The 70,825-nt window shown below is 52.5% G+C and overlaps 1 protein-coding gene across 2 annotated transcripts; it reads right to left on the bottom strand.

The window, feature by feature from the left end:
• Positions 1 to 36,665: 36,665 nt before the first annotated feature.
• LOC120391053 (G-protein coupled receptor 54-like) lies at positions 36,666 to 46,426 on the bottom strand. Of its 2 annotated transcripts, none has more exons than XM_039514310.1 (6): positions 46,281 to 46,426; positions 45,422 to 45,799; positions 41,219 to 41,343; positions 40,862 to 40,997; positions 39,931 to 40,169; positions 36,666 to 39,642 (listed from the first exon to the last, which is right to left on the bottom strand). In XM_039514310.1, the coding sequence occupies exons 2-6, from the start codon at positions 45,711 to 45,713 to the stop codon at positions 39,286 to 39,288; spliced, it is 1,149 nt and encodes a 382-aa protein (XP_039370244.1). In that variant the 5' UTR covers positions 45,714 to 45,799; positions 46,281 to 46,426; the 3' UTR covers positions 36,666 to 39,285. The 2 variants fall into 2 exon arrangements, with proteins under 2 accessions (XP_039370244.1, XP_039370243.1); XM_039514309.1 differs by having other exon boundaries at positions 36,666 to 39,645.
• Positions 46,427 to 70,825: the final 24,399 nt, after the last annotated feature.

The following is a 70,825-nucleotide window of genomic DNA, read 5'->3' on the forward strand; positions in this document are numbered from 1 at the left end:
GGGGCTGACTGTTCGGAAGGGTATGGTGCGTAGTGTCAGGGTGGTGGCATTAGGGTGGGGATCCAGGAGGGTGTCCAGCAGCAGCGGAAATAGCCAGGGAACACCCTCAGGACTTGTTTCCGCTGGAGTTGGGCCCAAGCCACAATTCCAGATTCAAAACACTCCCAGTGTTACAATTTTGTCATGAGTCTCGTGCTCTTTGATGTTAAAGCCCCAGCTCCGGGAGTCATGGGATTACAGGAGAATCTTGGCTTTCTTCTTTCTTTTTTAAAGCTTTTTTTTTGAACTCACACAGAAAAGCTGGAAAATGTGACCTTGCAAGGCGCAGAATCCAGAAAATAAAGAAACAGAATCTAATGCACATGATCTTTTTTTTAAAGTCATGACTTTTCAGCCAATCTCCTGATTTTTCAGGGACTGGACCTGTAATTTTTCAAGGTTTGGGGCTGGTGATTCTGTTAAGGAGGCAAGACTTTTGCTAGGAAACATGTGGCTTTTTATTGCCATTGCATCTAGCCTGGCTGAAGTCATGGGCCATTGATAACTGATTTGCAAGGGGTTGTTACGAAGGTGGAGTTGTGCTGGGGATCTGGAGGGGCTACCAGGAACAGGGAGACTCCAGGAAATGTTGATGAAGTTCCTACCAGAGATGGGCCCAGCTAATGAAGCCCAGATCCAAGAGACAAACTGCGCAGAGTTAGGGGAGTGGTTCAACCTTCCACTGCTGCCCGGGACAGGACAGGATGTGGGGAATGGAGCGGAGACACAGACTGGGAATTTGGGGAGTAGACGCTGCACTAGGTACCATGCTGTCTCCTGGGAATTGTAGTTCAGGTGCTCAGTGCCTTCACTCTTCTCTTGGGGCCCTTCCCCAGACAGCATCCAATCTAAGTAAATGTATGAGCCACCAAGGAATGAAATGAGCCACATTTCCCAAGGAAAATCTTTTCTTTTTAATGAGGATTTTTTCCCAATGGCTGGTTGGCCAGCAGTTAAATGAGGGGTGGGGTTAAGAGGGGGCATAAAGGCAAGGGAGGGAGCAGATCTCATCAGCCACACTGCTGAGGATTCCCATTACCTCCTCAGAGATGCAGCAAAGCAGACGTGCAACAGATGAGAGTCCCAGATGGGGGTGAAATGCACCATGAGGCCTGGAAGCAGCTGGCATAGCAGTGGGAGCATGAGCATGAGCATGAGCTATTTAGGCCCAGATCCTCAAAGGGAATTAGGTACCTCACTCCCATTGGAATCCCTGGTGTGAATCTGGCTCTTAGGAGTCCAAGCCTCTTGGAAAGCCAGGGGGACTTGCTGATTTTCAGAGACTTCGGTTTCTAAGAAGAGCTGGAGGAAATTTTTCATCCAAAATCATTTTCCAGAGAAAAATGTGGATTTGGCATCACAGAAACATTCCTCAAATTCATGTCGATTTCTCTGAATTGTTTCAGTTGGGAAAAAAGCCTCCAAAAGAAATGGAAAGAATTTGACTTTTTGGTTCCAAACTAATTTTTGCTTTGAAAATCTCTCTAATTTAATTTGAAAAAAAAAAAGAATATTAAAAAATGCTTGAAAAAAACTAATCAAATGAAATAAGGGTTTTTTTTACTTTTCAATTCACTGAACATTTCAAAAAAAGTATTTTTCAATTGAGCCCAACACAATTTTATAAAAACTTTTTGCTTTACCTACAAATCTGGAAAATTTCATTTTAGGTTCAACCTGAAACTATTTCCCCCGCTCCCCCCAGCTTTTGGGATTGCCAGCGAACTGAGAAACCCGCTATTCACACAGATCTACTCTTAAGTCACTTAAGTGCTTTTGAAAATGTTACCTGTAGGCACTTGAAAATCCCACCCCCGGGTGTTAGAAAAAAATACAGTGGGGCCAATTCTACTCGCTCTGTCAGTCCAACCTGTCTGAGAGCGTCAGTTTGTTCCACGCGCACGCTGGTGATAGCTGCATGCCAGCTCTCAGCCAGTCCAGGGTAGATCCCGAGTGAAGCCATGCTAGATTCACACCTCAGATCGGAACGTGGGTGGCTCTTTGTGTCTCTATCGGACAGTGGTGCCAAGAGAGAGGACTGGAACCTTTCATTTCTACAGCAGGTGAGCACTTCAAAGCTTCTGCTGGTTTGTTGCGGCAGAGGGTTGTTACCCACCCGGTGGCTGCTCGGTGGGAATGCACGGGAGGGTCTCAGCTTAGCTCCCCGCAAAGGTCATCTGGCAGAAAGGCCAAGGGCTGAGTGGGCTGTGGAGAAGAGGGACCCACAGCGCACGGTCCCCAGTCCAGTGTTCAGGCGGGCTGCTCCCCCTTAGAGCTCCTCAGGAGCTTGGAGCCTTGGTCGTCGAGGCTGGAAACGAGACAAAAACATCCCTGCTCAGCCAGGCCCAGTGAGTAGGAGCCAGTTCTCCATCCCCTCCCATGGCAGCCAAGCTCACCTCCGCCTGAGCCCTCTTATCGCCCCTCCTCTCGCCACCTTGTGCCTCCGTCCTTTGAACTGGCCCAGATCCCTCTGTGTGGGGGATTGGGAAGGGCCCATCACAGCGAATCCATCCACAAAAGGGGCTGGGCTATGACGGGGGCTCTGAGCAGCTGGTGAGCAGGGACGGGGGCAGATGAAGGGCTCCACCCATGTACAGAGGTGGGTGCTTCGGATCTGTGAAAAGTGGATACCTTGGCCAGCAGTGCCCAGGGCCGGTGCAAGGATGTTTCGCGCCCTAGGCGAAACTTCCACCTTGCGCCCCTCCCTGCAGCAGCTCCCCTGCTCCGCCCTGAGCCCCCCCCCCGCAGCAGCTCCCCCCTCCGCACTGAGGTGCCCCCTTTGCGGCAGTTCCCCTCCCACCACCCTCCGCCCTGAGGCACCCCCCCACCCCAGCTCAGCCCTGCTCCGCGCACGAGCATGAGCACTCCGAGCTCGCCGTGGCTGCTTCACTTCTCCCGCCTCTCAGGCTTGTGGTGCCTCAGCTGATTGGCACCGCAAGCCTGGGAGGCGGGAGAAGTGAAGCAGCCACGGCGTACTCAGGGAGGAGGTGGAGCAGGGGTGAGTTGGGGCGGGGAGTTCCCCTGCATGCTGCTCCCCCCTTACTTGCTGCAGGCGGCCCTCCCTGCGCTCCCCTGCCCCAAGTCCCTTCGCCTAAATGCCGGCGGCGACTGAGGCGGCCAAAGATCCGGCTGCCACAGTCACTGCCGAAGAAAATGGTGCCCCCCAAATGCCAGTGCCCTAGGTGACTGCCTAGGTTGCCTAAATGGTAGCACTGGTCCTGGCAGTGCCCTATGGTCTGCGCCTGTCTGCGTCCCAAACACAGCTTCACGCCCGCAGGGGATGTCTGGAGCAGCCCCGCTGGGCCTAAAGGAGCCCCGCAGAGAACACAGCCCAAGGGCTGTATGCCACAGGCTCTCTCCCTGCTGCTCGGTGGGAAGGGCTGATCCAGCCATGCGTGCAGGGTAGTGAATTGGTTTCCTGGGTTGGCCTCAGGGCTTTGCTGTCTCTTGTCTTGTGGAGCCTGATTTTCCCAAAGAAGCTCAAGGCTTGGATTTCCACACACCATCATGGCTTCATTTCCCAGACTCCTCAGCAGTCCCCGTTGGGAGGCTTATGGCCAATTTCTCAAGGGGGCTCTGCCCCCAGCGTGCTGAACGCAGAGAATCTCACCCATTCTTTACAGAGGACTATCGTACTATGTTCCTGCACAGCCGGGCAGTGACTGGAGAAGGAGCTGTGGGGCAGGATGCTCGGGGCCTATTCCCACCTCTGCCATTGATCCTGGGAGGGTCAATTCAATTGCCCTGAGCCTCAGTTTCCCTGTTTGCTAAGGATTAGTCTTTTGGTCCGAAATAAACTCTGGTATTTTTGCCGTCTGAGCAAGCCTGGGATTAAGTTTGTGGAGCCTTTAGGAGCCCCTGAAAACATCCTCCCCCCCCATCCCCTGCTGGCTGCCCAGGCTACACCACCCTCTGCTAGCCCTGCCTGTGCTCTGCTCCCACCCAGAGCCTCCAGCCGGGGAGCAGACTCTCGCCCAGTCCGGGTGCCTGTGAAATGGCGCCTGAGAGGCAGTTTGCATGGGGAGGATGCACTAAGATGGAGCGGGCTCTGCAGCTGTAGGGTGATGGGACAGGGGGTAAGACTCCCGGCCCTAGAGACCCTCCTTGACCCTAATCCGCTGCCTTCTGTTTTGCCAATGCCTTTCTTAGCTGACCCTGGGCTTCTTTCACCTCCTCAGACATTGAAGACACAAGGAAGAGGCATCTGATCTCAGCACAGCAAGGAGATGTCAGTGTGAGGGCCCCTCCCCACCAATCACTTCCATCTTCTTAGAGTGTCAGCTCTTTGGGTCAGGGACCCTCTTGGCATTTGGTTTGTACAGCCTAGCACAGCAGGGTCCTGGGTCATGAGTGGGACTCCCAAGCATTACTCTAATACACCTAATACATAATGTACAGCAACCAGCATAATGGGGTCCTGGGCCAAGACTGGGGCTCTGAGGCACTACCGTAATACACCTAATAATGTACAGCACCCAGAACAACAAGCTTCTAGGCACTACTGTCATTCACATCACAAGGATTCCTAGCCCCCTCCAGGTCCCCAGATATCAACTCTGGTCACAGAATGAGGGTAGGGCATTCCATGGAAAAATTCAACGAAAATGATGAGGGGAAAATCTGCCAAAATTTTCACATTTTTTCAGAAAATCCACAGCTTTTTGGTGTTCAGCAGCTGAAACACTGCAGCTGAAAACTGGCCAAAAATGAACAACAAATTCAGTTTTGCCAAAAAAAATTTTTATTTAGGTTTTTTTGATGAAAAATCAAAAATCTTTGCAGGAGGCAGCTACATTCTGCAAAAATGAGTTTAGTCAAAAGCTCAATTTTCTGTCAGAAAAAGGTTTTGATGGAAATTTTCCCTCCGGCCCTATCCACTACCCCACATGCTGGGGCTACCTGGGCATAACTCTCCTGGCCTTGTGCTCACAGAACCTCCCTCTCCCCACAGGAGGTTATGGAGAATGCCCATTAGCTGTGCCCCGGGCCCACGCCATCAATGGCTCAGATGCTTTATTGGCAATGCCCAAGCCCCTGAACTCCATGACTGCTTCTTAGAGGCTGCGTGTGATGGATGATGCTCCAGCCTCTTGTGCTGTCTGTTGACCTAGAAATACTGGTTCTGCAGTCAAGACAGGAACCAAACGTACCTTGGTTTATCCTGTGGGAAAGGGCAGCATTTGTCGTCTTTAATTCCTCAATCATCTTCTGGTCTTAAAGCAACAACAACAAAATGTTAAACAGGCATCCTTTTCATTGCAGCCTTACAATTCCCTTAACTCAATCAGTCTGGACATTTCCCACAGATGGGTGGGGAGAGTTGATGATTGTCTGGCAGGAAGGCTCTCTCTATGTATACATACGCATCAGCATCCATATACATCTATTCATCCATCCATCCAGTGGCATACACAGGCTTCCATCCATCGGCATATAGACACGTCCATTGACACATCCTCCATCCTTCAGCATCCTTCCCCTGGGAGGCTAATATGAGGGGGGAAGAAGTCCAGGAGAGCTGGCTGTATTTCAAAGAAGCCTCTTTGAGGGCGCAGGAACAAACCATCCTGATGTGCAGAAAGAAAAGCGAATATGGCAGGCGACCAGCTTGGCTTAACAGCAAAATCTTCGGTGAGCTTAAACTCAAAAAGGAAGCTTATAGGAAGTGGAAATTTGGACAGATGACTAGGGAGGAGAATAAACATATTGCTCAAGCATGCAGGGGTGTAATCAGGAAGGCCACAGCACAATTGGAGTTGCAGCGAGCAAGGTATGTGAAGGGTAACAAGAAGGGTTTCTACAGGTATGTTAGCAACAAGAAGAAGGTCAGGGAAAGTGTGGGCCCCTTACTGAATGGGGGAGGCAACCTAGTGACACATGATGTGGAAAAAGCTGAAGTACTCAATGCTTTTTTTGCCTTGGTCTTCACAGACAAGGTCAGCTCCCAGACTGCTGCACTGGGCAACATAGTATGAGGAGGAGGTGAGCAGCCCTCAGTGGTGAAAGAAAGGTTAAGGACTATTTATAAAAGCTGGACATGCACAAGTCCATGGTCCAGATCTAATGCAGGCAAGGGTGCTGAGGGAGTTGGCTGATGTGACTGCAGAGTCATTGGCCATTATCTCTGAAAATTCGTGGCGATCAGGGGAGGTCCTGGACAATTGGAAAAAGGCAAATATAGTGTCCGTATTTAAAAAAGGGAAGAATGAGAAACCGGGGAACTACAGACTGTTAGCCTCACTTCAGTCCCAGCAAAATCATGGAGCAGATCCTCGAGGAATCCATTTTGAAGCACTTGGAGGAGAGGAAGGTGATCAGGAACAGGCAAAATGGATTCACCAAGGGCAAGTCATGCCTGACCAACCTGATTGCCTTCTATGATGAGAACTGGCTCTGTGGATGAGGGGAACATGGTGGATGTGTTATTCCTTGACTTTAGCAAAGCTTTTGATATGGTCTCCCACAGTATTCTTGCCAGCAAGTTAAAGAAGTATGGATTGGATGAATGGACTATAAGGTGAATAGAAATCTGGCTAGATTGTCGGGCTCAATGGGTAGTGATCAACAGCTCGATGTCTAGTTGGCAGCCAGTATCAAGCGGAGTGCCCCAGGGGTTGGTCCTGGGCCTGGTTTTGTTCAACATCTTTATTAATGATCTGGATGGTGGGATGAAGTGCACCCTCAGTAAGTTTGCAGATGACACTAAGCTTGGGGGAGAGATAGATACGCTGGAGAGTAGGGATAGGCTCTAGAGTGATCTAGACACATTGGAGGATTTGGCCACAAGAAATCTGATGAGTTTCACAAGGACAAGTGCAGAGTCCTACAGTTAAGAAGGAAGAATCCCATGCACTGCAACAGTCTGGGGACCGACTGGCTAAGCAGCAGTTCTACAGAAAAAGACCTGGGGATTACAGTGGATGAGAAGCTGGATATGAGTCAGCAGTGTGCCCTTGTTGCCAAGAAGGCCAACGGCATATTGGGCTGCATTAGTAGGAGCATTGGCACCAGGTTGAGGGAAGTGATTATTCCCCTCTATTCAGCACTGGTGAGGCCACATCTGGAGTATTACATCCAGTTTTGGTCCCCTCAGTACAGAAGGGATGTGGACAAATTGGAGAGAGTCCAGCAGAGGGCAACAAAAATGATTAGGGGGCTGGGGCACATGATTTATGAGGAGAGGCTGAGGGAACTGGGGTTATTTAGTCTGCAGAAGAGAAGAGTGAGGGAGAATTGATAGCAGCCTTCAACTACCTGAAGAGGGGTTCCAAAGAGGATGGAGCAGCTGTTCTCAGTGGTGGCAGAGGATAGAACAAGAAGCAATGGTCTCAAGTTGCAGTGTGGGAGGTCTAGGTTGCATATTAGGAAACACTCTTTCACTAGGAGGGTGGTGAAGCACTGGAATGGGTTCCCTAGGGAGGTGGTGGAATCTCCATCCTTAGAGGTTTTTAAGGTCGGGTTTGACAAAGTCCTGATTGGGATGATTTAGTTGGTGTTGGTCCTGCTTTGAGCAGGGAATTTGACTAGATGACCTCCTGAGGTCTCCTCCAAACCTAATATTTTATTATTTTATTCTATGATTCAAACATACCTTGGTCTATTCGCTGGGAAAGGGAAGCATTTATCGTCTTTAATTCCTCAATCATCTTCTGGTCTTAAAGCAACAACAACAAAATGTTAAACAGGCATCCTTTTCATTGCAGCCTTACAATTCCCTTAACTCAATCAGTCTGGACATTTCCCACAGATGGGTGGGGAGAGTTGATGATTGTCTGGTAGGAAGGATCTCTCTACGCATACATACGCATCAGCATCTATATACATCTATTCATCCATCCATCCATTGACATACACACACGTCCATTCATCGGTGTATAGACACATTCTCCATCCTTCAGCATACATACACAGCCATCCAATCTCCATCCTACAGTATACGTACACACCCCTGACTGGGAGGATTTAGTTGGGGTTTGTCCTGCTTTGAGCAGGGGGTTGGACTAGATCAGGGCCGCCCAGAGGATTCCGGGGGCCCGGGGTCTTCGGCGGCGGGGGGCCCTTCCGTTCCGGGACCCGCCGCCGAAGTGGCCCGAAGACCCACGGCGGGAGCCCCCCGCCGCCAAATTACCGCCGAAGCGGGACCCGCCGCCGAAGCGCAGCCCGGTCTTCGGTGGTAATTCGGTGGCGGGGGGGGGGTCCCCGCCACGGGCCTTCGGGGCACTTTGGCAGCGGGGACCCGAACAGAAGGGGCCCCCGCGTCGAAGACCGGCTGCGCCGCGGCGGGTCCCGCTTCCCGCCCCTTACCCAAGCGCGTCTCGGCGGGGCCTGAGCTCCGTCCCGCTCAGAGCCGCATGGTGAGGGGGCGGGACTGGGAACTCAGCCCGGAGCTCGCAGCCCCGCCCCCTCACCACGCGGCTCTGAGCGGGGCGGGGCTCAGGCCCCGGCCCCGTTGGAGCTCCCAGCCCCGCCCCCTCACCACGCGGCTCTGAGCGGGGCGGGGCTCAGGGGCTCGGCCGGAGACTCGGCGCTTGATGCGCTGAGGCTCCAGGAGAGGGGCGGAGGCGGGAGCTTCCGCTCTTCTCTTGGGGGCCCCTGCGGAGCCCGGGGCCCGGGGCAAATTGCCCCCTTTGCCCCCCCCTCTGGGCGGCCCTGGACTAGATGACCTCCTGAGGTATCTTCCAACCCTAATCTTTTATGATTCTATGATCTTTCCATCCATTGGCATATATGCTTCTTTATCCATTCACCCATCAGCATACATACTCAGCCTTCCATCTATCCAGCCATCAACATACATACACTTCCATCCATAAGCATCCACACACATCCATCCATCCATCCATCGGCATGCATATGCATCCATCCGTCCTCCATCCATTGGCATACATACTCCTTTATCCATCCTTTGGCATAGATACTCCTATCCATTCACTCATCAGCATAAATACTCATCCTTCTGTCCATCCATCTATTGACATACATACACATACCCCTCCATCCATCGGTATTAGCACATGTATTTAGCCATCACACTGCGTGTACTCATCTATTCCAAAACAAAAAACAAAAGTTATCATGTAAGGGTGACTAAGTGACATTAATGTATTGATCTATCACTATGTTCAAAAAATTCAAGTACCCCAAGCAAGGCATTGACTAGCTGAGGACTCAATCTATCTAGCACAGCCCACATAAGAAACACAAACACACCAGTCATATGCAGTCATATCCAGTGCCGAGAAACACATATGATTTAAATAGAGGGGGTGAGATAGCTCAGTGGTTTGAGCATTGGTCTGCTAAACCCAGCGTTATAAGTTCAATCCTTGCAGAAGCCATTTGGGGAACTGGGGTAAAAATCTGGTGATTGGTCCTGCTTTGAGTAGGGGGTTGAATTAGATGACCTTCCAATTCTATGATATTTCATTTTAACACAAGAGCCTTGATTCATGATCCATGGACTGTTTATTTGTTTGAATGTCTGATTCTGGTATTATCAGTTAATATCTTTAGCTATTATTTTGGAAAGAACTTTGAATTGTGATGTCTTGAGAAATATGGAGAAAATTTAACAAGCTATACCCCAACAAAACCAGGGAAGCAGCACCATTGAGTGGGTAGGGCACTGGCTTCGGGAGACCTGGGTTCTATTCCTCGCTCTGCCAATGACCTGCTGGGTGACCTTGGGCAAGTCACTTCCCCTTTCTGTGCCTCAGTTTCCCATCCTTTGCCTACTTAGATCATAAGATCTTTGGGGCGGGGCCTGGCACAAGAGGAACCTGATCTCGCTTGGGGTCTCTAGGAACCCCGTAGTCTGTATGTTTCTATCTCGGAAGCTCTCACATTCTGTTGAACTGCTGGCATCACATGCAGGCAGACTTGAGGCCTAATCCAGAGCCCAATGTCGTCAATGGACAGACTCCCATGGATCAGGCCCTCAGCAGAGACGGGTCTTTGAGCTGTATATGGGTGGAAGGGGCTTTCCCCGCCTGGGATGAGGGCTTTTCTCCCACCCTAGACATCTGTGTTAAAACTGCCACCTGCACCTCATCTCTGTAGCTCCAGAATCCTGTCCCAAGGGGGTTTTGTGCTTTCCCCCTGATTTTCATTGTCTGATTCACAGATTGCTAGGGTGAAATCCAGACAGCATTTTGCCATTGATGTCCATGGGGCCAGGGTTCCACCCCTCGAGTTCAATGCCAGAGGGACCAATGTAATCCAGTCGGAACGCCTCCAAAACAAAGGCCAGAGCAGTCCACACAGTGAACCCTGACTGGAGCCCAGGAACTGGTGGTGGAGCTGGAGTGGATTTTAAAGCAAGAACCACTCAGTCTGCTTTTAAAGCAGCTAAAGTTCATGACTACCCACCACACCCCTGGGTCAGATGTCCCAATTGTTAATTCCCTGCCCTGTTCAAAATATGTACCTTATATAGCACAGTCGGAACTTCCTCCCAGCCCTTGGATCTGTTAGATTAGAGCTGTCAGAAAAATCATAGAATCATGGTAATGCAGGGCTGAAGGGACCTTGAGAGGTCATCTAGTCCAGTCCCCTGCACTAAGGTAGGACCACGGATACCTAGCATCCCTGCTGGTGTTTGTCCAACCTCTTCTTAGAAACCTCCAATGACGGGGATTCCACAACTCCCTAGGTCACTTGTTCCAGAGCTTAACTAATATATCCAGCCTAAATCTCCCTTGCTCCTAACTGCACCAGTTCCATCAAAGCTGGGACATAGAGAACAACTGATCCCTGTCCTCATTGTAACAACCTGCTACAGATCCATAGACTGTCATCAGGTGTGTCCCCCACCCTCCAACCCCGCCAGCCTTCTCTTCTCTAGGCTAAACATGCCCAGTTCTTCCAACCTCTCCTCAGAGGCAAGTTTTCTAACCCCCTGATCAATTATGTTGCTTTCTTCTGGACTCTCCAATTTGTTCACATCTTTCTTAAAGTGCGGCACGTACAATTGGACACAGGACTCCAGCTGAAGTTTCCCCAGAGCCAGGTGGAGCAGAACAATTAGCTCCTGTGTGTCTCACATGCAACACTCCAGAATGACATTTGCCTTTTTCACAACAGCACCACATTGTTGACTCATATTGAATTTGTGGTAGCTCCTTTATGGCCGTCTGTGCTGTGGAAGCTCCTCCCCATAGATCCCTAGTGACCTCTTAACTTCCTCTCTGATAAGCTAAACAGATGGTGTCTCACTCTCAGACAGGTGTTCCAGAGCTCAAATGGTCATAGGACCTGGTGTCTTCTCTGAAACTTTCACAAGTGATTCCCCATCTGCTTGATGCCCAGGGCTTGCTGGGGGCAGACTCACCGTTCACGAGTATAAGCGATAGGAGACAGATCCACATGAGAAAGCAAATGGCCATAAGGAGGTACAGCATCAGCATGTGTTTCTTCTCCCAGGTTCTCCCTTTGGCAAGTTGGTGGGTGGATGGAGCTATAGGGGCTAGAAAAAGGCTGTTGTTACATTTGAGCAGGTTCTGGGTATGTTCCGTCTTCTGTATGTGCCAATACATGTGCCGTACGCAGTGGGAGATTAATGCATGGGGCACAGGGCCCGTGCCCAAGGGCCCGGCCAATTTGGGGGCCCAAACAGGAACACTGGAACCTGTGTAGAAGTGTGGGGAGGCCACCCGTGCTGGAACTGTGGCCGTGCCCCCTGCTTCTCCTCTTTCCCCCAAGGCCCGCCTCCTGGCCAGGCTGGAAGCCAGAGCCAGGCCATGGTAAGGGAGCCTGGGCTGCTGGGAGAACCCCGGACTCTCCACCTGCCCTGTGGTGGGGGAACAGGGTGCCCAAGGGCAGCCCCCAGCCATGGGTGCCGACTTATATGGGCTCCTGGGGCTTTAGCCCCAGGAATATTCACAGACAGGGGCTCTGCTCCAGCAATATTTGGAGCTAGGTTTCTCCCCTGCTGTGCGCTGCCGGCAGCCCAGAGCCTTTTAAATCCCAGCTGCGGCAGGGAATCAGAGGGCTCTGGGCTGCCTGCCGCGGCGGAGAGCCCAGAGCCCTCTGATTCCCGGCCGTGGCTGGGATTTAAAAGGCTCTGGGCTGCCCGCCGCGGCGGGGAGCCCAGAGCCCTCTGATTCCCAGCCGCGGCTGGGATTTAAAAGGCTCTGGGCTCCCCGCGGTTGCAGGCAGCCCAGAGCCCTCTGATTCCCGGCCGCGGCTGGGATTTAAAAGGCTCTGGGCTGCCCGCCGCAGCAGGCCGCCCAGAGTCCTTTAAATCCCAGCCGCGGCTGAGATTTAAAGGGCTCTGGGCTCCCCGCCGCAGCGGGGAGCCCAGAGCCCTCTGATTCCCAGCCGCGGCTGGGATTTAAAAGGCTCTGGGCTCCCCGCGGTTGCAGGCAGCCCAGAGCCCTCTGATTCCCGGCGGCGGCTGGGATTTAAAAGGCTCTGGGCTCCCCGCCGCAGCAGGCAGCCCAGAGCCCTCTGATTCCCGGCCGCGGCTGGGATTTAAAGGGCTCTGCGCTCCCCCCGGTTGCAGGCAGCCCAGAGCCCTTTAAATCCCTGCCGCAGCTGAGTTTTTAAGGGCTGCGGGCTCCCCGCGGTTGCAGGCAGCCCTGATCCCTTTAAATCCCAGCCGCGGCTGAGATTTAAAGGGCTCTGGGCTCCCCGCCGCAGCGGGCAGCGCAGAGCCCTCTGATTCCCGGCCGCGGCTGGGATTTAAAAGGCTCTGGGCTCCCCGCGGTTGCAGGCAGCCCAGAGCCCTTTAAATCCCAGCAGCGGCTGAGATTTAAAGGGTTCTGGGCTCCCCGCCGCAGCGGGCAGCCCAGAGCCCTCTGATTCCCGGCCCCGGCTGGGATTTAAAAGGCTCTGGGCTCCCCGCGGCTGCCAGCAGCCCAGAGCCCTTTGAATCCCAGCCTCTGTCCGCTGATTGCCCCCTCCCCAGACCCCTGCCCCAACTGCCCCCCAGAACCTCCACCCCTATCTAAGCCCCACTGGTCCTTGTTCCCGATTACCCCTCCCAAGACCCCTGCCCCTAACTGCCCCTTGGGACCTCAGCCCCTATCTAAGCCTCCCTTCTCCTTGTCCCCAACTGCCCCTCCTGAGACCCCACCCAACTTCCCCAGGACCGCACCCCCTACCTGTCCCCTGATAAACCTCTTAGACTCCCATGCCTATCCAATTGCTGCCTGTCCCCTGACTGCCCCGTCGAACCTCTGCCCCATCCAACTCCCCCTGCTCCTTGTCCCTTGACTTCCCCCCGGAACTCACTACCTCTTCTCCAACCCCCAAACCGCTTACTGTGCCCCTCAGACCAGCGTATCTGGCTCCATGCAGCTCCAGACAGTTGCTGCCATGCTCCCCCATGGAGCCCACAGCCCTCTCCCTCCCCCACCACCTGCCTTCCAGATTTGAACACCTCAAATTTCAGGAGTGCTCAAGCTCGGTTTGGGCAGCTTTACTTCATTTCTCCCAAATCAGTTTCCTGCAAGGTGCCAACTGAAGGTGTTGGAGAACAGAGAGATCAGGTGGCCTCCTAATGCCTGGAAAAGAGACAAAGGCCGGAGGAGGGAGTGTCAGTGCCTGTGGACTTCTGGGAAGTGCACGGTGTGGAAGGGATTGCTCTGATGCTTTGGAACATCTCCATACAAAGCCAGTCAGGACTCTGGGGGAGCCTCCTCTCTCGGAGCATACTGTCTCCAGGGCAAGAAGCTTACACCTTCCTGGGTCTGACCTCGAGCATTCAGCATGTCCTTCCACGTCATGCACTTTCCAAAGTGAGTCTGCCCAGGCTGGTCCTGGGGCAACCAGAGGTCGCTGCACCCCAACTCTGCAGTCAGATGTGACTCTCAGCCAGACAGTAAAACAGAAGGTTTATTAGATGACGGGAACACAGTTTAAACAGAGCTTGTTGGTACAGAAAACAGAACCCTCTGTCAGGTCCATCTTGGGGTGGGGAGCCCAGAACCAAGTTCTGGGTCTCTCCCAATTTCCCCAGCCAGCTCCAAACTGACACTCCCTCCTCTGGCCTCTGTGTCTCTTCTGGACAAGGAGGCCACCTGATCTCTTTGTCCCCAACACCTTCAGTTGGCATCTTGCAGGGGAAACTGAGGCACCCACACAGTATTCAGAGAAAATATTAAGAACATTCCCACTTCATCACAACAGATGCAACAAAATATAATACTGTATATTGAAGTAGGCAAGTGCTGCTTCTGACTTTCCACTTTTAATTGACCCTTGTAATCTTGTGGCACTGACGCGTTGTAGCTTCATTTTATATCGGCTTACAGGGCGGGAGCGGGGGGGGCACCACCATTTTGGGCCCCACCAAAAATTATACAAACCTGCCGCCTATGCCCCCAGCCCATGTCCCTGCCCCCTGGGGTACATCATCCAGGGCAGATGAAGGGACCAGGGTTCCCCACAGTGGCCCAGGCTCCCTGGGCAGCTCGTACCGTGGCCCCGCTCTGACTTCCGGCCTGGCTAGGGTGTGGAGGGTTCTTCAGGGTGTGGGACTCTGTAGTGAGGAGGAGCTAATGCCCACCTCAGCCTCCCCCCCCCACCACCATGAAGAGGCTGGCGCTTCTAGTAGTTCCCAAGAACTGGGAACGGTCTTTACTCCAGCATCTCTCCCAGGTGGTTTTGGAAGGACGCTGTGTTTGCCCCAGTGTTGGTACTGCCTGCAGTGAGCTGGACTGGTGTAACTGATACCCTGGGACCAGCCTCTCACAACTTTCCAGGTAGATGTCTCCCCAGCAAGACCCTTGCACAGCCTCTCCCACTGGTACAGACAAGCCCTGTGGGATGGAGAAGGCAGGGGGGTTGTTGCTTGGCTAAGGTGTTTTTCCCTCCTCCCAACCCCCGTGGACAGGCATCCCATTTTTACTGCTTATGCCCCCTTACCCCAGTATCCAGGCAATATTTCCACTGGAGTAATTCCATTCTGTCATCCTTTCATCTGGATACAGGATTCCTCTTTACTTTCTGTCCTAAACTATTGTTAAACAGTTGCCTTCCCCCACCTCAGAAGTGGCTGCATTTCAATGCTGTGTGAGTGCTCTTCATGCTGCTGTGTAGCTGTTAAAGAGTTGCTACTTCGCACCCCAGAAGTGGCTGCATTTCAGCAGGGGACAACTGATCCCTTTCTGCATAAGCAGTAGAAAGCATTTTTGAGACCCTTCTCCTAGCATTAGAATGCAGCCAGTTCTGGGGCTGTGGGTGCCAGTGCCATGTTGTTCTGATTTACCTGGGTATGACGGAGGCATTTCTGCTGGAGGCTGGGGATTCTTCTCGTCAGTCATCACTGATATATTTTCGTAATCAGGCATTTCATCATCAGAAAACTCCGCTGCTGAAAAACAGGCAGAGTTTTTAAAAAAGGATGATTTCAAACTGGAAAAACTCAGCCTTTGGCTATTTTAAGGGTTGTCATTAGCAGTGACATTTTCCCATATCAATGGGAAAACCTTGTGGAAAAACCTAAAATGCTTTGGGGTTTTTGGTCCATTGGAAATTTTTATTTTCTGAAGAACTTCAAAATATTAGAAAAAAAATGTGATGAAAGAAATCAATGTTTTTGCTGAAATTTTTCTACAGGGTTAAAATTTTTTTTTCCTGATTTGATCTAGTCACTAGCTGCCGGGTGTCTCTGTGCCACGGCTGCCCTCCACTGGCAGAAACCGCTGCCCTCTGGGGCCTCTGTACTACCCTGTAACACTGGCTCCAATCTGCTCAGTTGTGGGGCTGGGTACTATAGTACGGCCTTTCCTGACTGTGCTATGATCAGCCCCCTCTGGGGTTGAAATTAAATCTTGGCTCAAAGCAGCCACCCCAAATCCTTCTAGTGATCCCAGTTTGGATGCAGTTCTGCTCTCTGGAGCTGCCTAAGCCAGATGTTCCCATGCTGTGGCTCATGGACAGCTCGCTGGTGGTCTGAGCACACCTGACTCCTCTTCCACATGAACTGTAGTGGCCACAGGGCTGTTATTGAGGATGGGGTGCAGGGCCGTCCTTAGGATTTCTGGTGCGCTAGGCGAGATTATTAAACTGGTGCCCCTGTGCCTGATCTGCTCTTAGCAACACAAATATAAGCATACAGTATTGGAAAACTTGCCACATTCACGTTATTAAAACCAGTTTAACTTAAGCACACTGTAATGCTGATGCACTAGCACTAAAGAAGTAGCACTATAGAAAAAATTCTGATTTGACAGAATGATGCAAATAATATAATTTTTTTAATTTGTCAAAATTTTATTGGAAATTTATATGAAGAGGTATTGAAACAAAGATTTGTTTTTAATTAAAAGCAATCTTTCTGGCTTTTTTGGCTGCAAAATCAGTTTAATAAGCTGGGTTTCCAAACAGTGGGAAAATATAACCCTAGTTTTACTGCTAGGTAAAGCACAAAGTGACCAAAATGAAGTCAGCACAGAATCATCTCATCTAGATTAAGGTAGCACAGAAATGTTACAGAAGTCCTATTGTACCTTATTTTTGTTTGGAAAGACATTAGCAATAGCAGCACATTCACATGATAAAATACATAATAAATCACTGCCTCTAAAGTTCCATCAAAAACTGACATTTTCACAGCTCTAGCATGATCTGCTGTACAGATTCTTCACAAGGAAGTGTCCCTGGCCTTTTTAACTCATTAACTATGTATTTACTTTATGAAAGTTGGAGAAAACATTGTGAAAACGTAAAACATTGGCTGCCCAACTTCTGGGCTGGCAAAAGCTATACTGACTCACAGGAAAAAAAAAAAAGCAGGAGAATCTTAGTACAAAATATGGTCAGTCTATACCAGGGGTCGGCAACCTTTCAGAAGTGGTGTGCCAAGTTCACTGTAATTTAAGGTTTCTCGTGCCAGTAATACATTTTAACGTTTGTAGAAGGTATCTCTCTATGTCTATATTATATAAATAAACTATTGTTATTATCTGAGGTCCTGGCCACCGGTCCTGCTCAGGCCACTGCCAGCTGAATAAATGAAACCCCAGACCGGGTGCAGGCTGAGCGGGACTGGTGGCTGGAACCCTAGACAAGGATCCCAGGCCCTGCTCAGCCCGCTGCTGGTCTGGGGTTCTGACCACCAACTCCTGCCAGCCAGGATCCCGGCTGCCAACCCCCCTCAGCCCACTACCAGCCTGGGATTCTGCTCACCCAGGCTGGCAGGAGGCAGAGTGGGGCCGGTGGCTGGGCTCCTGACTGGCAAGGGGCTGGCAGCCGGAACCCCAGAGTAGCAGTAGGCTGAGTGCTGCCGGCACCCCAGACTGGCAGCAGACTGAGCCACTCAACCCTCCACCGGCCCTGCTCAGCCCGCCACCAGCCCACTTAGCCCGCTGCCGGCTGAGTGAATGGAACCCCAGGCTGACAGCAGGTTGAGTGGTTCAGCTGACCTGCTCAGCCCTCTGCCAGTCTGGGGTTCCTTGGGGGTCCCCAGGCCAGCAGCAGGTGCTGAGTGGGGCCGACGGCTGGTATCCCAGCTGGCAATAGGGCAGCAGCCGGAGCCCCAGAGCAGTGATGGGCTGAGCCGCTCAGCCTGCCGCTGCGTACCATCAAAAATCAGCTCACCTGCCACCTTTGGCACGTGTGCCATAGGTTGCCGACCCCTGCTTTATACGCTAGTAAGGAGATGAGCATATTACAGTTGTTGGAGGGCTCTTATCAGGAGTAACAGGCTATAGGAAAGTCAGTCAACACTTTTTGTTTCTCTGATGAAAACTGGCCCACTCCCTGCCTCAAACCAAACCTGTCACTAATAATTGTCAACAACTTAATTTTCTGTTTTTGGCTAAGATTTTGATTTTTTTAAAAAAAATATTGAAATTGGATTCAGGATTGTTAGCAAGAATTTTTGGCAAACAAAGTTGTTAAATGACAATCTAAATGGCAACACAGTATTGCTTTCATGCTTGGCTCACCCCCCAGCCTGCTGGTCCAACAGCTGCAGTAGATCCCAAAATCCACCTCTTGGGGTGCAGAGTGGCAACAGCAGCAGCAAACCCTCAGGTTCAATCACATGCCAATGGGCACCACCACCAGCCTTACGGACCATGGTGAAGTTAGCACAGCATCTGATCTCAGGGACAGGTCACCCATGGAGCCACAGCAGCTCATCCTGCCCTGTGTAGCTCTCCCCGGATGAGGTGGATTGCTGGCAGCTGCCAGCCCGGGGGAGAGGTGCTCCTCAGCTAGGGTGCCCAGATCCAGATGTCCTGATTTTATAGGGCCAGTCCTGATATTTGGGGCTTTGTCTTATATAGGCACCAATTACCCCCACCTAGAGTGACCAGACAGCAAGTGTGAAAAATCAGGATGGGGTGGGGGGTAAAAGGAGCCTATATAAGAAAAAGACCCCAAAATTGGGACTGGCCCTATAAAATAGGGATATCTGCTCACCCTACCCCAACCCCCTGTTCTGATTTTTCACACATCTGGCTAACCCCAGCCCAGCCCTGTGTGACATTCCAGTCCTGGCTCACTGCCCAGGAAGTGAGTTACTTTCACTTTCATTCCTCAGCAGGCAGCCAGCCTCTCCTCCCCCCACCTACCCCCCAGCACCTCACCCAACCCAGCCCTGACGGAGGGGAGGGAGGAGAGAGAGAGGGATGCTCCTGGGGAGAAGAGAGAAAGGAGGGGGTGCTCCATGGGGCGGGGGGGGGAGAAGAATGGATGTTATGGGGGACAACAAAAGATACTGGTTCCAGAGCCGCAGAGCCTGCCTCACCTCACCTCAGTGGGGGGGGAAAGAGTCACACTCACAGGTGAGCTCCTTCCCCAACCCCTACCCCCTCCCCTTCCCAGAGACCCCAGCAGCCAATCCCCTCCCTCAGACTGTGCTGCATTCGGCTCTCTCTAGGACCCAGCAGCCTGCTCTTACGTGCTCCACTGCTTCCCATCTGTCCGGGCTCCTGGCAGAGTGGTGCCCCCAGACCTAGTGGTGCCCTAGGCGGCTGCCTATTCTGCCTATGTCTAAGGACGGCCCTGATGGGGTGCTCTCAGGCTCCGTGCTATTGGAACCTGCTGCTTGGATGCCGCATGCGTCTGAGTTAGCAACTGGTGTTGGCTTTTACCTCCATGTCCTGCTGGCTTGGGACTGGTTCTTTTCATCCTCCAGCCTGGCGACCTCTCCACAGCCTCCTGGTTCACATATATGTTGTTAATTTCCATGGCCCCATCCCGCGACTACGTTCGACCATTCCGTGAGCTGTCTCTCCAACTCTGATCTGGATGACACAACAGAGCATCTTATTTCAACAATGGGCCCTGTTGAGTAACCACAGATAGCATCAGAGCCAGGGGGGAGCCAATGGGGCTGCATTTCTGAGACGCTACTGCTGGGCCCAAGATCAAAGGACTACGGCAGCTTCTCCTCACTACACTGGCCCTGGGAAAGCAGGTGCCTGGGGGCTGCTGTTCAGACCAGCACCACCTCTAGCTGTGAAGCAACAGGGCAGGAGAGAAAACCACTGCAGATGTGTGGGAAGGGAGGTTCTCTCCAGCCCAGGCAGATAAATGACCCACGCAAAGGGTGGGAATTTCAAGACATCATCTGGGGGGAAAGTTGGGGTGAGATGGGAAATCAGATCTTCCGGGGTGCTTCAGATCAGAATCTATATATCCATGGCAAACTGGCCCAGTGTGGTCTCGATCATTTATTAGATGTAGCACGGTCATGCTGGAGCCCAAGTCATGGACTAGGACCCTAGTGTGTTAGGCGCTGTACATTATTTATTAGGTGTATTATTGGAGTGCCTAGGTGCCAATGGATCAGGACCCCCTTGTGCTGGGTGCTGCACGAACATAGACCAAGGAGGCAGCTCCTGCCCTATCCCTGGAACCCCATCCCCAGGTCCTGTCCTGTCCTCCGAGCACCTCCTTGGATAGTGAGCACCCTGGGGCAAGGACTCAGGCCTGCTGCCCTCCTCACTCACACCAGTGTCAATCAGAAGTGAGTCCACTGCAGTCAACAAGTGAAACCTGGGTGCAAGTGTAACCCACACAGCTTCTGGGTGTGGTGTTCTGTCCCATCTAGTGACCCTAAGACCACTTACATAGAGAGATAAAATGAGCTTGCTCTGCAGCCTGTTGGCTTTTAGCTTGTGCACTAAGCTCTAGAGGTTCCTGGTTCGATCCTGCTCGCCAACAACCTGAGTCTGTCAGTGTTACACAAGCAATGCTAGTCACTAGTATCCATACAGCACTTCCCATCAGTAGATCTCAAAGCACTTCACAAAGGAGGTTGTTATCATTGTCCCTGTTTTACAGATGGGGAAACTGAGGCACAGAAGGAGCAGTGACTTGCCCATTGGCAGAACCAGAACTGGAACCCAGCTCTGCAAGTCCCAGTCCAGTGTTCTAGGTGCTAGGCCATGCTGCCTCTCCCCGTCGGGTGGCAGCCATATGACTGGGACACAGCAGAACAGCAAACCCAGACATGACTGCGCTTCGGGGGCAGTCCTGATCCAGATGGAATCCTTCGGTCCCAGCCTTGTGCCTCACACACCCCGTAAATCGCTCTCCGTGGTCTCAGTGTGTCTGCTAGTCAGGACAGTCCTGCCTGTGGGAGAAGCAGGCCACATTGTGGCATGGGCTGGTGGAGTTGCCCAGTGGGTAGGACATAGGACTCCTGGGATCTATTCCTGATTCGTGACTTGGGAAGCAGGTTCATCCATCAGTAGTGCATTGGAATGAGCTGCCAGGTTTATGTCATCTCTGCTGGAGGGAAGCAGACCTAGTGACCATAGGTCATAGACTCCATATAGCTAACAAGGATTCTCCTTTAGCTCTGGTGGCTTATTGGATCTATCTTCACTGCCTCCAGCAAGTTCCAGCCCAGGTGTGCACATGCTGAATAGCAGCACGGTGCTACCTGGTGATTGGAAATCCCAACCCTGCGTGGCTGGAGCAGTGACATCACTTCCTTAAAAATTCCTGGTAGGGAGTGGGGATTCCAAGTTTAGTGTCGATCCCCTTGTGCCTAGCCCCAAGGCAGAGCCTCGTGTCCTGCTTTTGGTGCCATATGAGGCTCTGACTTCCCCTGGGTGAGGATTCCAGCTCCCCATGCAGGTCAGCGGTTCCCCCAAGCCCTGTTACTGTCTGATAACAGCTTGCAAGAGACAGGGCCAATTGCGCCATAGGCTGAGGGTGGTGCAAGGACCCCAAGAAATCGCACAGCACAGAGTTACATAATGAGCTGTGTACTGACAAAGGGAAGTGACATGGGGTGGGGGGAATAGCTGCTTTCAACTACCTGAAAGGGGGTTCCAAAGAGGATGGATCTAGACTGTTCTCAGTGGTAGAAGATGACAGAACAAGGAGTAATGGTCTCAAGTTGCAGAGGGGGAGGTTTAGGTTGGACATTAGGAAAAACGTTTTCACTAGTAGGGTGGTGAAGCACTGGAATGGGTTACCTAGGGAGGTGGTGGAATCTCCTTCCTTAGAGGTTTTTAAGGTCAGGCTTGACAAAGCCCTGGCTGGGATGATTTAGTTGGCTTTGGTCCTGCTTTGAGCAGGGGGTTGGACTAGATGACCTCCTGAGGTCCCTTCCAACCCTGAGATTCTATGATTCTATGAATCAGCAGCACTAGTTGTGTTTGTGTTTCTGGGGGCCACCCCTCACCCTCCTTGCTCCCCAGCACCCACCTATGTCCCACAATCCCCCTGGCCTGCGCTCCCCTGCCTGCCTCCTGGATGTGCAGTTCCCATGCAGCCTGCCTCCCCAAGAGTAACCAGTCTCACAACATTATCATCATATTGGGCTATTCTCACCAGGCCAGTGACACCGGGGTCACTAGCATTCTCCTGAGTGAAGAACAGGCACAAAGTCACTTAAGTTTTGCTCCCTTTGAAAATGGCTCCCGCCTCCCATTGTTCTAAACTGGACTGAAGCCACAGCTGCCCTCAGTTAGGATAAGAACTTAATGGCCAGGCTGGGTCAGCCCAATGGTCCATGCAGCCCAGTAGCCCATTTCCTGACAGTGGCCAGTGCCAGAGGTTTCAGAGGGAAGGAACAGGACAGGGCAATTAGAGGATGATCCATCCCCTGTCATCCAGTCCCAGCTTCTGGCAGTCAGAGGTTTAGGGACACCCAGAGCATGGGGCTGGGTCCCTGACCAGGGCCGCTCAGAGGAGGGGGCAAGTGGGGCAATTTGCCGCAGGCCCCGGGCCCCGCAGGGGCCCCCACAAGAGTTTTTTGAGGCCCCTGGAGCAGGATCCTTCACTCGCTCTGGGGGCTCCAGAAAACTCTTGCGGGGCCCGGGCCCCTGGAGCTTCTTCCACTCCGGGTCTTCGGTGGCGGGGGGTCCTTCCACTCCGGGGCGGCAGGACCCCCCACCGCCAAATTACCATCAAAGACCCGGCACTTCTGGCGGGGTCCCTGCCGCGGGTCTTCGGGGCATTTTGGCGGCGGGTCCTAGAGCGGAAGGACCCCCCGCTGCCAAATTACCGCCGAAGCAGGGGCCCCTGCTGCCGAAGACCCCGGGCCCCCTGAATCCTCTGTGCGGTCCTGTCCCTGCTATCTATCTGTTATCTTGGCTAATAGCCATCGATGGACCGATCCTCCAGGAACTTATCACATTCTTTTTTGAACCTACTTATACTTTTGGCCTTCACAACGTTCCCTGGCAACGAGTTCCCCAGGCTGACTGTGCGTTGTGTGAAGAAGTACTGCCTTAGGGTTGTTTTAAACCTGCTGCCTGGTAATTTCATCGGGTGACTCCTGCTTCTTGTGTTATTTGAAGAAATAAATAACATTTCCTTAGTCACTTTCTCCACACCAGTCATGATTGTATAGACCTCAATCACATCCCCCCTTAGTCGTCTCTTTTCCAAGTTGAAAAGTCCTCATCTTTTTAATCTTCCCTCATACGGAAGCTGTTCCATTCCCCTAATCATTTTTGTTCCCCTTCTCTGCATCTTTCCCAATTCTAATATATCTTTTCTGAGATGGGGTGACCAGAACTGCACGCAGGATTCAAGGTGTGGGTGTTGCCTGGATTTATATAGTGCCATTGTGATATTTTCTGTCTTATTATCTATTCCTTTCCTAATGGCTCCTAAAATGCTGTTAGCTTTTTTGACTGCCACCATTTCCACACAGCCTTGGCAGGAAGCAGCTTGGTATCCCCAGTAACCCTTTCTGCACCCCACCCCTCCTTTCCCCAGAGCTTCCTCCCTGCCCCATAGATTCCTTTGCCCCCTCATGGTCACCTACCCCTGGCACTGCCCCGTACTGGAAAGTCCGAGCAGCACATCAGCATTTTTCTGTAGCATTTTTTTTCTTTTTGCACCATCCTGTAGAATTTAAACAGATGCCTGCCGTAGACTTCTACAGTATGCTTCTAAAAACTCCAATAGAAGGCATTTCAGTCTTTTCAAATCTACAGGTTAGAGATAGTGGGATTTCTATAGGTCTCTAGGAAATTTCTGTAGTGTCGTATTGGTTGAATCTCTATACGATTTCCAATTTTCCCATAAGGGGTGGCTTAGCTTGGGATCTGGGAGCTGAAAAGCTGGCATTGTGGTTTCTCTGTGCATCTTTGAAGGGACAATGGAATCAGATGGCAGAATATCTCCGCTCGGACCATATCAGTGGGTCCCGGAGTGCTCTCCCTGGGCTCTATTCTGCCATCCTCATTCAAGCAAAATCCTCATGGCAAGGCAGGAATTCTCGACTAGTGTCGAGGGCGGGGACAGGACCATCCTGCCTTTCTGGTACTGCTCACTGGGAGGGGGTCTGGCCATATGCGGGTGCAGGGGCTGGGAACTCCTGACTTGGATCAGGTTGAAAGCCACTGGGCTGGGCCTCGGAAGGGCTGGGTTCACCTCCCAGCTCTGCCCCAGACTTGCTGTGTGGAAGTCACTTTCTCCGTGCCTCAGTTTCCCCATCTATAAAACATTCCTACCCCAAAGGGGGAGGGGTTGTGTACAGCTGTGCCGCCTGAGGTAAGCACCTCCTGGAGCCTGCACCTCTCACCCCCAACCTCTTGCCCCAGCCCTCAGCTCCCTCCCAGAGCACGCACCCCAATCCCCTGCCCCAGGTCAGAACCCCCTCCCACACCCTAACTCCTTCCACCAGCCCTGAGCCTCCTCCTACACCCCAAACCCCTCATCTCCGGCTCCACCCCAGGACATGCACCCGCAGCTGGAGCCCTCATCCCCTCCCGCACCCCAACCCCCTGGTGAAAGTGAGTGAGGGTGGGGGATGGTGAGCAACGGAGGGAGAGGGGATGGAGTGAGTGGGATATGGGGTCTCTGAGAAGGGGCAGGGCAGGGGGCGGGGCAAAGGTGTTCAGTTTTGTGAGATTATAAAGTTGGTAACTCTACAGCTAACGAGCCCCCACCTCCACGTGGGTAGACTGGGTCTGCAGTGACCTCCCCACTCAGCATTTCTGTTCTGCACTAGCTTGGTTCTCACACAGCATTTAAGTGACAGCCTCAGAGACTGATGGCTTCTGTCCCCAGAACAGCTCCGGCCTGGGCAGCATCAAGGTCCCCCCTCTCTTCCCTAACCCACCCCTGGGTCTCGCTCTCACCCCTCTTGTGCCTCTTCAGTCCTGGGTACAGGAGCCCATTGGTGACAGGAGCAGCTCTCTCCCACCCTCGCTGGCTGCCCTCAGTGCCCCCTATATGGGGGTGGCAGGGGAGGGGATGCACTGCAGTCTTCTTCCCTGCCCTGGAGCTACTGGTAGGGGCTGTTGGGGGTGGGGGGTGGGAGACAGAGAACTTGGGCTCTCAGGATTTGGTTTATGGCCTATCAGCACTTGGAACCACGCTGTCCCCTCCTCCCACCCCCATGCTAGGAGCTGCTGGCCGTGGCTGCCCCCCACACCCACAGCCACCTGCTCTCCCTCCCCCGCCCTGTGCACCCCCTAGGGTGAGAGTGGGGCTGCCGGCTGCTCCCCAGAGCCTGCTGCAACTCCTGCTGGCTCTGAGTGTCCATCACTATGTCCACTGCCAGCTGTGCCCGGGTCAGTCTCTGAGTCCCATTAATATAATTGCAGCCATCCCCTCTTGATAGCAGAGTCCCAGCTGAGCCCATTGCCATGGAAATGAGCTCCGGGCTGCTACCCCCATCCCTGCCTGCAGCTGCTTTTCATCCTGGACACACATCGGGGATGTGTTTCACGTTTTTCCTTTGATGACTGTAGGGAGATGCCAGCTGGGCCCAGCTAACAGGCTGGGCAGCTCTGTGGCTGGGAAGACAATGGGTTCACTCACTGATTGTGCCGCGCTGCAGGCGTGACGTACACGGCCTCTATAATATGGGCAACTCGTTGAGCTGAAGGCTAAAAGGTTCCATTAAGATCATCTTGGTCAACCCCTGCACAGCATCGCACAGGCCCTGTCACGCCAGCATCCAGCCCAACAGCTTCCGGCTGAGCTAGAGCAGGTCTTTTAGAAAGAGCCATCTAGTCTTGATTGATTGAAAGAATCCATAACTTCATTGACAGCCTGTTGATCTTTCAGCACCAATTGATCCGTGTCAATGGAGAGCAGTTAAACCACCTCAGATTCGTGGACGATATCATGTCGATTGCCAAAAACAGTATCAAATACAGAAAATTCGAAGAATGGTTTGAATTCGAAGAATGGTTTCAGCTAAGGAAAAGAAATCTTGAAAAAGTCAAAAACTGACTTTTCAATTCCGAACACGGTTTCCATTTCAGATTTGGCCAATTAAAAAAAAAAAAACAACAAGAGGGTGAAAAACACCCAAAACAGCCTAATCAAAATGAAAACCTTGGAGGCAGGAATTCATTTCCAGTTTACCAAAATGTTTCATTCAACATGAAATAAATAAAAATCAAAACATAATTGTGTGGAGTCCATTCAAAATGTTTTAATCGATTTGAAACAAAAAGTGTTCCAGTTTAGATTTGATGCAATATTAGAAAACATTGTTTTCAGTTCAAATGGAATTGGATTTTTTTTAAAATCTATTATTTGCTCAGCTCTGTTGTCTGCCCATCCTCAGTAGCCTGTGCCTGAAGATTGTGGCCTTGCACGTACCAAAAAAACCCAACAAAAAACAAATTCACAGCAAAAATGGTTTGCATTGTCCTTAAATGGACAAGAAAGCCAAGCTACTCTGAAGCTATTCTGTGATGCATCCTCATTTTCAGCAGAGTGGCTGGCATCACCTTTGAGAGTAAAACCTTCCCGTTCAGACAAACCCAACAGGCTACAAAAGTTTGTTCTTTATCCCGGGCTGATCCTGGAGAATGCAGCACATCCCAAAGGAATCTGTTCCATGCTTAACTCCCATGTTAGAAACTTGCGTCCTATTTCTAGTCCATCTCCCTTCACGTCCCAGTTGTCAGATCTCATCCTGCCTTTGTCTGCTACAGAGAAGAAAATTCCATAAGGACTGCAATTTCACCCATGATCTTTGTAGCTGAAGCAAATATATTCATGCCAGTCACAACTGCCAACTGCTTCCCACTGAATCTCAAAAGCCCCAGGCAGATGCTGGAAACATCCAGCTTCTCCCTTGACAGTTACGACTCAGTGATGTGTTAATATGAAAAACCTGCAGCAGATGGAAAATGTATGACAATGCGTTGGGTTTAATATCAGAATGAACACCAACAAAACTGTGGTTTAGTGACAGTTTAAGGTGATATCAACTCCCACCCCACCCCACCCCACCCATCCAAAATCTTAAAAGCAAACAACAAGCAAAGGAAAAAGGGCCAGGTTTAAAAAGGTACATCATAATAACTAATAATAGTAATAATAATAATTCCTAGCTCTTATATAACCCTCGCCATCAGTCAATTTAAAAGTCCTTTCCAAAGGAGGCAAGTATTATTATCATCCCAGTCTTATAGATGGTGAAACTAAGGCACAGAGCAGGAAATAGACCTGCCCTCACCCAGTTACCAAGGTGAGATAGAGCCCACATTTCCACCCTCCCAGTCCAACATGTGCTCCACGAGGCCACACCTATGTTAAAGGCCTAATTCACTTTGGTGCTTGTGTAAAACCTACATGGCGCCTATCTGCATCTTTAAGCACCTAAATACCTTTGTAAATATGGCCCTAAGTCCCCTGCATTGCTTTCGCCACCAGCCCCTACCACACTGAGACGCTGCACCAGAGCAGAGACACGGCTGTGAGTTTGCTGCAGCTACTAACTTAGAAGCAGCTGCTGTAGCTCAGGCCATAGGTGTACGTGGTTCTGGGTTCTGTTCTGACACTCGTGCTGTTCATATTGCTCACAACGCCGTCCTTAACTCATGCAGTGCTCTGTGCAGCTTCCCTTCTAAGCATTGTCACACAGACCGGGGTGGGGGCTAGCGCCTCTGCAATAAAAATATTGTGGGGGCTGGTCTGTATTCCTGTCCATACACCCTGTCCAATATGCCCTGTAAACTGCACATATGCCTCTGTGGGGGGCAGAGGAGACAGCAGGATCTGGAGGCTGGAGTGGCTGCTGCCATGCCAAGGACCAGGCAGGAACTGGAGTGATCAGGCTGGGGCTGGGAGCAGCTACCCGGTGGTTGACAAGACAGAGACTGGCTGAGACTGACTTCCCAGCCTGGAGCTGCCCCTGCCTGCTGAGTCTCAGCGGCTCCCATACAGATAGGGTGACCAGACAGGGGGTGAGGGGTAATAGGAGCCTGTATAAGAAAAAGACCCCAAAATCGGGAGTGTCCCTATAAAATCGGGACATCTGGTCACCAGTAGCGTAGCGAGAGGGGTTCAATGGAAGCACCCGCTTTCCCTCAGGGAGGCAGGCACGGAAGCGGCGCCTGCCGGCCGGCGCTGCCAGCAGAAACTGCTGGCCCAGGAGAGCCCCGCCAGTGTGGCTGCAAAGCAGAGGCAGCGGCAGAGCCCATGCATGCTGGAGGAGTGGATGCTGCGGCTCTGCGCTGCTCATGGCAGCCACACTGGGCCGGTCACTCCCAGCAGGAGCCTCGGCGACGCCTGTGGCTCACCGGAATAAAACCCCGTCCTCTGCCAGCCTCCCTGTACAGCCACAGGGTGTGTGTGTGTGTGTGTGTGTGGCCGAAGTGGGGGGGGGGTGCGCAGCATGGCCGCAGTTTGGCCAGAGGAGCCAGCCAAGCGGGGGAGGGGCCCCGGTGTGGCAGGAGGAGCCGGGGGGCGTGGCCGGAGGAGGAGCCAAGGGGGGGCGCCTTTTTTATGTTTGCTCCCCCTGCTCTTAGAACCTGGCTACGCCACTGCTGGTCACCCTACATGCAGAGCGCCTGCCCTGCTCCTCCTCCTCTCCTGCCACCTAGGGTGGCCAGGTGCCCGGTTTTCAACTGGACTTTCCAGTCGAAATGGGGAGCTGACAGTGTCCGGTCAGATCTACTGACCGGACACCCAATGTCGGATTAAGGGAGGCGCTGGGTCATCACCTACGCCAGCCCCTATTCAGTCAGGGGCCACCTCCTACCTTCATCGGGCGGCTGCAGCTCCCAGCCTGACTCCACAGGCAAGTCTCTCCCTACCTGGGTGGGGGTGAGTGGGAGGAAAAAAGCTGCAAGTGACAGGGGGACAGGGGGGAAGAGGAATGGACAAGAGGGGGGGCAGGGGCAAGGCCTAAGGGGAAAGACGTGGGGCAAGGCCTCCGGCAGGGGGGAGAGGCGGGGCAGGAGAAGTTCTGGAACTCCTGCTGGAGTGTCTGGTTTTTAAATATTACCAAGTTGGCAACCCTACCACCACCCCTCCATTCAAATCGAACTTCTGCAGCCTCCGATGGAGGCCTCCTCAGCATTCACATCCACCAGCCATGCCAGCCATGCACCTGCAAAGTCATTGTCCCTTAATGTGGCAGAGGGTTAATAGAAGATGCCACAGAATTAACAGTTTGATGGACAGGGTTCTGATTCACAATAGCCCTGCCCCCCCGATACCCCCCCAGGCCAAAGTCCCCCATTCCCCCCCCATGCCAGGGGCTTTGTGTGACCCTCCATTCATAGAATCATAGAATCTCAGGGTTGGAAGGGACCTCAGGAGGTCATCTAGTCCAACCCCCTGCTCAAAGCAGGACCAAACCCAACTAAATCATCCCAGCCAGGGCCTTGTCAAGCCTGACCTTAAAAACCTCTATTTGAAGGAGATTCCACCACCTCCCTAGGTAACCCATTCCAGTTCTTCACCACCCTACTAGTGAAAAAGTTTTTCCTAATGTCCAACCTAAACCTCCCCCTCTGCAACTTGAGACCATTACTCCTTGTTCTGTCATCTTCTACCACTGAGAGCAGTCTAGATCCATCCTCTTTGGAACCCCCTTTCAGGTAGTTGAAAGCAGCTATCAAATCCCCCCTCATTCTTCTCTTCTGCAGACTAAACAATCCCAGTTCCCTCAGCCTCTCCTCATAAGTCATGTGCTCCAGCCCCCTAATCATTTTTGTTGCCCTCCGCTGGACTCTCTCCAATTTATCCACATCCTTCTTGTAGTGTGGGGCCCAAAACTGGACACAGTACTCCAAATGAGGCCTCACCAGTGCTGAATAGAGGGGAATGATCACATCCCTCGATCTGCTGGAAATGCCCCTACTTATACAACCCAAAATGCCATTAGCCTTCTTAGCAACAAGGGCACACTGTTGACTCATATTCAGCTTTTCGTCCACCGTAACCCCTAGGTCCTTTTCTGCAGAACTGCTACCCAGCCATTCGGTCCCTAGTCTGTAGCAGTGCATGGGATTCTTCCATCCTAAGTGCAGGACTCTGCACTTGTCCTTGTTGAACATCATCATATTTCTTTTGCCCCATTCCGTCATACCAAGGCCCCCCATTCTGCCCCCCATGCCAGGGGCTGTCTGTGTCCTCCATTTCTCCCATCTCAGCATCAGAGAAGCTCCCCAGTGGGATTGTGACATCAAAGGCAAATCAGCCACTCAGCTGTTTTAGTGGAAATCAGGCCTTTCTGGTTCCCAGTTGTCACCAAAATCCAGAGGGTTCTTCTCATGAATGCCTAGAACATTCCCCGAAATGTTGGAACTGTTTGGACACTGCCATCAAAAGTTATCAGATTACAGACAAACTGAAAAATCACATCCAGCTGCGAGTTAGGCCTCTACTGCAGAAACAAGGCAACCTTGCAACATCAAGATTTAAGGGCAGCTTGCCACAGAATATGCCACATTTTGCTAAGAGGTGCCATTATCTTGGGATGATGACAAATTGCACAGCTATTAACCAATGAATGAGTGGCAGAAGCAGCCGTATCCTCTGACGAGTAGAAAATCAAGAACTCTTTTGTTGCTTTTCTGAAGAGCTAATTTGCTTTAATTCAATGCTCCTCCTGGCCTAGTTCAATTATGAAATTAGCCCTCTCCCTGACTGAAGAATAACGTGACTCTAACTGTCAGGCAGGCTCGGCTCGTTCTGAGACACTGCCCCTGCTTTTCCTGTCTGATGTCACCCAGGCCCATTCTGCCATGGATTAGCATGCCGCGCGTATTCCTTTGGAGACCTCTTCCTAATTAACTGACAATAGATTAGCAGCTTCTTCTAGATTGCTTGCGTCCATCTGATAATAATAACACTCTGTTTGTCTCTAGACAAGGAGTATGTCTACACTGCAAATTAAAACCCATGGAGCCGAGGCTCAGAGCCAGGGTCAATTGACTTGGGCTCATGCGGCAGGGCTAAAAATTGGAGTGTAGAAATTCAGGCTCGAGCTGGCATCCAGGCTCTGAGACCTTCCCCCCTTTCTGGGTTTCCGAGCGCAGGCTCCAGCCCAAGCCCAAATGTCTACACTGCTATTTTGAGTAACGCAGCCAGAGCCCCACAAGCCCAAGTCAGCTGACCGGGCCAACCACAGCAATGCCGCAGGGCTTGTATGCCCATGTAGACGTACTCATAAAGGGTTAGGTGTAAAAGCTAGACAAGACCATTCTGGGCACCTAGACTGACCTCCCAGAGAATTTCACCCACAATTCACCCAATACCTTGTGGCTGAACTGGAGCTTAAGTTCTTTTAGAAAGAGACGTCCAATCTGGATCTAAAGATGCCAAATGGAGCATGCTGTATCTGCAGGGTCTTATCTGCATAGGCCAGATCTTATCTAAAAACCATGGACTGAACAGAGACACGGGATATATTGCTTATTACAATAATTTATAACCCACTACAATGCCTCCCTCCCCCTGCCTTTCCTCCCTGACTGGAGGGGCGTTAACAGACCACTTCTCCTTCAATGGTCCCTTGAGATATGTGATAACTACTTGTGCAACGAGCTGTTCCATCCTGTAGTTAGCTGTGACACTCTGCAGAAGGCCGTGTCTAACGACAGACCTGACCGCGGCACAGCCGTAGGCGGCACAGATAAGAGGCTTGTGGGGGCTAAGCCTCCCCAGAAAAGGCTGGCCATGCAGGAGGGTAAATGCTACGGATGTGGTGCGGGTCTCCACCATTTGGAAGTACATCAGCCTGGCGCCTTTGGAGCGCCACAAGTGAAGCTCCCTAGAAGTTGTGGCGGGGGGAGAGACAATGGTGCCTGGAACATGGCCCCACCCACACTTCACCTCAAGTCCCTGCCTCTTCCCCCGAGGCTCCATCCTCACTCCGCCTCTTCTCCCTGGGCGCCCCCCCCGCCACTGGCTCCTCTCCGCAGCGAAGGGGAGCGAGCGAGTGAGTAAGAGGCCAGCTGGCCAGCGGGTGGGCCTCGGGGGGGACGCAGAGAGGAGCTGGTGGGCAGGTTCAGGGGAGGGGGCAGAGAAGGGCAGACAGGGGGCTCGAGGACAGAGTGGAGGCAGCAAGAAATGGAGTGAGGGTGGGTCCTTGGGGGAAGAGGCAGAGCTGGGGTGGGCCCGGGGGGCGGCAAAGTCCACACGCCTGTGGTCCCCCCCCATTTCTAGGGAGCTTCTGGCAGTCACGAGTGAGCCTCCCCGAATGGAAGACTCACGCACCGCCTATGGGCACAGCTGTACCGCTGCAGCTGCGCCACTGTAAGATCTCTTGTGTAGCAGTTCTATGCCAATGGGAGCATAGGCGCCAACTTTCCCCGGCACCAGTGGGTGCTCGTGCCCCCCCACCTCTGGCCCTGCCCTGACTCCAGCCTTTCCCTGCCCCTGCCCTGCCCCCATTCCAACCCCTTCCTCAAAGTCTCGCCTCCTCCCCGCCCCAGCCCTGCCTCTTCTCCGAGCGCGCCCCGTTCCCCCTCCTCCCAGTGCTTGCCTCGCAAAACAGCTGTTTGGGGGAGCAAGTGCTGGGAGCCAGGCGGAAAAGGCACGGAGGAGAGGTGGAGCGGAGGTGGAGGGGAGCTTGGGCGGGGGGTGGGGAGCTGCTGGTGGGTGCTCTGCACCCACCAATTTTTCCAGCCCTGAAGCACCCACAGAGTCGGTGCCTATGAACGGGAGAGACGTCTCCCACCTCCAACGAGTGGCTGTAGCTATGTCGGCAGGAGAAGCTCTGCTGGGTTTTTGTTCACACCCCTGAGCGACGTACGTTTACCAACATAAGTGGTAGTGCAGACATGGCCTAAGTTCCCCAGACCCGAAGAAGAGCTCTGTGTAGCTGGAAAGCTTGTCTCTGTCACCAACAGCAAGTGGTCCAATAAAAGCTGTTACTTCACCCACCTTGTCTAATCCCCTGGGACCAACACAGCTACAATGACACAGGCTGTGGCTTCTGTATTAGTGTTGCAGGCAGGGCTCAGTTAGATGCCACTTCATTCTGAGTTTAATAATCTCCACATTTACTGAAGCGTTTCCAGATAATACAGGCAAGAAGCTGAGTGAATGTTCTGAGCATTTGCCAAGGAATTTGGAAGAGAAATGCAAGGGAAAGAGAGAGAGATCGATGAGTCTGCTAGAGCAAAGCTTTTCAAAGGCCCATTGGCTTTTCAGCTGCTTCCGCAAGGAAACTTAACGCCGAAAAAACCTCGGACTTGGTTTCCTTCCTCAGTGACTACAATGGAGGCACCCCGAGGGCAGGATATTTAGTTGTCTATTGAAAACCAAAGTATTGTTATGAACTGCGGGCCCAGGCTGGGGCCCCCTTGTGCTAGGTGCTGCACCAAGGCAGAGTAGCAGTTGGTCCCTGCCTGGAAGAGCTGTCAATGTAACTAGAGCAGCCAGGGGCAGGGTGAGGGGCAGAACGCCCCCCCAGAGTGACCAATGGGAGAACAGGGCCATGATTGTGGGGGAGGATTGGCTTTAACAGTCCCAGGTTTACAATGGCTCCAGTGGCTCCGTGGAGCTGGGCCCATGCTCAGAAGGCTCCCGGCCTACTCCGCTTGCATTGTGCCCCAAGACCCCTCTGGGTCCCCCCACCCATTACTTGCTCCTCTTGGCCTGCCCGCCTGCTGCCTCCTCAGCCCCACTCCCCTGCTCCTCCCTGCCCCATGGCCAGACCCCAATGCAGCTCCGGCTCCGGACAAGCTCGGCTTCCCAGCACCTGTGGGGCCCCGCCTGTCTCCCCAGAGCTGAGCTGCCTGGGAGTGGTGCAGAAGCCCGGCCACTCTCAGCCGGAGGGGTGCGGGGGGAAGGGACAGTGCGGAGAGCTTGGCTGGGCCCTTCCAGGGGAAGTGCGTTTTGAGGGAGCCCAGTCGGGCAGGCCCTGGCCTAGCTGATCACACCACTCCCAAGGGACCGGAGCAATTCCCCACCCCATGACCAGGCTCAGCCTGGCAGACACAGCTGCCTCCCAGCAGGGCCAGTGAGTGTGGTTGGGAGGCAGGGCATGGGGGAGTGGGTTTCTTGCAGGGGGTGGGAGTGCTGGGCTGTGAGGGGGCAGGGAAGATGTGTATGTTGGGGCACTAGGGAGTGGGGACATAGGCACCAACTTCTGCTTCCACCGGTGGGTGCTCGACTCCACCTCTGCCCCGGCCCTGCCCCAACCCCACCCTTTCTGTGAGGCCCCGCCCCTGTCCCGCCCCCATTCCATCCCCTTCCCCAAAGTCCAGGCCCCAACTCCACCCCCTCCCTGCCCCTATTCCAGGAGGTGAGGGGGAATCTAGTGTTTAAGTTGGGGGACAGGCTGAGAGACAGGACTCCTGGGTTCTATCCCCAGCTCTAGGAGGGAAGTGGCGTCTAGTGGTTAGACAGTGGGGGGGTGCAGTTCTGTGGACTCCTGGGTTCCATCTCAGGCTTTGGAGTAGGCTTATTATGTGACAAGGTAATTGGCTCCATTCTCTATGCCTCAGTTTCCCCATCAGTAAAATAGAGAAAATTATTGTGTGTCATGGCAGAGCTGAGATCAGAGCCCTGTCATGCCAAGTGTTGCACAGAGTGAAAGACAATCACTGCCTCAAAGAGCTCACAGTCTGACAAAGGAAGGGTTAACATTACAAATGGGAAACTGAGGCACGATGTGATGAGAGGACTTGCCAAAGGTGACACTGGGAGTCTGTGGCAAAACTGGGGATTGAACCCACGTCTGCTGAATTCCAGTCTAGTGCCTAAACTAATGGAAAGAGAAAATGGTATTTCCTCAACTTCACACAGGGAGTGCAAGGGTTAATTCATTAGCACTGAAAAGCACTAGGGACTCCTTGCGGGGGGACAGGGATTAGAGAGCAATGATATCAATATAGAGCATGGTTATCACAGCTGATTGAAAAAACAGCACAAAATGTTGCCTCGATTAAAAACAAAATTACTCCTGTTTCCAAATATTTATATTTTAAAATACAGCTCATCGAAAAGCCCAAACATTTTGGACACATATTTCTCATTAACAAATTTTTTTGGAGTCAGGGGGAGGGTGTTAGCAAAAAATCGATTTGGAGACAAAAATGTGCATGAAAAATCAAAATGTGGCAATTTGCTACCTGCTGTAATGATTACACTCCAGTGGGTGCCGGCACTGCCTCAGCTGAGCTACCACCGTCCTTCACCCTCCCCTCACGTCAGAGTATACTGGCTGGAAGGCCCTTGAATTTGGTCAAGAATAGGAGAGGATTTGGGGAGTTTCACTGATATTTATTTAGTCACAAACTTTCGGGCAACAGTGGGAGTCATTTACACAGCTTTGCTCAGCCAACTGGGGAAGAAATCCAGCAGCACATGACATATGTGGCCAATAAATTCAAGGGATGGAACGATTGACCAAACATTTGTTCCTACAGGGTGTGTGGTATGGACGCTGGGGGGTGTCAGTGGACTGCATTGCTGCGTTTCTGAGGAGCATGTCTGTGTGCAGGGTCAGGTGGGGAGCAGGCCAATGCGGGCAACTACCCAGAGCACCGTGGTCAAGGGGGCCTGCCATGGCCAAGAGGCCAGGAGTGGGATGGGCCTCGGGTGTGAGGCTGTGGAAGGGAGCTTGGGGCAATGCGGGGGAGACAATGGGGCTCAAGGGTGATGCAGGGAGTGGTGGGGAGGCAGAGGAGGCCATGGTCATGGGTGGGGAGCCTGGGGAGGCAGCTGGGGCCAGAGGCCCCAAAATACAAGTTTACCCAGGATGTCATATTCCCTAAGGCTGGCCCTGATTATAAGCCTGACACTTCCTTTTACAAGACCCTGTTTTCAGTCGCTTATAACTTTGCCAGACTTTATCCATTTCTGAGAATGAGGCTAGGGGAAGATATGTTCTTTTGTGCGTTTTAAAAAAATGTTGTGACCTATTCTTTGAGACGCTCTAGCACTCCCGGCTTTGAAGCAGGGACTGGAAATTTGGCTGGGGAGCTGCTTTCGTACGAGGGACATGCCTTTTGCTTTTCTGGTGAAAATTCACCCAAATTTGAACAAATTCTAAGCCTTTAAAAAAAAATCACAGTTTGAGACTTGCTAGAGCTTTGCTGTTAGACTTCGGCTAAACTTAGTCTAAGGCTAAGCAGGCCAGTCCTAGGTGAGAGGCAGGGGAGTAGATTGGGACTCAGAATCTGGGCAGGAGACTGGGACTGAAGACTGGTGGGGAGGAGAGAGAAGGAAATTGGGATTTGGGGTGGAGAGATATTGGGACCATCCGGGTAAAGAGACTGGGATTTGCACCAGAGGACAGGGGGACTGGCACTGAGAACCTGGAAGGGAAATGAAGGAGGAGTGGGACTGAGATCAGATGGGGAGCTGGGACAGAGGCTGGGAATCAGTGAAATGGGCAAAGAGTGGGCAGTCAAGCACTCAAAAGTTAGGAAATGCCAGAATAAAGGATGGCTGTGTCACCTTAACTCTGCCCCTTGTGCATATACATTATGGTACAGTCTTTCATTACATGACTGCATACTATTTTTGTCACAAACCCCTGTCTCATTCAGTGCACAGGTTGGACATGGTCTAGGGTTGTACAGTGAAGGAGGCTGTTGTCTGTAGAACCCCTGCCTCATTCGTTGAACACATTAGAAACTGTGTAGTGAAAGAGCCAGGGAGTGGCAAGCTGAGAAAAGAGGATCTCATGGTTGAGGCAGTTGAATTTTGCCCTGGAGAACTGGATTTTATTCCTGCCTCTGTCACTGAGTTCCTGGGTGCTGCTGGGAAAGTCACTTAACCCACACTTTTCACAGGCAGTGACTAATTGTGTATTCCTCATTTTGTGGGTGCCTGACCTAAGATCGTGAGCACTTGCAGCTGCACCTGCAGTCAGTAGGAGCTGTGCTTTGAACATGCTATCTGCTGTGTAACAAAAAATCAGGTGTCTCATATTAGACACCCATAATTAATGGATACTCTTGCCCTTAATCTCCTTGTGCCTCATCTGTGAAATGGGGGTCATGCCTCCTCTTCTTTAATAGCTGTGAAGCACTCGGATGTTATAGTGATGAGCACCATAGAAAAGCCCAAGAAGAAATTAATAATTCTGTCTTCAGAGCAGGATATGAATCATATTCAGTCAATAGTCAGGGGCCACCATTGAACAAGGAGAAAGCGACCTATTGAATACATCCATCCTGTGCACTGAATCCCACCGGGGTCCGGTGGAAAAACTCGCATGCGATCATGTATTCATAGACTGCATCGTAACGCACTGGGAAACCGAGGCCCAAGAGGGAGTTGGTGACAGAACTGGGAATTGAATCCTAGCTGTCTCACATCTAAGCTTGTGTGCTAACAACTGCACCACCCTTCTTTCATTCAGTGCCTCTGTCCATGTCGCCACTAGCTAAAAAGCTGTATTTTAAGTGCGCAATAACTAACGTTACATACCCCATTGTGGCCAAGGCAAGCTGTAATGTTAGCACAGGGTGTTCTGGTGGAGTTAAAAATACACTTTTCCCTAGTGTAAGCACCAGCTCCTTATACCAGCAGCCTAGCCATAAGGGAAGGATGTACCCAAAGATAATGGGGCACATGGGTTTCCATGGGCAGTTCTGTACAGCGGAGCAGAGCTGGTCAAAAAATGGACTTTCCAACCTGCAAAAAAATCCAAAAAAACCCAAACCCCTGTCTCAAATCAGGATATTTCAACATTTTTTCACTAAATGAAACTCTTGAGGAAAAATTGTTTCAGGGCAATCCAAATGTTTTGATTTTGATAAATACAAAATATTTTGATTTTGACCCTTGCTTGTTTAATACATAAAATGTAAAATTCTCAATGAAAAGTTGTTTCAAAAGAAAAGCCAAAAATCCAAACTTTTTTCCTGAAATTGTTGCAATTTTGACATTTTCAAAACTTTTGACTGTTTTGACATTTTCAAATCCCCCCCCAATTTTATAAGCAAAATTTCATCAAAGTCCATAAGATTTTGCCAAAATTTTTGGCTTAACCAAAATGGCATTTTCTGATAGAAAATGGTTTCAACTAAAATTTTCAACCCAGCTCGGACAAGCTTTGTTCCCCCTTGTGGCTCCTCTTCGTGCCCCTTTGCCCCAGCACCGGGGCTGGCGCTGCCCCCTCCCCTCTCTCAGGTGCACGTCTGGGGCACTAGCACTTTGGGACGCAGGGCACTGTTTAAATGCAAGTGATGACAACCCAGGTGTTTCTCTGCTGGCTGCAGGCATCCTCTGACTGCTGGGGGACTGTAGACAGAACTGGCCCAGCTACTCACTGCAAACAGGTTACTCAACTCATTCTGCCCATGAACCCGTCACGACCCCAGCAGATTTTCTCAGACACTGAAATTGTTGGATGAAGGGGGTTATTTAGGGAGCTTTTATTTTGTGACTGTTGTGGTTTTTCCACATGCCATGTGCTTGCACCCTGGAGGATGTGGAATACAGATGAGAGAGCGTAGTCTGTGCATTTCTCCTGTGAAACAGTCTGCAGTGATTCTGGCAACAAGATGGCTGCCATCTCTGTGCCTGATCTACACAGGGCACGTGGCTGTGCCAGCCCCAGCCCTGGTTTTGTAACTCAAGCTATCTACAGCAGCCCTGGCTTTTAGCTTTGGATGTTGCCAAGATGGTGGCCATCACACCTGCTGCACAGGGAGCTCCCACATGAATAGGTTTTGCAGCAAGCTCAAGAACCTCCTGCTCAGGTGCCCTAAATCTGACCCACCCCACCCACAGCCCCCAGGGCTCCCTGATGGCCACTGGGGAGGGGGTGGATAGTGTCTGTTTCAGTCCCAACCCTCCCCATAAAGAACCCTCACCCCGGCTGGTTGAGCCACTACTTTGGATTGGCCAACAAGCCTACATGGAAGGGTTGTTGTCATTGGCTAGTTGTTTTGTTTTTAAACCCCATTGGCTGCATGGAGCTGTGGGGAAGGCATAACAGGGGGATTGATGGGAGCAGCAAAGAGCAATAAGGGGACCTACAAGCTGGCCAGATCCAGCCGAGCCCTGTGCTCTAGGGATTAAAAGGTGCTGCTCGCTGAGGGCCATTCACCGGCTGGGGAAAAGGGGCTTGGGGCTGGTCTCAGCCCAGGTCCCTGTGGATGAGTTATTAAGCTGTTGGCCCCCTGGTTCGGAGGCAAGGCTTCGCTCTCAATCCTCCAGCCTGGCATAGGAGACACCTTTTCAGACGTCCCCCACCCCAAACATCAGGCCAATGTCTCCTTACAAAGCCAAAGAGCTTTATTTCCAGATGCTCTGGGCAGGTCCCTGAGGCACCAGCAGGGATGCTCAAAGCTACGATGATGTGCTGGGGACACTGGTATGGCGGCGGGAAGGGAGGCATCTGGCTTAGGACACACACTTCCCAAAGTGTCCACTCATTTCTGGTTGCCTCAGTATTTGGACTGTGAGGATGCCTCAGCCTGAGCACAGAGGAACCCCAAATAAGAAAGCCCTTTGGGAAGAACCCCTGGCCCTATCACTGGCCCCTTCCAAGCCAGGGATTCTGAACAGCCAGCCACCACAGCTTCCATTGAATGGTGCCTCTTGCCCTGAGCAATGTCAGTGTGGCCCAGCAGCCATATTGGATTTACCACCTCAGTGTCCACAGCCAGGAGGAGCAGGCCGCACAGGGTAGCACGACTGGGGCTGGGACTAGGTCTCCTCAGTGACAAACTTCATGTCGGCATTGCGGGAGCCGGAGAGGACGGCGCCGTCCCGCACCCGACGCCGGAAGAGGAAGGGGAAAGCCTTCTTGAAGGACTTTCTGAAGCTGTCGCCCATGAAGGCATAGACGATGGGGTTGATGGAGGAGTTGGCGTAGGACATGCAGTTGGCCCACGTCTTGATCTTGTAGGTCTCGTAATTGGCCTGGAAGCTGCCATAGAAGCCCTGGAAGAGGAGGTAGAGCTGGATGGGGCCCCAGCACACAGTGAAGAGTACCACGATCACCACCACCATCTTGGACACCTTGGCCCTCATGGCGACAGAGCGCTCGGACAGGTGCTGTACCTGCTGGGAGAGGGGAGTAGGAACAGAAGCCTGGTTTAGAGCAGGGGGGCTAGGAGCGAGGACTCCCTGATTCTAACCCTGGCTCTGAGAGGGGAGTGGGGAGAAGGGGAGTTGGGGGTGAAGACTCCATGCCCTATTGAGAAAAGTCTTGGGGCTGAGTGATGGGGCTTCCAGATCATAGAATCATAGAATCATAGAATTCAAGATCAGAAGGGACCATTATGATCAGATATATTGGGCAGAGGGGGTCCCCAATACAGACACTCCAGTTTACTGCCCCCGGCTCACCTGGTAGTTGTGGTCGATGGGCTCCACGATGGGGCGCCCCACACGCTTGAGCATGATGGAGTAGCAGAGGCAGATGGTGAGCAGAGGCAGCAGGTAGACAGCCAGGAAGGTGTAGAGGATGATGCTGCGCTCCTGGCTTTTGCTGGCGAAGGCCTCGATGCAATAGGTGCGCAGCCCATACCAGTAGCCTACCTCAGTGCGGTGGTACATGGCTATAGGCAGCGAGAGAAGGAAGGAGCCTGGGGACAGGAGGACAAAGGGGTGAAAGGCATGACGGGGCCACTGCTCTGGGGAGACCTGAGGTCCAGCTATGGCTCTGAGCATAAGGAGAACTGATTTGGCACATTCATGAATGGCTGACGCTGATCAGCGTAGAGGGGCTCTGGGTTAGCATCCATCTCTGGTCAGCAAAGACCCAGGAGAGTAGAATAGCAGGGGGCGGTGGGTCAGGATTGAGAGGCAAAAGTAGAGATGAGGTGGGCAGGCAAGGCCTGGAATAGCAGGGGATACAGGTTGGGATTGAGCAGTGCCAGCCGAGCTCTGTGTATAGGGATCCTGGACTGGGATAGCAGGGGGCTGTGGATTGGATTGAGGTGAATTAGCAGATTTGTGGGTGCTGGTGGGATAGAATCAGAACAGAAGGTGGAAGCTTCTATTGACCATCAGATGCCAAGGCACAAATATAAACTCCCTCTGCCTCCGTTCAGAGATCCCAGAGAAGCCTTTGCGCTGGGTATGGGGCTGTGCTGATGGGCTCAGGACTGGCCAGGGTCAGGCCAGGAATCCCTGGGAAACCTTTTACAAGACCTTTGCAGGGTTGCTGTCCTGGATGCATGTTCAGGGACACAGCTCTCCTCCCTCCTTCCACCATCCCTGGGGGGCCCCTTCCCCAGCTCTTTGCTCTCCCCCAGCCCCGACACATCCTACTCACTGATCCAAATGGCCACGCTGACGCCCATGGCCACGCGTGGGGTGCGGTAGCGCAGCGACTGCAGCGGGTAGAGGGTGGCGTAGCAGCGGTCCATGCTCATTGCCGTCAGGGTGATGCAGGTGGCCTGTGCTGTCACCTGCAGAGAGCAAGGGTGGCCCAGTGACCCAAGGCAAAGGCACCTGGGGGGCCCTGGCCCTTTGCCAGGCACCACCCTCCCCGCAGGGCAGGGCCCTGGGACTGTACAGTGCCCCAGGTAGCAGCAGCTGCTGCATGTCCCTCCCCAGCACACCCATGCACACACTCACCCATGCATGTTTGCACCCCCAGCCCAACCAGCCCCTCCCCCGCCAGCCCTACCTGTTGCAGGTAGTTGACAAGTTTGCACATGAAGTCGCCGAAGATCCAGCTGGGCAGGGGGTAGAGCGTGGCGGTGAAGGGGACACAGCACACCAGGAAGATGATGTCTGTGGTCGCCAGGTTTGCTGGAACAGATGTGGAACTGGGATCAGGGGGAGGGGCCATGGTGGGGACTGGCCAGACAATAGGGGTGTGGGTGTGTGTGTGTGGGGGGGGGGAAGCTTGGTGGCTCAGGTGCCAGCCTGGGATCCAGAAGCCCAAGGTTCAATGCCTGGCTCAGTCACAGACATGGAAAAATCACTTGCTCTCTCCTGTGCCTCAGTTCTCTCCTTCTGCTATGGGGATAACAGGCAGGCCTACCCTTCCCCATAGGGATAAACCCCCAATAATTGGAGGGCACTGGGTGATTGGGGCTGTATGAGCCCCAGAGCCCAGGCTGAGTCCCTGATGCACTCAGAACAGCCCACTGGGAATCATAGAATCATAGAATTCAAGATCAGAAGGGACCATTATGATCATCTAGTCTGACCTCCTGCAAGATGCAGGCCACATAAGCCGATCCACCCACTCCTGAAATAATTCTCTCCCTTGACTCTGCTGTTGAATGCTCCAAATCATGATTTAAAGACTTCTAGTAGCAGATAATCCACCAGCAAGCGACCCCTGCCCCATGCTTCGGAGGAAGGCAAAAAACCTCCAGGGCCACTGCCAATCTACCCTGGAGGAAAATTCCTTCCCGACCCCAAATATGGCGATCAGCTGAACCCCGAGCATGCGGGCAAGACTCTCCAGCCAGACCCTCTGGAAAAAGCTAACAATATCCCATCGTTGACCCTTTGTACTAATTACCATTGTGGCACGTTATTGACCTATTGACTAAACCCGTTATCCTATCATACCATCCCCTCCATAAACTTATCTAGCTTAATCTTAAAGTCATGGAGGTCCTTCGCCCCCACTGTTTCCCTTGGTAGGCTGTTCCAGAATTGCACTCCTCTGATGGTTAGAAACCTTCTTCTAATTTCAAGCCTAAATTTCCTGACTGACAATTTATATCCGTTTGTCCTCGTGTCCACATTAGCACTGAGCTGAAATAATTCCTCTCCTTCCCTGGTATTTATCCCTCTGATATATTTAAAGAGTGCAATCATATCTCCTCTTATCCTTCTTTTGGTTAAGGAAAACAAACCGAGCTCCTCAACTCTCCTTTCATACGACAGGCTTTCCATTCCTCGGATCATTCTAGTGGCCCTTCTTTGTACCCGTTTCAGTTTGAATTCATCCTTCTTAAACATGGGAGACCAAAACTGCACACAATACTCCAAATGAGGTCTCACCAACGCCTTATATCATGGGACTAGCACCTCCTTATCTCTACTAGAAATACCTCGCCTAATGCATCCCAAGACCGCATTAGCTTTTTTAACGGCCACATCACATTGCCTACTCATAGTCATCCTATGATCAACCAGGACTCCTAGGTCCTTCTCCTCCTCCGTTACTTCCAACTGGTGCGTCCCCAGCTTATAACTAAAATTCTTGTTAGTCATCCCTAAATGCATAACCTTACACTTCTCACTATTGTATTTCATCCTGTTACTAATACTCCAGTTAACAAGGTCATCCAAATCTCCCTGGAGGATATCCCGATCCTTTTCCGAATTGGCAATACCTCCCAACTTGGTGTCATCTGCAAACTTTATCAGCCCACTCCTACTTTTGGTTCTGAGGTCAGCGATAAATAGATTGAATAAAATCGGACCCAAAACCAAACCTTGAGGAACTCCACTGGTAACCCCCTCTCCAACCCGACAGATCACCCTTCAATACAACCCTCTGCAGTCTCCCCTTTAACCAGCTCCTTATCCACCTCTGGATTTTCATTTCGATCCCCATCTTTTCCAATTTAATCAGTAATTCCTCATGCAGTACCGTATCAAACGCCTTACTGAAATCAAGATATATTAGATCCACCGCATTTCCCTTGTCTAAAAAATCTGTTACTTTCTCAAAGAAGGAGATCAGGTTGGTTTGGCACGATCTACCTTTCGTAAAACCATGCTGTAATTTGTCCCAGTTGCCATCGGCCTCAAGGTCCGTAACCACTCTCTCCTTTAAAATTTTTTCCATGACTTTGCACACTACAAATTTTAAACTAACAGGCCTGTAGTTACCTGGGTCACTTTTTTTCCCTTTCTTGAATATAGGAATTATATTAGCTAATCTCCAGTCAAACGGTACAACCCCCGAGTTTAGAGATTTATTGAAAATCATCGCTAATAGGCTTGCAATTTCACTCACCAATTCCCTTAATATTCTAGGATGAATGAAGAGCTGGGTGGGAGTGGGTAGTGATTGGGAATTATGGGCAGGGTGCCTGTCAGCTCCACATTTTCCACTCCCATTTGAAGATGCCAGTCTCTCACCTACTTCCCTTTATCCCCATTGTCTTCCCCCAGCCAGAGCCCCTGCCCCACCATTTATCCACTAGTGCCCCCCTCACTACAGCCCCAAACACTTCTCTCTCTATTCCCCCAACTTTCCTACCTGCACCCTTCCAACCCCAGCACTGCTCCCCCCATTCTCCCTCATTGCTCCAAACCCCCATATTCCCATGCTCTGCCCCAGATATGCTATAAGAATCTGAGCCACTCACACTGGGGGGCTGTGCATCTGGAACCCCTGGAACAGCAGCCCCAATGTCTTGCTTTCCTCTGATCACACTCAGTGCTCTTGCTCAGGAAACCTGCCTACATTATCTTAACGGTCTGTCTCCTTTGCTCTGTTTACTCAATGCTGGTTTCCTTGTCCATCCAAAATCAGAGCCTGCCTGGGGATTTTAGAGCACTTTACAATGGTGCTTTTACACTAGGAATTTTGGCCTCAGGAAAACTTTCAGAAGGAACAAGGACGTGCTTGAGACACAGTAGCTGAAAGATGCCCCAGGCAGGGCTCAAACTTAGCACATAGGTGCAATTTAGGCTCAGGATTTACAGCCCAAGGTCTTTGAGCCACCCACTCACTTTAATATGTGCACTCTGCTGTTGTTAACAGAACCCTCTTCTTGCTACACATGCCCAGTTCAGTCTCTTTGAGCTGACAGTTCAGCATGTTCTGACCCAGAAATCCCAACTCTTAAGTTTGCTTCCAGTGGGTGCCATGCACTGAGATCAGTTGGACCACAGCTGTAGTACTTTGAGCCTCTGCTGTTGGCAAAAGACATGAGAACAGGTTGGTGTTGTAAGGAGCTGGGTTTTGGGGGGAGCTGTATCTCGGGAACCCCTTGCTCACATGATCCCAAATTTGGGTCACTAACTCTATCCCAAGCCCCCATGAGGTTTAGCAATTTTCAAGACAATTGGAGTCAGCGTGTAGATTTCAGAGGACTTAGAATAGTCCCTCTTTAAAGAGAAAGCAAGTATGGAGCCCCATCCACAGCAGAATGCGTGCTCTGTTATAATGGGGGGGGGGGGACACAGAGTCAGGGGTGTAGAGGGAGCCCTGGGCTGGGATAGCAGGGGGCTGTGTCTCATGACTGAGGGATATTGGCTGCGGGGAGCCCAGTGCCACCCTCTTGCTAATGGACAGTACAGTGCATGTTGTTGAGCCATGATGATGATCATTGATGGAGAGGGGTGTTTCAGGCCAGGAATGGTGTGCAGGGGCTGGCACTGGGGGGAGCAGCAGGGGGAAGGCATCCAGGTGCTGAGGCTGGTGGGGGTGGTGCTGGAGCACCCACCAGGAAGGTGATGAGGCACCCAGTAGCAGGAGGGCTGGAGCTGAGGCAGAGGAACCCACTGGGGTGGAGGGGGATGGTGCTCGGGAATGGGGGTGAGGCTGGTGCTCTGACACCCAGCTTGGGGAGGGATGATGTCCGGGGGTGAGGGGGGGCTGGAGCTGGGGCATGCAGCTAGGGGAGGGAAGGAGCCAGGGAATGGGGAGGCTGCTCTTGGGGCACCCAGACAGGGAAGGGAAGAAGCCCAGGGACAAAGGGGGGGGGGCTGGCACTGTGTCACCCAACCAGGGGAGAGGAGGAGTGGTCCGGAAGCAAGGTGGGCAGGTGCTGGGGCACCCATCCAGGGGAGAGAAGGTACCCAGGGGCCAGGGAGGGTTGGTGCACCCAGCCGGGGGTGGGACGGTGCCTGGGGATGTGGGGGTTGGGGCTGAGGCACCCAGCCAGGGGAGGGATGGGGGGGCACTCACCGATGTAGAAGTTGGTGGCTGTGCGCATCTGCCGGTGCTTGGACACCACGTAGATGACGAGTGAGTTGCCCACCAGCCCCAGCAGCATGACGAGGGCATAGAAAAGTGGCACCAGCCAAGCATCCGTCAGGAATGGGGGTGATGTGTCCTCCCCACTGCTATTAAAGATCCACAGCCCCCTCCTGCCAGGGCCCGCTGGCGTGCTCATGTCCAGGTGGGGGGCAGCAGTAGGCATTGGTGTCCAAGAGCCATTGTCCAGCCAGCCACCCAACGGAGAGGGCTCTGCATCCATCCTTGGTCTCTGAGCCCAGGGCAGGCGGGCGCTGGAGCCAGGACTGGTCCCTGGTTCCAACGTGCCAATCCTGGCCAGCTTCTTCCCTGGGGAGGGGGAACATATAAACAGAAGGGAAACTGAGGCAAGGGGTGGGGGTTGATCCAGCAGAGATGGGGCACAAAAGCCAGAGCCAGCAACATCACCCCCCCCCCCAAAACGGGCCAGCTGCTCCAAGTGCCTTGGCTTTGTCCTGCAACCATCACCGTGAGACATCCCCTGCTGAGCAGAGCACCCCCACCCACCCCGTCGACTCACTGAGCTGCGCTCAGCTCCTGAGCCCCCCACCGAGCCCAGCCGGGCATTGCTGGGCATCAGTTTCCTTGGGCCGTGTGCTGAGCTAGCCGCAGCTGCTGGTGGGTCCCCAACGGAAGTGCGGGGTCAGGACTCCTGGGTTCCCAACTCGGGGGTAGGGGGAGCTGGGAGTCAGGACTCCTGGCTCGATCCCTGGCTCTGGGAAGGGGGCGGGCTCGAGCCGCCCCACAAGCTGCTCCCAGGGCCCCGTTCCCCTTCGCCCCCAGCTCTCACCTGCGCTGGGCGGGACGGGCCGGGGGCGGCTAGCGCCGGGCGGGCGGGCCCCGCGCAGGGCTCCGCTCTCCCATCCCCGGTGCTGCGAGCGCGGGTCTGCAGCCGGGCTGAGAGCAGCTGCCGGAGCCCCGCTCAACTCACCGGGGCGGGGGAGCGCCAAGCTCTGATTGGGCGGTGGGAGCTGTGGCTGGTGGGGCTCGTCCCGGCAGGCGGCTCCAGAGGGACCCGGGGGGGCGGGGACCAGACCCCTCCCCTGGGGAATCCACGGGGAGGGGCTCGCACCCTGTGCCGAGACCCCGGGCAGCGGCTCGCCAGCGGCTCCCTTTATGTACTGGCAGGAGAAGCAGGAGTTTAGGGGGCAGTATTGGGGGGGCTGGGAGTCAGGACTCCTGGGTTCTATTCCCAGCTCTGCTGCCACTGCCTGTATTGTGAGCGACATTGGTCTTATTTGGCCCCTTGGGACCATGCTCCTCACCTGCTTGCTAGGGGGCAGGGACAGTCTGTGAGAGGAGGGGAGTGAAATATTTGTAACCCAAGGCAAAGCTGCCCCCTTGGTCTGGGCACGAGGACTCATTTGGCTGAAAACATGCCCCCCCCCCCCGCCACGTGTGTTGCTGGGGAAGGGAGAGGTTCTCACCCCCCCCCCCCCCAGTACCTTGGCACTGCACAGGGCAGATATCTGAGGGACAATCGGCTTCTTTGTTGGATTTCACCAAAAAGCCTCATTTAGAGGGGAGCAAACAACAGAAATGGGGGGGGGGGACATTTCCAACAAAATGGTTCATAATTTCCCCAGTTTGGGGGTTTTGTTAGTCCTAATAACCAGCTGGGCCTTCACTGACACCTCCAAAAATCAGTAACTCAGGACATTTAAATGTATATAGGCCTGGTCTACACTGGGGGCGGGGTTCAAACTAAGGTACGCAAGTTCAGCTACTTCGAAGTACCTTAGTTCGAGTTACTTACCCGTCCTCACGGCGTGGGATCAAAGTCCGCGGCTCCCCCGTCGACTCCGCCACCGCCATTCGCGGTGGTGGAGTTCCGGAGTCGACGGGAGTGCGTTTGGAGTTCGATATATCGCGTCTAGATGAGACGCGATATATCGAACTCCGAGAAGTCGATCGCTACCCGCCGACCCGGGCGGGAAGTATGGACGTACCCTTAGAGTAAAGCCCTGACCCCTCTCCCTGCAGCACAGTGCCCCCTAGCACCACACTGGGGTATTGGAGTCAGCGCTGACTGCCAGGGGAAAGTGCCTCCTACCAAGCCCCCTAGGACATGGGGGTAAACACTGGCTCCTAGGGAAATGCACCCCCTGGGGAGTCACCCACCCTGCTTCCTGCAGTACAGCACCCCCTAGTGCCTTGAGTGCTGAACCTAATCAACTGCTCGGCTGAAACCAAGATAGCTCGCCCCAGTTGTGCTCCCGTCACCAGCCACTTTATACCCTCATCCCCAAATGGGCTTGGCCTGGCATCATTCATCCTTTATCCACCTTTGCTGTGTCCAGGAGTGCAAGTAGTGTGGTACCCTCCAGTACGCAGTACTGGCAAGACATTTTTAGCAGGTATGGGAAAGACTGGAAAGACTTGGAGCTAGTCCCCCTGCCTGGGGGATGAGGGGGCTGCACTCTACTCCTTAAAGGAGAAGAACATGCCTAGGCACGGCATTCATTCTTCAACAGCACAATACTTTGTTTAAGTTTATTAGCATATGTATTGTGCTGTTATGTTGGTCATGAGTCCTCAAGGGAGGTGTTGAGGGTGGGGCAGATGGAAGGTGTTTAAACAGTGTTTTTTATTTTGTTTCTCCCCTTTGGTCTGAATTATCCATGACATCCATACTGCATCACATCAAGTCCAAATCATTAGAGAAATGCCTCTGCTTGCACTGGCCAGAGGATGTTTGGATTCTCATGTCAGCACAGTTCTGCAGCCTTATGGGTATCAGGTGTTGTCCCCAGTGTACATAGAATTCTTCTTTGCAGTCAAACTAATCTAACATGCATTTTTTTAACTGGAACTGGAGGAGCAAAACAAAGAAAACAAATGCCTCATTTTCCAGCTTTGTAGGTGAGAGAATTATAAGTGAAGATTATAATGCTGGACACTGACGGCCTTAAACCAGCTGCCTCAGGAATCTGCCAAGAACTTTGCTGAAAATATGTTCCTCATCACGCATCTGCCCACCTTTATTCGAATGAAGCCCCTTCTGATCTGACAGCTCAGGCATTGTCAGTTTCATCCAGAACAATTTATAAACTTGGAATCTAATCCTGTAAACCCTTAATCATTTGATCAATCCCATTGAAGGCAATGGGACTATTTACATGAGTATGGGCCACTTTTGTGGTAAGAGTTTCAGGAGTCTGTTCTGTTCAGGAATCTGTTCCTATAAAGGAAGTTGAATCCTGCACTGAAATGCAATGTTTGGGTACAATACCATAAAGCAGTTTAGGACACAGTTCTACTTAAAATTTGTCTGTTAATAAGTCATACATATGCTGAAATGGCTTCTCACACAACTCTCATATAAACAAACTGAATACTACATATGTGAGGTGGAAGTGACTAGTTAAGCATGTTGATATTTGTATATACAAAAGGGGGTACCCGAGGGGATGGGGAGAACATGGTGGCCCTGGGCTAAGGGCGGGCAGAGAGGAGTCACATGAAGGGTCACATGGGGAGATCATGTCGTTCTCCCTCCCGCACTTGTGTCCCTCCCATGAGTGCAGTACCAGCAAGAAATGATTTCTACTTACACCACTGGCTGTGTCCTACCCACGGGGCCATTTGTTTAGATTAAAACAACATGTTCCTTTATTTTATTAGGGACAGAAATCACCCTCGCATCAGTAACTGGCAGGTTTTCCCTGCTTTCCATTTCCACACTTCATTTTTCTCCGGGGCGCCATCGCTTTGACACAAAGGGTGCGAAGTCTGTGACAGTTGTTAGCAGATTCATATGCCCAGCCGTCGAGGTGCTCCGATTGGGCCTGCAGATTTCACCTGCCTTTTATCGATAGTCAATTTACAGCATGCATCGAGAAGCTCTGCTCTTGTAGAGCCCTTATTGATTCTGTCTCCTGCCTCGTTAATTAATGGGCCCTGCATGCTCTGTAGGGCTTTTGTCCTGGCTTCTGCTTATAAAAAGCCTTTCTTATGCTGCTCAGCCACTTTAGCTCAGATACTACAGTGACAGGTGCTAATACAAGAGAGCTAGAGAGCCCCCCAGCTAGAAGGGTGTGTAGGGTGTGTGTGAGAGAGAGACGGATGCACATGGGGATAGATGGACAGATGGATGGTGACAGGCAGAGAGCACTCTCCTCTGACAACTTATTTCCACCCTTAAAATTAATCACACAAATCACAACCAACCCAAATCCAATTTTAATTTCCAGCTCGGCAGTATTTCATCTTGGGCCAAGTTGGGAACATGCATAGACACTGTAAATCTTCGGGAGCGGTACACTGGGCCAGCAGGGATCTTGTCTCCTCGCCAGCCCCAGCCATGGCCTTTGTGTTTGAGCTGCATGTCCAATGCCGGCTCTGCTGAGTTGCCGGACGGCACTGTAGGCAGGGAGGGGCAGCTACTAATGCAGGCCTCGGCAGCACTTTGGGAGGTTCGGAGGCTGACGCCCACCCCACTGTTTGTGGGATCATCCCGGCTTTGTTCGGGGATTCCTGCCAGCTGGTCCCACCACCCCTTTCAGAGACCCCGTCCGTCTCATATTCTGAGAACGTTCCCACCTGGCCCAAGTTTGGGACGTCAGTGAACTGCAACCAAGCTAAGAAAGAAAGCAAAGGCCATTGCTGTGAAACTGACTAAGGTCGCAGGTTTTGTACTGGTGTAGCTATTGCAGCCAGGGAAGTGACCTGTTACTGATACAGTTATATCAGTCTAACTGCTAGCATGGACCCAGTCATGCTGGTGTAAAGGCACCTTACATTGGTGTCGTTTATTCTTCTTCCTGTACAGGACCAGCACCCAGCGAAAACGCTCGTCCTGGCTCTCAGCACCTCACCTTTCGATTATTGCAAAATCTTTCTCTCTGGCCTAGACAAAGGCAGCCATGTCTCGCTGGTATCCATTCCAAATGCTGCTGCCTAGACCCTTTTCCTGGCCTGTTGCTTTGACGACATCACCCCTTGCTTGGATCCCTCCATCAGCCCCTTCTCTAGCACATCAAGGTTAAAATGCTTGTATTCGAGGCCCTTCACATCCTATCCCCACCCCACCTGACCTGTCATCTCTCATTCACTGTCGAGGGATCAGCGCCTGCCTCCAACCAGTCCATGATCCCAGCCTTCTTCACCTGCTGGTTAGGTCATTGTGCTTTCTCCCCTGCTTCCCCTCCCAGAAACATCTCTAAAACTCACTCCTTAGCCTCCTTCCATCCCTCCCTCACACTCTCCTTTGCCATGGTGCTGAGGAGAATCTGGACACCAGTTAGGTGGCTGGTGCGCTGAGGCCCTGGCCCATCCTGCTGATCAATAACATCTCATTGTTTCCTTGTAATCCCCACCCCACACTGGTCTGTCTGTCTCCATCTGTTGTCTCTTATCTTTGACTGGAAGCTCTTAGGGGAAAGGATCGTCTTTTGGTTCTGTTTGTTCAGCACCTGGCACAATGGAGGTCTGGCCCCTGACTGGCACACTTGGCCATTACCATAATACAACTAATAGATAATGTACAGTATCTACCACAATGAGGGTCTGGCCCTGACTGGTGCGCCTGGATACTACCATAATGCACCTAATAGATAATGTACAGTGATAACACAATGGAGTCCTGGTCCATGCTTGGGATGGTTGGTGCTACCGTAATACACCTAATAAATAATGTACAGCACCTAGCATAATGGGATCGTGATCCATGACTGGGGCTCCTAGGTGCTACCATAATATTCCTAATAAACCATAATAATGAGCATATTTCTACCAACGTAACTGCGTCCACACTAGGGGGTGTTGTACAATTTTAGTAGTTAAAGCAGCACACCTTCAGTGGGTGTAGACAGGGACAACTCTATAGAGGGATGCTGTGAAACTGCCCCAGATGCAACATGCCAGCAGAGCCAACAAGCTGAAATGGGAGAGAAAACATTTTGCCTTCCTTCTCCATCCGAGTCACCACAGAGGCCAGGTGAGTAGACGGATCAGTGAACAATGGGGATTGTTCCCTTATGCTGGGATTGGCAAAGCAGCCAGACAATGGAAATTTCCATGGGAATCGGGTGCCAGTTTTGACTTGGCTACACACAGAAGTTCCACAGGTTTGATTTAAATTGGCTTCAAACTGGTGCGAGCTCCGTGCAGACTCTCTTGTTCTGGTGGAAGAGAGGCTTATTTCAATTTAGGGTTCATAGATATTATGGTCAAAAGGGAGCATGCTGAGCCAGTCTGACCTGCAAAATGCTCCTACATGTAGTTTCTCAGGCTGCCTGAGCTGCAGTGAATCTTTTAGAAAGGTTTCTAATCAGTGCTGTCTCCATGGGGAGAGGCGCCCCCTATGGAGCCCTCCACACCCTCCCCTGCGACACAGCACCTCCTAGCACCACATAGGGTCATTGCTGTCAGTACTGACTCTGAGGGTAGAGCACCCGCTACTGAGCTCCTCACCCCACTCCCTGCAGCACAGCACCCCCAGAGCCATGCTGGGGCATTGGGGTCAGCATTTTCTGTGAGGGGTGAGTGCCCTCTACTAGGAGCACCGGAATGGGGTGGCCAGGAGGCCATGTGGGGAAGGGGTGGCATGGGAGGGGGGCCACAGGGGGAAGGGGCAGCACAGGGGCGCAGGACCACCGTTTGGGTGCAGGCGCCCCTCCACTTTTAGGGCGCTTCCGTCACCCCACCCTCTATTGAGCCCCTGCCTCAGTCCCTGCAGCAGCCTGGGGTTTCCCAGGCCAAGTACTAACCCAGTCTGTCCTTGCAGAAATAACACGTCACCCACACAAGACAGATTGTCGCTGGCTTCCAGCCTGACTGACTCCAATTTTAAGGAGAGTGTGAGGTACAAGGGCACTCAAGGAAATGGGGATAGCTGGCTGAGGCTGCCTGAACAGCAGCAAGCTGGGCCATAGCTGTCAGTTGCAGGATGTCCCTGGAGTGATTTATTTGCAGCTGGTCCAGGGACATCCTTGCTTCTGGATGGCCTGGGGGTTCCCAGCAAGGGGCCTCAAAGGGACACAGGACCTGACTTTCCTTCCACATGAAGAATGATCGGAGTAACACCATCAAAGTCAGCACAGCGGGCTCATTGTGTCTGGGGATTGCTTCCCAAGAGGCTTGTAAAACTAAACTGGCTTTGGATTAAGAGAGCTATTTGCAGCGACATTCCAGCCATGTACACACAGACTAACTTCCACATGGCTAATCCCTCCTGCAACCTGGGCTCCTCCCTATAAGTCACATGCAGGTTGCTACAGGGATTGCTGTCTATACAGAAGGGTCCTCACCCCCACCCATGCCCCCTTACAGAGCAGGCTGGCTGTAAAGACAGGAGTCTGAAGATTGTAAGGGCGTTGTCTTTTAGCTCAGTATTCGTCCAGCACCTAGCACAGTAATAATACCTACCTCTTCTATAGTGCTTCTGATCCCTAGCTCTCCAAGCATGTAGGCCTACTGCAGTACAGCTAATAAATAGTACTCACAGCTGCCAGCTCATCTCAGACACTAGCTGGTGTCTTGGCTAGGGCTTCGCCTTTTGGAGGAGGGTTTTCATATCACTCCCTCGTCACGCAGTAATTCAGTCCTTTCCTTTCACTGCCGCATGTTGCTGATGCAGCGACATCCAGCTTGGCTGGCACAAGGCAGCGGCCAAAGTGTGGGAGCTTCATAAAGGGGAATCTAAGTGTTAAAAGCTTGTGGATTGGAACAGACGTCATTCCTCAGCTTTACAAAACACAGGACTCCGCTGCACATCACTGTGTGGCACTCTTGTCTCTATACAGGTAGTACAGGGCAAACACTCCTCTTGTTCTGGAAGCACCCGCAGGCCCTGCCTAGATCCGCTGCTCATTGTGCTAGGCGCTGCATCTAGTAAGGGCACGGGAATGTGAGAAAGTTGACCCAGTGCGGTGTGGTGCTAGGGGCCGCTGTGCTGCAGGGAGCAGGGTGGAGGCCAGAGGGGAAAGTAAGCCGGTACAGGCCGGTATGGCATACCGGCAAGAGCCAGTACGCCGTGCTGGACTGCACCAGCTTCTGCTGCGGGGATTTAAAGGGCTCTGGGCTCCCCGCCACAGCAGGCAGCCCAGAGCCCTTTAAACCCCCTGCCCGCGGCTCCGGCGGCCGGGCTGGGGCCGGATTTAAAGGGCTCTGGGGTGCCGCGGCTGCCGGAGCCCCAGGCTCTTTAATTTTCCCCTGAGCCCCAGGCTCCCAGCCACCTCTGCAGCTGGGAGTCCCTGGTTGATTTAAAGCCCCTGGGGCTCCCAGCCACAGCCAGTGCCCAAGGGCCTTTAAATCTTGAGAGGCACCACCTCTTCCAGTTGAGGCCAGGCTCTTCTGGATGAGGCCACGCCCCCCCTCAGGACTCCAGCAGTACCGGTAAGTCCTGTAAGTTACTTTCACCCCTGGTGAAGGCTCTCCCCTTGCAGTCAGTGCTGACCCCAATGTCCCAGCCTGGCTCCAGGGGTGTTGTGCTGCAGGGAGTGGGTCAGGATTCAGGGTCCCTCCCACACATTGAGAAGGGGCGAGCAGCATCTCCTCTGCCACCACATCAGGGTCAGTTACATTTTCACAGACCATCAGCTAGTTCCATTTGGGAGCGGGGGAATTCCCCCTTCCTCTTTGCCACGGCTCCTTTTGTATCTTCCCAAGCAGTGGCTTCTCTCTTGCCTCGGGCTTTCCCCACCCTCCGGCAGGTATAATATGTCCTTAGTACCCCTAACAGCCTCCATTTCCCCACTCATGTCTGGGATCTCCACCACAGCAACGCTCAGCGCTGCCTCGGTTTCCCCAGCAGCTTCCCTGGCCACTGAGTCTAGTGTCATGGCATTTATACCTGTTCTGTGTAGAAATGGGTGGGTGGCCCAGTCGTGTGCTGCCAACTCACCCCCCCCCCACTGCCATCCAGTCCCAGTCCCACTTGCTGTTGGAATGCAGACAGAACTGACCAGAGCTGTGTAGAACTCCTCCGGGCCAGCTCAAACTGGACTACAAACTCATTCAATTCATAAACTCAGAGAAGCGATTTGAAACAAACCCATTGATGGGGGGTGGGGTTGATGGTTCGAGGGCAGCTCTGGAGGCCTGATCCTGCAAAGACTGAATACATGTGAGCCAGTGGAGACACATGGGTGTCAACTGGGTGGCTCAGCTACAGCTCTGGAGGAGACACGCGGCTTCACTGCAGTCAGAGGAGTGACTGCAGCTCGTGTAGACAGACCGGAGCCAACTTGGACCTAGCTAGCTTGGGGACTGGAAGCTGTGGCAGTGAAAGTGTCACCATGAGCTGTAAAGCCCAGCTGGAGCCCTAGGTCAGTACGCGGGCGGCTGTCCCTTGCTGATGGCCATGTCCCTGGGGTTTCACTGCTCTGGCACCGATCAAAGCTAGCTCAGGTGTCAGCTCCAGCTACAATCACCCCTGACGACAGTGTAGCTGTGCTCTGAGAGGGCTTGGCTGGTGTGGCCCAGCAAACTGATGGCTGAGAGAGATCTGATCGCGCTCTAGAAATACATCGGGGGGGGGCAGGATGCCAGGGAGGGCAAAGGGCTAGTGCAGCTAACAGACAGTGTTGCCCAAGAATCAATGGGGCTAAGCTGACCAGGAATCAATTAGAAGCAGGTTTTGAACTGCCCAGAGGAGGGAGGTGCTGGAACTGCCTCACAGTAGGACCATGAGGGCAAGAGACTGTAACCGATCTGAAGGTCGAGCTCGGGCCATTGATGAACAGGGTAATATGAGAGGGTGGCCTGTGATAGCAGCTACCAGACCCCAAGACCCAGGAGGTTGCTCCCAGTCCTGTGTTCCAAAAGTTAAGCAGGTGCCCACGTCATTCAGGGCTTGTCTACACATGAAAGTTAATTTGGATTAAGGTCAGGTGTAACTTTAAAGCCCAATAGCTATTCAGTTCTATAGAGGGTTTTATACCACACTCATCACTGCTGTATCTGAGCTCCTTCCAGCAGAGCACTAAGCCACATGACTACCCATCCCCTGCCGTTTGTTCTCCAATCAGCGAACCGTGTGCAGTGAAGCAGCTTGTTTTGGGAGGATTTGTAGATGTGTGGTGTGTGTTTATCATAGAGAAGGGAAGGTCCACAACCTGTGCTGGGGTGATTGATGGGAGCTCATTCCGCAGGCTGGGACTGGCCTCCAGAAAAGTGCTAGGTAGAGACTTTCATTGTGGAATGAGGCTGCCCTGTTCCGCTTAACCCACTTTGCCCTCATCACCTTACCTCTGCCCCTTTGTGCATGGGCATTAGGCTACAGTCTTCATTGCAGCTCACATGGTAGCTTTTCCAGGAACCTCACCTCCTTCAGTGCACAGGATGGATGGGGCTATTAGAAAGGGCAGCTAGTTAGTGTTCCTTTTTATCTGCATTGGTCAGTGCTTGTTAATAATAATAGGAGATATACCAATCTCCTAGAACTGGAAGGGACCTCAGGAGGTCATCAAGTCCAGCCCCCTGCCTTCACTAGCAGGACCAAGTACTGATTTTTGCCCCAAATCCCTAAGTGGCTCCCTCAAGGATTGAACTCATAACTCTGGGTTTAGCAGGCCAATGCTCAAACCACTAAGCTATCCCTCCCACCCAGATCAGGGATAGGCAACCTATGGCCCGTATGCTGACGTTGGCACGCAAGCTGATTTTCAGTGGCACTTACACTGCCTGGGTCCTGGCCACTGGTCCAGGGGGCTCTGCATTTTAATTTAATTTTAAATGAATCTTCTTAAACATTTAAAAAACCTTATTTACTTTACATACAACAATCGTTTAGTTATATATGATAGATTTATAGAAAGAGACCTTCTAAAAACGTTCAAATGTGTTACTGGCACGCGAAACCTTAAATTAAAGTGAATTAAAGTGAAGACTCGGCACAGCACTTCTGAAAGGTTGCCGACCCCTGATTTAGATGGACAATCAGGCCCAGGGAGTCAGAGGTGTTAATGAGACCCTGCAGCTGCCCAACGTTAAAGAGTCGGATATAAAGAAGGGAGGTTGCTTTACAAAGACCTCAACCTACTTAGTCCCACGGCAAAGAACCCGTTTAAAAATCTTGGTAACTTTCTACTGAAGATCCAGAGGAAGGAAGAAAAACAGTGAAAGCATTGGAGGTGTGAAACCCTAAGGAAGGCTTTTATCTTAACAACATTTTTGTTGTCATTCCCTTTCTCTTGAGCAGTAGAGAGGCTTTGCAAGGAAAACCCTCTATCTGACAGTATCTCAGATTGGTGGGTCTCAATCCCTGGTCCGCGGACCCTTGGTGTCTGCAGTATAAGATAAGGGGTCCAAAAATAAGGCCACTTACAGCCCTGCAGCGGTGCAGCTGGACCGGTACAGCTGATCCTCTGCAGCGCATGTGGTGAAGACGCTCTATGCCAATGGGAGAGAGCTCTCCGGTCAGCATAAAAAAGCCACCCCGGTGAGCAGCAGAAACTATGCCAGTGGGAGAAGCTCTCCTGCCAACGGTGCACTTATGCCAGCGTAACGTATGTTGCTCGGGGGTGTGTGTGTGTGTGGAATATTCACACCTCTGAGCAACAGAAGTTTTGTCGACATAAGCGGTAGCGCGGGCATGGCCTTAGACTGAAGACTGACTGAACAGAACTCCACTGTGTACACAGACAATTGATTTCCAAAGGGGTCCGCAAAGAAAAAAGGTTACGGACCACTGGCTTAGAGGGTGAGAACTGTCCTCTTTGGGGGAAAGAGAGGACATTAGTTGCAGCTGCTGTTAGTGCTGTGGGGGTTTCTGTCCAATCCCATTTCTTAGAAGACAAAGCAAGACAAACACACCAAAGGGGAGCGACATGACCAGCAAAGACACAAAATCCAGCTTTTGTCTCTGGTGTTGCTATTGTCTTGCAATCTCACTGCTGGGAGAACCACAGACATGGTGCATGGTTTTACCAGACACTCTGAGACCTGGCAAACTTGTACCAGCATCGGGTAATTAGGGCTTTGCACTTAGCTGCCTTTCTGGCCACAGAACACTTAGAGCAGTGTTGCAAAATATGCAGTCCGGGGTGGGGGAGGGCAGACTCTTATTCAATAGAAGGCCAAAGGAGAGAGATAGGAAAGACAAGAAATAAGGTAGGGGAGGAAAAGGACGCACAGGGCGGGGGTGAAGGTGACAGTCCCAGGTGGTATTTGGGATTCAGCTGGACCCAGGGGAAGTGGCGCTGTCGTCTGAGTCCCTCCTTGACCCGGTGGTGAGGACATCTCTTGAGTTCAGGACAACGAAGGATCAGTGATGTGATGTGATCCCAGGGTCCCAGGAGCCAGTGCAGGTGGCAGCCATGATGGTGAAAGTTACTCCTTCCCCTTTTTTCTGTCAGCCATTGTCCCCCTGCGATACCTCTCCTATCAGTCGGCAGCATCGCGGGAGCCTCTTTTCCCACACAGTCTCCCCACAGAAAGGGAGTGATGGGCAGAATAGCCCAGCCCCCTCATTATTTTGTCCACCAATTAGGCCTAGTTTTGAACCCACCAGTTTTGGTCCATTTTGCTCTGGTCTTGCCATTGTTCGTCTTTCCCAGGCATGATTGTAACACAGTCCTTGAGTGATCCCTGGAGGCCTTCTCGTTTGGACTAGTTCAGTCTGTCTGTCTCCCTTTTGCAGCGTTTCCCATCGGCCTTTGCTGTTACAGGAGGTTTTGAGACTTTATGAACTTTCATTCCCTTTTCACAGTTGAGCTCACACTGAGAGTAAATGCACAGGCCCAGCTATCCCATCCCTGCCTGCACTCAGCTTCAGGGGTGCTCTATAACTCCGGAGCCACACAGCCAATCAATTCCAAAATGTCAGGGAATGTTCTAGGCATCAGTGGGTGGGGCTATATGGATTTTGGTGCAAATCGGAAAGTCAGATTCCGAGGAAAAGCTGGGTAATAAAAAAAAAAAAGGTAATAAGGGGAGATATACCAATCTCCTAGAACTGGAAGGGACCTCAAAAGGTCATTGAGTCCAGCCCCCTGCCTTCACTAGCAGGACCAATTTTTGCCCCAGATCCCTAAGTGGCCCCCTCAAGGATTGAACTCAGAGCCCTAAGTGGGCCCCCAGACAGCCTGGAGTTTCTCCAGCACCTGGGCTGCTGTATCTCAGAGGCCGCAGGTTCACCTGCTCCCAGGGAGATCAGGGCATTTTGATATGGCCAAAACAAAATGGTTTGATGCTTCCAAATTGAAATTTTGCAAAATTTCCATTTTGCAAAAGAATTAGAAATGACAACTCAGTGTTCTGATTTGGAACAAAACCAAATTTCGAAATGTCAGGATTTCCCGGGGAACAGAAATTCTGTTTTCTGTTCAGCTCATGTCCAGGTTTGTTAAATCAAGACTCCTCTACCACGCAGACCTGGAGAGTTCTCAGTGAATCTGAGATAGGTCTTGTTGGTAGAGCAGGGCAAATAATGGATTTGTTGGTCACTGGGAATTCCAAAAAATGGATGGAAGAATTCATTTTCGGTTGAACCGAACACAGAATTTTCTGAATTTTTCACTGAATTGAAAGTAAAACAACACCATGGATTGATGACCCTGCAATGTCAAAGCAAAGGAAGTTTCTCAGAAAGGTGGGAGATTAGCATCTTCAAAGTCCTATTGTCCTTCTTAAATGGCCCATTCAGGCTGATTGCCTGCTGTCTGGTGGGTGTTCCCCCAAGTACACACACAGCTGTAATTGTTACAGAGTCAATATTCCTAACTTCAGATACAGAAACGATACATGTGTACCAATTGGATAATCACATTCAGCAAATCTGAACCTTTCCAATGATACCTCACATGACTCATCTTGCATAAAATATATCTTAGTTATGCCATATTCGTGCTATAACAATATTTCTATGAAGAATATGAGGTGTAGCATCACATATCTAAATCCATTTGCCAGATGGAAAAGGACGTTTGAGGAAGAGAAAATGTTTCCATGGCAAATTTGTGGCCAAACTGCTGCTATCCACAGCCCCTCGGTGACTGGGATTCATCTGCTCCTAAGCCATGCCTCTGTGAGAACTTCCCTCTCCTGTTAGCAGTATAGGGCTCATGACTCTCAGCAAGTTAGTTCTAATTCCATTCCATGAAGAGGAGTGGGGACAGATCCCCGCCCCAGCCAGCTCATTTTGTTATTCACCTGCTTGTCAGAGAGGATCCTAAGCCACAGGCTATAAATAACAGCAATGAGCTCTGAGCCACTGACTGTGTCTGCCAGCACCAGAGTCCGTGCTGATTTTCTAATCACAAGGTGGCATTTCACACCTGGCTCTCAGGGCTCCCGTGGGGCTGCCAGATCAAATCACTCCCATGCAGCAATGAAGCGGGAACATTAAGCACCGTGGATTGAAGCCCAGAGGGCACACGCAGCTGGCCCTTCTGCCTGGCTCTTCCCAGCTCCTAGATATTCTTGGTAACACTGCACCCATTGGTGCTACAGGGAGTCTGGTGCCCGGGGGGGATGCCCAGATGCCAGTCTGCTGTCTGTCTGCAGCACAGGAGCTGAACTGCGGCTCTCTGGTCCCATCGCCATTATTATCATTTGTCTTATGGACATCTCAACCAAAATCAGGGCCCCATTGTGCCGGGCGCTGTACAGATACATCTGAAGGACAGTCCCTGCCCTGAAGAGCTCACAGTCCAACTGGACAAAGGGCAGGCTGGGGAATGGAGGCCTGGAGAGGGGAAGTGTTGGATAGGGTCTGTTGTGCACTGTGGAGCTGCGATAAGGCACCATCTCTGTGGAGGGCAGTGGCAATGGAGGGGTTAAATCCAGGGAAGCCTGGCTCTCTGCATGGCAGACATTCACCTTGCTGCTTGGCAGTGGAGCAGGGGATGTCTGCAGGCCAGTGCCCTGTGGGAGGACAGCTCAGAGATTAGCTGAGAGATGGAGGATGGCCCTGGATGGTTGCCCCTGGCTGGAGCCATGCACCGTGCTGCTCCCAGACATGAGCACTGAGCTGGGGGCAAGGGCTACTCCAGAGAGCCCCAGGGTCCAGACGCTCCGGCCAGGCCCTGTCCCATGGCTGGAGACTGGAGAGTCAGGAAGAAAGGGCAGGCCCCTGTGTGAACAACTGAGCAGTTATAACGGCTGGCGCCAGCCCCTTGCCATGGGGCTCTGCCCCTCCCCACAGCCCACCTGCAGGGCACCATCCACCTCTCCAGAGCCCCCAGGCTATGGGGCTCTGCCCCTCCCTGCACCCCCCCACCTGCAAGGCATTGCCGACCCCTCCAGAGCCCCCACGCCATTGAGCTCTGCCCCTCCCCACAGCCCACCTGCAGGGCACCATCCACCCCTCCAGAGCCCCCAGGCTATGGGGCTCTGCCCCTCTCAGCATCACCGCCTGCAGGGCACCACCAACCCTGCCAGTGCCCCCAGGCTATGGGGCTCTGCCCCTCCCAGCATCACCGCCTGCAGGGCACCGCCAGTCTCTGCCCTATGGAAATTCCCATCTGAATAGACAAAGTGTGGGAGGGGAAACTGAGGCACGGAGTGGGGAAGTGGCTTGCCGAAGAGCATCCAGCAGGGAGTGGCCGTCCCAGCTCCCTGCCCACTAGCCCAGGCTGTCTGGGTCACTCGTCAGGGATGCTGGGAAATGACTGAATACTCTCCCTGGGGAAGCAGGTTATCCCTCTGCCCTGTCAGCTTCGGAGTGTTCATCGCCTTTGTTCTGTCTCGGGGCTGCTATTGTCACTGGGCTGAACTTAGTGCAGGGAAATGGTTGCAAAAGGTCCCCGGGGGCGGGCGGGGGTATAAATATGTCACAGAGCTCTCCCCCCTCCCGGCTTGGGATTTCACAACACCTGCACTGCCCGCGACATCGTTTTGTTCTGTTTGTGCAGCTCCCAGCACCACGAGGCTCCTGGGTGCTACCATAATACCTCTAATAAATAAGGTACAGAGCCCAACACAATGGGGTCCTGGTTCTAGCCCATGACTGGGACACAAAGGCATTACCGTAATACCCCAACTAAACAAGGTACATAACCTAGGTGCTCTCACTATATAGATAATAACACTCTCCCGGCTCTCACAGCCCAGGGCCTACAGCAGGGGCGGGCTGGATCCGGCCTGTGGGATTGCCCCCAGTGGCGCCACGGGCCCTGCGCCACTCTGCAGAAGTGGCCGGCACCATGTCCCTGCTGCCCCCGGGCGGGGGGGCAGAGGGCTCAGTGCGTTGCCTATGCCTCCAGGCGCTGCCCCCCACAGCTCCCATTGGCCAGGAATGGGGAACTGCAGCCAATGGGAGCTTCGGGGGAGGTACCTGGAGGTGCGGCAACGGCAACACACACGGAACCACCCCACCCCCTCCACCCCACAGGGGCCACAGCGCTTCCTGGAGCGCTGCAGGGCCAGGGCCAGGGCCAGGGCAGGCATGCAAGGAGCCTGCCCTGGCCCCAGTGCGCGCCGCTGCCACCCCGGAGCTGCTTTAGGTAAGCAGTGCCTGGCCGGAGCCCGAACCCCTCCTGTACCCCCCAACTCCCTGCCCTAAGTCCCCTGCCTCTACCCCGCACCCCTCCTGCACCCCAACTCCCTGCCCTGAGCCCCCTGCTGCACCCCTGTGCACCCCAACCCCATCCTGAGCCCCCTTCCACAGTCTGTACCCCAACCCTCTTCCCTGAGCCCCCTCATACACCCCACACCCCTCCTCTGCCCCAATCACTTTCCCTGAGCCCCTTCCTGCACACTGCACCCGCTCCCACATCCTCCACTCCTCATGCACCCCAACCCCCTGCCCCGGCCCTGCATATAATTTCCCCACGCAGATGTGGCCCTCGGCCCAAAAAGTTTGCCCACCCCTGGCCTATAGCTTGAACTACAGCAGAATCTTCCTCCGCTCTCAGCAGCATGGGGGCTCTGACTCACAGATGGGTAGTTTTCAGAGTAGCAGCCATGTTAGTCTGTATCCACAAAAAGAACAGGAGTACTCGTGGCACGTTAGAGACTAACAAGTTTATTTGAGCATAAGCTTTCGTGGGCTAAAGCCCACTTCATCGGGTGGATGCATGCAGTTGGGTAGTTGTGTCTCTATCCAGCAGAGGCGACACCCATTAACTAGCTGTGTCACTGCCCCGTGAGAGCGCCAATCAGCCTGTCCTTTGGCAGTTTGGAGAACAATGACACAGCCTGGGCAGAGGCACAATTACCGTGGTTATTATGGGCTGAGCAGGCTGACGTGGTGCTGCTGCGTCAGCCAGCCGGTGAATGAGGGGATGAGATACTGTGTCCCCCCCCCCCCTTGGGATGGCTTTGTTCCTTCTGTGAGGGGCTAATCACATCCTGGCTGCCAGCAGCTCCTGGGAAAACAAAGGACAGAGCCCTGGGCTGGCAGATAAAGGCTCTTATTAAAGTATGTTTTGTTGCCTAGGCCTCTGCAGAGTGAGGGGAGTTGGGGGGGGCAGAGGAGAGGGGCATGGGGAGAGACTAGGGCACACACACAACCACAGAGATCCCGCCCCGCCCCCAGCAAGGTGAACTGCCTGGCTGGAGAAGGGTTACTGACCCCTATTTCAGAGGGGGTGGGAGACTGGGGTCTCTGGGCAGAGCTAGTGGAGAGGGAGTGAGAGGCAGACTCCGTTCCAGCCCTTGTCCATGTGCTGCATCAGCTCCAGCAGGGGGTGGCAGCAGCAGCGTTCTCCAAGGAGGGCAGCATGGGAGGGGTATGAAGTGCCCCCTTCTAAACCCCCAACCCCGCTCCCCAGAGCACAGCACCCCTTAGTGCTGGGCATTCAGGGCAGCACTCCCTGCCAAGGGAGAGTGCCCCTATTGAGCACTCCCCCCACAGCACAGGACCTCCGAGCACTACTTTGGGTCAGCCGGGGCAGCACTGATTGCCAGGACACAGTACCACTGTTCTCCTAGCTGGAGCTTGGGCTTGGGTTCTGGGACACTCTTGCTGTTTGCAATCGTGGGTCTTTCTGTGTGGAATGGCCATGAGACCCAGCAAACTCATTCTACACCAACCACCACCCCCTCCCCAAGAGGCTGCATCATTCCAAGACAAACCCCCCAGGGTCTGGCCTATACTGGGAAATGCCTGAGACTCTGCCTCCTCCCCGTCCTGAGCCGCAGAGCCAATTACACTGAGATGGCAGGGAGAAAAATCACAGTAATGAGGGGATAATGGGGAGCGAAAATGAAAGAAAATTTGTCATCTTCACAGTTAGGGCCGGATCCTGCAGCAAGCTGAGAGCTTCCCAGCAGCTGTCAAGCGACCCCTGCAGGCCGTGGAGCACCCACAGAGTCGGTGCCTATGCTGTGGGGCTGAGCCTCCCCTGCCCCTGGGATGGAAAATGCAGAGCTCACAGCGTGGTTCCCATGCATTTGCTGCTTGTGGCTTCCTAGAGGTTGTTAGAGGCTTTCCCTTCACTCTCCCACTTCCCTGGTTCTTGTCACGCAGACGGCAAGCGGCAAAAGACCAGAAGACCGAAGCGCAGACAATGTGATGTTTATTGGGGTTAGTTTCCAAGCAAGCATATCCTGAAGCCCTTCACACCAGTCAGGCTTATCTCTATACAACGATAGAGTCTGTTCCCCAGTGTTCCCTTCCCAGCTCTGATGCCGCAGATCATTTAGCCTGCGCCCCCGTTCCCGGCTCCGACACCACAGAGCCTTTACCCCGCGTCCCCTTTCCCGGCTTTGACGCCACATAGCCTTTACCCCGCCTCCGCATCCCCCCGGCTCCGCCGCCTCAGAGCCTTTACCCCGCCTCCGCGTCCCCCTTCCCGGCTCCGACGCCGCAGAGCCTTGCCTATGCCCTATTCCCTGTTCCCCACCCTTAGCAAACTTGATTCCAATTTCCCTCCCACTTCCTGTTTGACCCCAGTTTATATAGTAATATTCTCAGCTATACCTTAGCCAATCACTTTACTGAAATGTAACTAACCAATACTAACATATGGTAACATAATTCTCTAACCAATTATATCCCACTACCCTAATTAACTTACACCTAGCAAAATTAATTATACAGCAGACAGATTAGAGAGCCAGACAGATTAACAATAGAAAAGTCGGGGCCATAAAGATAAAACACATAGAAAGGGTGTTTCACAACCAAAATCATTGATCAGCGATTTCTTGCCAGACAGGATGCTGTCAAACTGCCTTTTCTTTAACCAGCTTAAGATCTGTTCTTTATCTGGTGGGGATGGGCGCTATCAGGACAGGATCGTTTTCCTAACAGCCCAATAGCACCTTACTTCAATGTGACTGGTTTGGGATGTGGGGATGTGACCGTAGGCTTCCCAGCTTATGGCTGCCCCGGCTGCTTAGCCACACACCTTAGCTAAGAAAAGGCCTCAGACTATCCTAGTGAGAGAAGGCTCGTACACAGGCCGACTGGGATGTTGAGTCTTTGTTTTTATTCCCCTGTAACTAGCTAAGTGATAAAAATACACATAAGTTCTTCAAGTCCAGGCCAAAGGGGCCAGGCCCGCCCGGGGGGTGGGGTGGGGGGGAAGTGGGGCAATTTGCCCCAGGCCCCGGGCCTCACAGGAGCCCCCACAAGAATATAGTATTCTATAGTATTGCAATTTTTTTTTATGGAAGGGGCCCCTGAAACTGCTTTGCCCCAGGCCCCCTGAATCCTCTGGGCGGCCCTGATCTAGGCTGACCTCCTGCCTAAGGCAGCCCAGATGCCTGCCCTGAATTCCTTCCTGTCTGAACCAGAGCAGATCGGTGAGAAAAACAGCCGATCCAGAGTCCAAACCTTCCCCCAGCCTCTTGGGCAGTCGCTCCATTGGTCAATTACTGTCCCTGCGACAAAACTGCACCTTATTTCCCAGCTGAATTTGTCGAGTTTCAGCTTCCAGCCATTGAATCATGATAAATCTTTGTCTGCGGCACTGAAGAGCGGCTGTTACCAAAGGGCAGCTCCTCCGGCAGGTACTTCTGTGGGGGCTGGTTAGAGACTGTCACCAAGTCACCCTTGTCCCTCAAGAGCCCTTGGCACCGTTAGGGCTCTTGTTAGCTCATATCTGAGGATATGGTTTCGTTACAGAGTCACGGATCCTGTGACCTTAAGAGCCCTCTGTGAGCTCAGCCTCAGCACAGAGAGACAAAGGGATTTTCTCCCAGCAGCAGAACTGGGACTGGACCCCAGGTCTCCGATCTCCCAGCTCAGGGCACTGGCCACTCGACTGCTGCAGCCAGCCAGCCAGGTTGATGGATTGATCCTAGGGATCAGCTGCACCCGACCTCTCCCATCTCTCGTTTATTTCCCTCTAGCCAGCTGTGCCAGGGGCCTTCAGGGGCCCTAGCCCAGTGCCGCTACCTGGCATCGTGCAGACCCCAGAGCCTGGCTGGGTGCTGTTTAATTAAAACCCACTTGTCGCTTTTCATTCCTTTGTCTCCCAGCAATGTTCACCCCCCTGTCTGGTGCTGAGCTTGGGCTCAGCACAGCCAGCACCTGGCAGCAGGTGGAACACACACAAACCTCCTGTCTCAGTGGGGAGACATGTCCCAGAGGGAATGAACAGAACAGGTAGTCATCAAGTGATCCATCTCCTGTTGCCTATTCCCTGCTAATAGCCATTGATGGCTGCATCCTCCATGAACTTACCTAGTTCTTTTTTGAACCTTGTGATAGTCTTGGCCTTCACAACATCCTCTGGCAAAGAGCTCCCCAGGTTGAATGTGTGTTGTGTGAAAAAATACTTCCTTTTGTTTGTTTAAAATCTGCTGCCTATTTGGGGCTTTCAGTTGCAGCCGCTCCACTTGCCAGTGCTCCCAAAGCAGCTCTCATACCTGCTGTGGGTGACACCGTTAGAGGGCTTTCCCTTCACCCTCTCCCCTGGTTCTTGTCACGCAGACAGAAAGCAGAAGACCAGAAGTGCTGACAATGCGATGTTTGTCAGGGTTAGTTCTCAGCAAACATGTCCATAGCTCTACACGCTGGCAGCGTCTGTTCCCCAGTGCTCCGTTCCCAGCTGTGACCCCACAGAGCCGTTACCCCGTGTCCCCCTTCCCAGCTCCGACGCTGCACAACCTGCCTATGTCCCTAGTCCCCATTCCCTATTCCCCCCTCCTCCTTCTTAGCAGGCCCAAATATACCTGCAGTGCAGGCCCACAGTCAGACCCCAGGGGAGGGGCAAGGAGTGAGGTAATGCTACAGTCAGGGACAGGCATTTCTTTGGTCTTATAGTGTTTTATACCTTCCCCCCAAACCTCCTTTGCCCATCCCACTGCTTGCTTGACTTTGCCTTGAGATAGGGGTTGAGGCAACCTTAATGTGTGCTCTGGAGTAACACCTCAACCGCTCTTGTCTGTTCCCATTGGACCAACAAACCCAGCTGACTAGGCAGAACCACCATCACAGCATCTTTGTCCCTTCTTTACACATTTTCATATAAGATATAAGAGTATCAAAAAGTCAAACCTAAAATTCTATCCCAGGCTAACAACCAGACCTGTATACTAACACTCCACCCCAATTTCTCTTTTCTTCTGGGACCCTCCTGCCCAGGTATCCCGGGGAAAGCACAGAACAGAGGGCAGCACATTTTCTGATAGGGCCAGATATCAAGATGGAATGTGTCCATGCTCCATTTGCCCCACTGTCCCCTATGCAATATAGTGCCCTGCACCTTCCCTCGCATGGGCATACTGCACGTATATTCCAGTGAGTGTGTCAGACTCCCCATAGTAATGGGCCCAAGAAGGTTGGATAGGGGTTATCCGTTACACTTGGGTGGAGGACCGTTCGCATTGCTTAAATCTGACAATTAGTGGTTGTACCTGGTGGGTCTGTGCCCCCTGTAACCACCGCAGTATACATTGCAGGATTAGTGTACTTAACGACAGGCAAATAGCCATAATGATCCACTGTAATATTAGGAGCCCTGATCACTGTAATATAGGCCAACATCTGGGCCACCACCAAAAATGCTGTTTCTCTTCTTTTGACAAGGTTAAGATCCTGTAACACCATTTTGGAGAATCTATTTTAAATGTGTCCAATTATTGGCAGTTGCATTAAGCTGCTCCTGCAGGTTTTGCATGTTTCCGTCCATATCAGGATACTAGACCCCACTCTCCTCCCGGCACTGGAGAAAGAACCCAGGAGTCCTGAGCACATGCACTTCCTGTGATTTGTGGTATCCTGTCAGTGTGGTGGGCTTCCATGGGCAGGGAGAGGTGCAGCCCTTTGGGTCGGGGTTAGAGAGACAAAGAGCCACTAGGCATCATTATTAATCCATGGAGCCTGGTCCCTGCTCCACACGAACTGAGGGGTGAACCCCCCTTCCTGACCCCCTTCAACACAGCCCAGGGCCTTCCCTTGCCACTGAGCCCGCGGGGCAGGACATGAACCAACAGGGTGATTCTGCTGGGGCTGCAACCTGCTGTGTCCATGAACACTCCCGGGATGGCTGGGAGTGGGTAACAGCACCATTGAGCTTAGTGGGGGGCAGGTATGAATAGATAGATACAGGGGGTGTATGGGGATGGATAGATAGATACAGGGGTTTAATGGAGATGGATAGATACAGGGGCGTATAGGGATGGATTGATAGATATGGGGGGTGTATGAGGATGGATAGATAGATACGGGGGTTTAATGGGGATGAATAGATATGGGGGCATATGGGGATGGATTGATAGATATAGGGGAGTATATGGGGATGGATAGATAGGTATGGGGGTTTAATGGGGATGGATAGATACGGGGGCGTATGGGGCTGGATTGATAGATATAGGGGAGTGTATGGGGATTGTGGCAAAATACCTGCCCCTCTGCTTGTTAGCTCAGTCCTTCCCAGCCCCAGAGGCACAGGCTAGGGCACAAGGGAAAAGAAAACCCTTCTCAATCTCACAAGGCCGGGCTGATTCCTTCTCAGCCGGCTCCCTAGCTCTAGTTTCTTTCCCCCCCCCTTGGGGAGAATGCCCTCCGTCCTGCAACGAGTCTCAGCGCTCAGCTGTCCCTCCTTGCTGGCAGCTGCCCTGCTTCTCTCATCCTCCTTCCCCCCTTTTTGCTTCCTTGTCAGGGAGGGTTTAAAAGGTCTCTAGCAACTGGGGCCAGCTGAACCTGATTAGTTGCTTCCTAACCCCTGCCCCAGCTGAACCTTATTTTGCTGGCTAAGCCTTCTGGGCTAATTGTTACCCCTCTCCAAGTAGCTAATTGGCCTGAATTTGCCACAGGATGGATAGATAGATACGGGGGTTTAATGGGGATGGATAGATAGATACGGGGGCAAATGGGGATGGATAGATAGATATGGGGGGTGTATAGGGTTGGATAGATAAATATAGGGGCGTATGGAGATGGATAGATGGATGATGGGATATTTCATGACGTTAAGACTCCTACAGAAAAAGGGAAATGAATGCCCCTCACCCTTCCCCACTCCGACTGTGTTTTGAGGCAAGGAGGGCTGGGGCGGGGCTGTCTCTGCACAGTGTCCCTGTGAGCTGGTTTCAAGCACCCTCTTCAAGTCTCCTTTGTGCTTGTTCCTGTGAAGCCCTTGAGACGCTCTGGCTTGTTCCCTGCAGCCACTCCACACCCGCCTGGCAGCCCCACCCCCAGGCAGCCCGGTTCATGCTCCCAGCCCCCCAGCCCCCAGCCTGCTGAGCTCAGCCGGCTGGGCTGGAGGCCAGAGCTGCCCCTGGGCTCTGCGGCTTGTGGGTCCTTCCCAGCCATGTGACATTGGGGGCAGCAGGTGTTTGGTAGCCCTGATCCAAGCTGTGCCCTTGGGACCTGCCCTCCTGTACCTCACACCCTTATTGCAGGGTATGGGGCAGAAACATGGGGCCAGATCCCCAGGGGATGTAAGCACTGGTGAGATATGACACAGGCAGCGAGAGTGACTGGCTCCCAGCACATGACGAACCAGTTCCCTCGCCCAGTCTGGGGCTCAGAGCAGAGACTGCTGGAGCTTCACCTTTTGCTGCAGAGTCTCATCCCCCGGATTCCCCCAGCTGGGAGCCACATCTCTGGGGGAGATGCCCCCTGGTCTGACAGACAGTTACCGATGGAACTAACTGCTGCCTGCACCTTCAGATCGACCATGTTATCAATGTTGCACCGAGCACCCGTGTGGTACGCAGGCACCGTGAGGGCAAGCAACAGGAACACGGCAGCCTTCATCCCACGGGGTGCTGCGCCACCTGCAGGGGAAAGACCCAGTCAATGCATGAGACCCCAGAACAGGAGCCCTCTGGAACCCGTGGCTGGAGCCAAGGTGCATTCGCAAGGCAGCGGAGTGGGGCACAGCCATGTGGGAGTGAGGGTCAGAGGGGGGAAAGGCAGACCCACGAGTGCAGGAAAGGGTGGCAGGGATTTCCCTGGGGGTGTACAGCCCCCCTGAATTTCTCCAACACCAGCCCACCCCAGTGATGAACCAGATACATGCAGTGTTGCCAATTTAGTTCATTGGAAATTTGAATTGAAATTGAAACATTAATACACACTTTAAAAGCATACATAGTATATGGTAAAATACTTGTACCCAAGAAAGCATAATGGCTTTGGAAAGTCTGAACAAAAATGAGCTTCCTCATACAGCCGTTATTTATGACAATGTCGGCACATTTGTTTCGGCTGTATTGGCCTACTATGATTGGTAAGCCAGGTCTGAATGAGCTCTCCCCTGACAGCCAGTGATGAGCCAGGGGTGGGTGGAAAGGCTTCAGGACCAGACTGTGTCTTCATGAACTCACCTACTCTGCCTAGGTATCCAGCAGACAGCGCTGTGCTGCCCAAGTGATGCGGGATGGGCCAGCTGCCCCATACACGTATCCCAGGTCTCAGTCAGGATCATACTCTGTGTGGCCAGCCCTTCCTGCTGTGACACACTATACCACACGGGGGCGCCCTGTAACCCCCATATTCACCATTTGTATATAATTGTGATATTGCATATAAAGCAGGCCATGTGAGGTTTCGTGGAAAAGGTTATGATCTGCTGAAAGCCACTGTTCTATCTAAATATGTGTATCTTGACTGCATGTGAAGTTATGAGATTGTGTTGTATGGTTGTCACTAAAACATGCTGTGAGTGGTGGAATCACCCAGATAGTAGCTCCCCAGAAACAAGGGAGCTAACCAACGCCCGGGTGGGTATTGTTATATCCTTGGGGGCAGCCGGTTTAGGAAGAAATCACTTGAGGCCAGACAGCAGACAGCTAACAAAACTACCATTTTATTTACAGACACAGAGCTCACCCAACCGTCCGAAACAGGCTGGGCTATCCCCTAATAATCTAACTCAGTTGCCATAGGAACAAAAACCATGACAACCAAATACACAACAGGTGTCAGCCATCAAAAGGTGTCAACCATCAACCGTCATTGTCCAGCAAGGGAGCTACAATTCAATGACTCACTTGCACAAGGCCACACCAGGGGAATTGCTCAACCTTGGCTGGTGACTCAGCAACAGA

Source organism: Mauremys reevesii, linkage group 25, assembly GCF_016161935.1.
Source record: "Mauremys reevesii isolate NIE-2019 linkage group 25, ASM1616193v1, whole genome shotgun sequence".
NCBI classification, from domain to species: domain Eukaryota; kingdom Metazoa; phylum Chordata; order Testudines; family Geoemydidae; genus Mauremys; species Mauremys reevesii.

Excerpts from the sequence above, each read along its gene's own strand:
- LOC120391053 (XM_039514309.1), bottom strand. The coding sequence starts at position 45,713 with ATGGATGCAGAGCCCTCTCCGTTGGGTGGCTGGCTGGACAATGGCTCT. Across the intron at positions 41,344-45,421 it reads AGCCACCAACTTCTACATCG|CAAACCTGGCGACCACAGAC; the intron begins GTGAGTGCCCCC and ends CATCTGTTCCAG. Across the intron at positions 40,998-41,218 it reads TTGTCAACTACCTGCAACAG|GTGACAGCACAGGCCACCTG; the intron begins GTAGGGCTGGCG and ends TGCTCTCTGCAG.